The sequence below is a fragment of the Dipodomys spectabilis genome, unplaced genomic scaffold (genome assembly GCF_019054845.1).
Source record: "Dipodomys spectabilis isolate Male_0828 unplaced genomic scaffold, ASM1905484v1 ptg000086l, whole genome shotgun sequence".
Classification (NCBI taxonomy): Eukaryota; Metazoa; Chordata; class Mammalia; order Rodentia; family Heteromyidae; genus Dipodomys; species Dipodomys spectabilis.
Window position 1 is genome coordinate 659,020 of NW_024870763.1, and position 72,089 is coordinate 731,108.

Here is a 72,089-nt window from a genome sequence, read left to right on the forward strand (position 1 = left end):
GCGGGAGAGTCTGTGAGATTTTTTTTTTTTGGTCCAGTCATGGGTCCTGAACTCTGGGCCTAGGCACTGTCCCTCAGCTCTTCAGCTCAAGGCTAGCACTCTGCCACTTGAGCCACAGCGCCACTTCTGGCTTTTTTTCTTTTTCCTTATGTGGTGCTGAGGAATCGAATCCAGGGCCTCAGGCATGCAAGGCAAGCACTCTGCCACTGAGCTACCTTCCCAGCAGCAAGTCTGAGATTCATATCTGCCATAAACAAACTCCCTCCCCCCCGGAAAAATGCCAGTTTTGGTGCTGTGGCTCAAGTGATATAGCCTCAACCTTGAGTAAAAGAAGCCCAGGGATGACACCGAGTCCCTGAATCCAAGACCTGGGACTCACAAAAAATAAAATAAATGAATAGTGGGCACTTGTTATCTTACTACCAAAAAGGATGGATGCATTCTTCTTTCTGGTACTTGTAGCCAAAGGTAAGGGGCTTCCCTTGATGTTTCTCTCAAGCTCTCCTTTTCTCTATTATCACCCTGTCTTCAGTTGCTGGATAGAATTCAGATCATCCCACTTGATGTAACCTTAAGTACCCTCCCCTCCCCACTTTTCTTGGGGTGGGGATCCTGGATGTACTCACCACTGGGTGAAAGAAGCACCAGAGAGTTGGAGGTAGGTATCCCTGAAACTCATACTCTTTCTCTTTCTCTCTCTCTCTCTCTCTCTCTCTCTCTCTCTCTCTCTCTCTCTCTCTCTCTCTCACACACACACACACACACACACACACACACACACACACACCTAGGCCAACTCTGACTGGCGATTTCCAAAGATACTTTATCTCCTTGGATTAACTGACCTAGGAGAGGAACTTGATCCAATATAAATGACTATTTTAAAAAGGGCTTGCTAGTTGACACGAGATAAACAGAAGCTCAAAGGAAAGGTTCTGGAGCCTGTCTGGCTCAGGCTCACACTTGACATCCTGGCTCCTTGATAGGCAGAGATCTGAGGATCAAAGATCCAAGCCAGCCATAAGCTGGAAGGCTGATAAGACTCTTCTCTGCATGGAACCACCAAAAATCCAGATGTGGAGCTGTGGCTCAAATGGTAGAGTAGCAGCCTTGATTGAGCATGAAAACTCAGAAAGACAGCTCCCAGATCCTCAGTTCAAGCCCACACCTGAAATGGCACCATTTGTTGCCCCCAGACTGCCAGGGCCTCAAGTGCCCTCTCACAGAGTGTGATACCGCACTGGTTCCTGGGTAGTGTATCAGAGCCTTCAGAAATTGGGTGGTGAAAGCTAGGCCTTCGCCTTTGTGCACTCTCAACCTACACCGGCTGGAAGGCAGAGCATGACAAGGCCAACAGCCTGCAGATTGGAGAAGATCCGTCTCTGCCAGGGTGATTGGAGCGGGCTTCTTAGAGGCAGCAGTTGAAAGGAGTTCTTGCTTAACAAGGAAGATATGACAGGACGCATAAAGAGAAAAGATGCCATAGATAAAGGACAACATAGCGGAGCATGTTCTTTTCCGGCCAGGGCTGCTGGTTAGAAACTCAGTAAAGCTGGGCAAGACTGTCCGAGACAGGCCCCAGGGGTCACAGAAGAATAGCTATCCAATGTTGGGATTTTGTCTTAGCAGTAGTGGGCTCACCTAGCACACCAGGAAACCCTGGGTTCGAGTCCTAGGTCCCACATACACAGAAAAAGCCAGAAGTGTTACTGTGGCTTGTGTGGAAGAGTGCTCACATCAAGCAAAAGAAGCTGAGGGATAGCGCCTGGACACCAAGTTCAAGCCCTAGCATTGTCAATGTAAAACTGCACTCCAAGGGACCTGGGTGACAGGTGGATGGCTGTGCCCTGTAGCTCTTAGTAGATCCATCCACGCTTTGTGTCTCCTTCTTTGACAAAGAGGATCTGGACACTCCTTCTGCCTTAGGCACCCCTGGTCCCAGTTCTCAGCAACCTTCCAACGTCTTCCACTGGGACATGGAGCAGCTTGCCCCAGAAATTCTCAGGTACCAGTTGGATGTGGCGGGGGATACAGGGCAGGCCTAAGAAGTCCTAGTGGGTCTGATATGCCCCAGACAACCAGTCCATCCAGAGGAAGTGGATGGGAGCTTAGAAAGGGGTAGTGATGTGAAGGGGCCCTTTAATGCCCATGGCCCTCCCCAGATTCTGAGCCTCCCTTTGCTGTCCCTGAGGGAGGTAGAGGAGGGTCTAGGTGATAGTGTCTAGAGGAAGACTAGTTGGGAATTGTAAAGAATGAGACACCATAGGCCATGCGCTGATGGCTCACGCCTGTCATCCTGGCTACTCGGGAGGCTGAGATCCAGAGGGTCTTGTTTCCCAGCACAAGGAGGAAATTCCTTTGAGATTCTCATCTCCAATCTCCAACCGGAAGTGGTGCCATGGCTCAAGTGGTAGAGCACTGCCTTGAGCAAATTCATGATCAGAGACAGTACCCAAGCCCTGAGTTCAAGCCCCTCACCCAAAAAAACAAGAAAGAAAGACACCTCTTGATTGCCAGAAATGGTGAAGGAGTTGGGTTGCTGTGGTTCGGACACCAGTTTCTGGCCTCAGTGTACAGCCATTTCTAAGAACTCCCCAAATTTGCCCGAGTGTAAATTTACATCAGGCTGGGCGTTGTCTTACCAAGAACTCCAGAGGTTGTTGCCTATCTTAGGCAGGAAGTGGGCGAATGGGAGTAGGGTTGGAGGGTACTGTCGATTATATTCTCTCCAACCAAGGAAGAATGGCTTTGGATACTGGTGTCAAAGTCTGAACGCGAAGGGTTGCATGTGCTTTATGGCCTGACAATTTGGATTTCCCCTGGTTGTAAGAAGGTGGCTGAAACTGGGCAATGCCTGTGTCTCACCACTGTCATCCTAGCTACTCAGGAGGCTGAGATCTGAAGATCACTGTTCAAAGCCAGCTTGGGTAGGAAACTGTGAGACATTAACTCAAGGGAAGCATCAGAAAACTGGAAGTGGTGCTGTGGCTCTAGTGGTAGAGCACACACCTTCAGCTGAAGAGCTGAGGGATAGCAGGCAGGCCCAAAGTTCAAACCCCATGACTGACAACCAAAATGCTGTGGCTGAGTTTTCTTCATAGTGCTGTGTACAGTAGGAAATGCCATGCTGTTTTATGAGCCATTCCAGATGTGTGAGAGGCGCTGAGTTTTGTCAACATTTGGTCTTAGGATGATAGTGTCATATTCTTGGAGTTTGGGATGTTCAGTTGCTCAGGGACTGCTGAGACCTTGGGCTACCCGTGTGTGTGTGTGTGTGTGTGTGTGTGTGTGTGTGTGTGTGTGTGTGTGTGTGTCTTTTTCCCTCATCATTCTCTGCCCACTTCCTGGTTGCTTGTCTGCCTCTTCCTGACCTTGGATGGTGCCCTTCCTCAATAGCAACCTTGTCTTTAGTCCCCTATCATGGTCTACAATGAGTCCCAAATTGCCAGAGACCTGCATATTCCAGCTTTTCCTTGGGACCCAAGTCTGGCTGTCCATATCTTTGTCCTCATCCAGGGGATTCTAGGTCCTAAGGGCAGGCTGGCATATGTTCTTTCCTGCCTCTGGGGGCCAGGGTGACTCATGCTCTGTCCTGTTTTTTCTCAGCTGGGCCCCTGGCTGCATTTCCCACTCCCAGCATGCTGGTAGTGGTGTGGGGGAAGGGTGGTTGCAAGTGGCTCTGGCCAACTCGACCTTGATAGCTGACTAAAGGCTTCCCAAACAAGGATAACCTGGGGCTACATGAGAGGTGAGGCTAAGGTGGCTTGGATGTATTGTTCGATGTCTAGGAAATGTCAACATACCTTATCGTAGGCAAATCTATCTTCTGGCAACAGCTGGGCCTCTCAGGTCCTTCTAGACAATTCTGGATTCGCAGAATACAGAGGCATATACTTTAGATTCCAGGCCCAGGGAACTGGGGGATGAGAGACTGGTATAGTACCTCAATGTTCTGGGGCATTAGTTTTGACCTGGATGAGCTGAGCTACAACTGGGGGGCAGTCCTGAGTCATAGTCATAGTAAACTCTCAAGCCAGATCAAGTGGTTTCTCCCTAAGTCTTTCTTAGGCTGAGGGGTTTGGGCCATGTCAGTAAGTTCCATGGAACCTGCCCCTCGATCTCAACATGGGGCTACAGGATCAAGGGAAGGACACTAGGGTTCCTCCTTGGTTGTCGGCCCATGATTGCAGACCTTCATGTGCCCCCCTTTCCCAAGAATTGGTGAGGAAAGCAGGGCACCGAGCCCTCGAACTCCTGGGATAGTGACTGCTACAAGCAGCAGCCAGTTGGCTGTGGATTCCTGAGCCTACAAAATTTTCATGAGCCCAACTCAACACCTGCCCAAGGTCTGACTGAAAATTTTGCACTCTTGTGATACTCGTGTGACTGGGCATTATCTGGTATGACATCTTACAGCTCCTGCCCCTCCTGGCCCAGAACTGTGGTCTGAGACAGTGACTTACTGCTCTGATCCACATTGCACCCATGACAGATGCCATTCTGATGAACTTCATGCCCCACTGCTTGATACTTCTCTGAATCTGTGGCCTGCTCTATAGGCAATGGCCTCCAAACAGGCTTCTATCAAGACTTGTAGGACACCTAGACATTAGGGGACCCTCAGGGGCCCACTGCAAAGAACTCTGCCTAGAGCTACAGAGTAAGGTCTAAGCAGGCCAGGTGTTGGTCATGGGGCTTGAACTCTGGGCCTGGGCTCTGTCCCCCAGCTCTTCACCTTACCACTTGAGCCACAGAGCAACTTCCGGTTTTCTGTAGGTTCCTTGGAGATCTGAGTCTCCCAGACTTTCCTGCCTTGGCTGGCTTTGAATAGTAATCCTCACATCTCAGCCTCCTGAGGAGCTAGGAGGACAGGCTGAGCCACCTGTGCCTCGATGATCTGGCCTTACACCACAGTGGACTAGGAGCTCCTGAAATCTTTTCTTTAATTTTCCTGTGCTAGTATTGGGGCTTGAACTCAGGGTCTGGGCTCTGGTCTCTAAACTTTTTCCTTCAAGGTTACCACTTTACCACTTGAGCCACAGCTCCATTTCTGGATTTTGGTAGTTAATTGGCAAGAAAAGTCTCATTAACTTTCCTCTCCTGAGCTGTCTTGACCCTCGATCTATATCTGAGTCTCCTGAGTAGCTAGGATTTACAGGGGTTGAGCCACTGGTGGCATTGGGCTAGAAGCTTTTCTAAAGCAAGAGTTTTTCTCTGCGTTTGCCCTGATTCCTCCATGCAAAGGAGGCCTGAGGGTCAGGAGTTGTGAAAACAGGTTTCAAGCCACAGGAAATGGCTTTGGGTCCCTGGCGAAAAGAAAAGCTAATCTTCCCCCTGGGCGCTATTCTGGGACCCCACCCTCTGCCCTGTGACTCAAGTCAACGCTGACCCAGCCTTGAATATCCTGCCAGACTTTTCTGAAGCCATAAAACCTTCATACCATTCACACCACCTGCACTACAGCACACCTCAGGACCTTTGCCCATGCTATACTTTCTTCCAGAGGCTCTCTGTCTTGTACCCACATATGCGAACTACTGTGGAATTTTGGCACTGGGTATAAAACTTCCTGGAGAAAGTCTTTCCTTCCCTTCTCCATCTTTATTTTTTTTTTAATATTGAGTTGCTAGAAATGGAATTTGTGTAGGCTGACTGGCACATGCTCTATATTGGGGTGTGTGTGTGTGTGTGTGTGTGTGTGTGTGTACCAGTCCTGGGGTTTGAGTTCAGGGTCTGGATGTTATCCTATCCCTGAGGTTTTGTGCTCCAGGAAAGCACTCTACTACTTGATCCACAGCTCAACTTCTGTCTTTTGGGGTGTTTACGTGGAGAAAAGTGTCTCATATTGACTTTCCTGCTCGCAATTGGGATCTTCAGATCTTATCCTCCTGAGTAGATTACAGGGGTGAGCCTCCAGCACCTGCCCTCTATCCTACCTCTTACCTATAACCTTGGCCCTCCTCTGAGTTCAAGAATAATATATCTCACCAGGCTCAATTTTTTTTTTGCCAGACTTGGGCTTGAACTGAAAGCTCATACTTAGGAGAGACTCTAAACATGTGAAGACTGAGACAAATGCTTCCATTTAATTATGTATCATGTTTCAACACTTTATAAAATGTTAATTAAAATGAGTCAATGCCCTAAATTATTGTGTATAATTTTATAATAGATGTGCAAAATATAATATTATGTGTATAATAATACTAAATACCATAAATAAATGAATCAAAGAAAAATAATATACAAAATCAATTATAAAATTCATAATATGAAATTAACATCCATATAAATGTATATATCATGTATTACACATGTATAGAAATATTTCTTCCATTGCAGGGCCATCATTCAGGCCCTGGTAACACTATCCTGGATTTATTTTCCTCAAGGACAATGAGCTTCGCATTCACCCATGGTGCAAAGAGTTACGTCGACGGTGAGCTCAAAACCTAGCAATGGCAGAAATACTGGCCCCAGTTCTAAGAGAGTGACTTATTTTTTTTTAAATGTTACTTAATCCTCCTTTAATAAATAAGGTGAAGATTCAGTGTCATGGAGGCAAGAAAGACGGCCTTTGTTTTCAGCATTACTGATTCCAAAAGAAGAGGACTTGTCACAATTAGAACACAAGGCCAGCTATAGTATGGTCACGTCTATCAGAGCTCAATCACAAAGAAACAAATAGCATCAATAAATAGCTCTTTTTTTCTATTCTTATTGTAAAGATGATGTACAGAAGGGTTACGGTTGCGTATGTCAGGAAAGGAGTACTTTTTTTTTTTTTATTATTGTGAAAATACCGTACAGAGGAGTAACAATTACATGGGCAAGATAATGAGTACATTTCTTATCAAGCATTGTAGCCTCCTCCTTTGTTTCCCTAATTATTTTGATGGAAGCAGTTATGTTTATTCAGTTCCATACTGAATATTAAAAAAAGCAATATAGAGTTTTGTACAGCTATTCAAACATCCTTCCCTTACCTTCAAAGTGCTTCTCTGAGAACTACATTGTTTCTCTTTTTTTGTATATTTTTTACTGTAAAAATGTTCTACAGAGGGGTTACAGTTCCAGGAGCAAGGTAATGAGTACATTTCCTATTGAGCATTGTTTACTCCTCCTGTGTTTTTCCCCTACCATCCCTTTCCTCCCATCTCCACAACTACCTCCCCCTGCCGAGGTAAATGACTTAGTTTTTCATTTTTGGTTGGCATGGAGTTTGAACTCAAGTAATGGCAACTCTTCACTCACATTGCTACAGATTTACCAAGACTCTGAGTTCAAATCCCAGGCTAGAAAAGAAAACTGGCAGAAATTCCAAACCAGGGAGCTTTATTTTTTAAATTTATTTAAATAATTAATTTATATATATATATATATATATATATATATATATATATATATATATATATATATATATAGTTTTTTTGGCCAAGCATGGGGCTTGAACACAGGTCGTGGAAATTCTACTTCAGCTTGGATCTCCCTTTGCTGGGGTGCAGTCTCTGGTCTCATAGCCGATCCTGTGATCCTGGGCCCAGAGGGCTTTCAGGAAGAAAAACAATTTGGAAAGCATGAAAAGTGGTGAGCTGCAGAGAGTTGGGGGATTACGATTTTTTTCTTAGGACAGTGACCATCCTGGGTCTGAATGACAAAGCTGCAATGTGGACCTGACCTGCCATTGCTGGTGGCTGGTGGGCTATTATTGAAGCCATAGTCCAACCTGTCAACATAGGCCCTGCGTTCAAATCGCAGTCCTGACATCAATTGCAGGAGATCAAAAGAGACTCATTCCTATGCATAGGAATATTGATTGAAAGAGTAATTTATACGTTGGTCTACGCTAAAATTGGATGCAATAATCCTAGAATGCTGATTGAGCTTAATTAATAGTTTATTAAGTATGAAAAGAATAATATTCCTTCAATTGCGGTATAATAAATACCTAAGAGTTGGAAGGAACATAGTAGGTGTCATTCCATCATAGATAGACGGGTATGGAACACTTTACTAATATATATTTTTATTTGTATACCTCTGTCTGCCTATCCATGTATCGCTGTTTTGGCCAGAGCCTGGGAACCACCTGACATCTTCATTGACTGGAGGCTGCCATGATCAAACTTACCCAATCATGAATTGGGCCTGCTAGGCACTAAGTTCAGATCCTGGCACTGCCAGGCATGATGGAGAACATATCTAACATCTGGATGTTTTGTGACAGGATGTAAACAATGTAATAAATGGTATAGGTGTCATCAGAGTCAATAAAATAAATTCTAAATAAATGAATGAAATAAGAAATTAAATAAATAGCCACACCAAACACAATATGGACTGAACATCTGTACACATGTATCAATCCTATTTTTAAAATATACATAAGGAGGGCTGGGAAGGTGGCTCAATGGTAAAGCGCTTGCCTTGCATGCATGAGGCCCTGGGCTCGATTCCTCAGCACTAAATAAGCAGAAAAAAAAGCCGGCAGTGGAGCCGTGGCTCAAGTGGTAGAGTGCTAGCCTTGAGGTGAAGAGCTGAGGGACAGCGCCCAGGCCCAGAGTTCAGTCGCACGAGTGTACCAAAAAAAAAAAAGTATATAAGGAATATCTTTTCCAGGCCTGAGGCTTGAATTCAGTCCCCCTATGCAGAGGAAATGGCGGGAGATCCTGAGATATTCATTTCTGGACCTGGGATGAGTCATGGAATGTAATCGATCTCAACCTTGAATGAGAAGTTTGTGCATGATGCAAGTAGGAAATGATAGGCAAGACTCATGGGGTATCGATTATTTGTAAAGAACAGTTGATGAAGCATGACAATAATCATCACAGTATGAAATGGAGGCATCAGGAAAGATCCAAGAATCGGTAGTCACACAGATTGGATTCCACCACAGGTTACCATCTCTCCTACTCTATACAAATGTGTACTTATTTGCATACTACCTTCACCTTATGAATGGATGACTGTTGTGCACCCCGCTGTCCTCTCGGGGGCGGGGCTCAATCGCAGTTCCTTGGAAGAGCCTAGCTCCTTCGTGGCTCAAAGGCTGGTGTGCTCATATGACCCCATTCCCCACTTGGTCCTGCTAGGTCCCGAGTTCAGATTCCCCGCCCTGCCAAAAGATTCATCTTGATGTCAGAAGTCAATCGTTGCACCTGTTTTCTTTCCTGTGCAAGTCCTGGATCTCAACTAGGTCAGAGAATGCATGGGCCACCCTGTGGCCATGGGAATAAGTTGTTATCCATGTCAGCCCAGTTATACCTGTCATCATATACTCAAGAAAATACACAATACACCCATGAATAGCATACAAAATAAAGAGAATACACTTAATGCACGATGCAGTCCACACACGGATGTGAACATACATCCCATGTTTCAATGATCATTGAGGACTATTTTGGCCTCCCTGGGGCTCGATCTCAGTTCCTGGGAATGGCCCAGCTCCTTAGTGGCTCACAGTCTGGTGTGATCACGTGGACCCATTGGGCAGTTGGGCCTCCTAGGCCCAAAGTTCGAATCCCATCACTGCCAAAAATTCACCCTGATGTGAGAAGCCAGTCGTTGCACCTGTTTTCCTGTACTGGGAAAGTTCTGGGGCTCAGCTAGGAAGAGAATGTATACGCTACTCTATACTCAAGGGAATAGGTTATCATCCAGTTCACCACAGTTATATTTGTTATCCTGTACTCAAGGAAATACACAATACCTCAATGAATAAGACACAAAACAAAGAGAATGACTACACCAAACACAAGATGCCGCCCACCCATGTTTGGAAATATAGATCCTCTATTTAGTTATGAATTTATGACTATATTGGCCCCCATGAGGGTTCCATCTCAGGTGCCAGGAATGGCCTAGTTCCTTAGTGGATCTTAGCCTGATGTGCTCACCATTACCCATTTCCCAATAGGGCCTGCTAGGCTTTGAGTTCAAATTCCTGCACTACCAAAGATTCATTCTGATGTGAGAAGCCTATGGTGGCACAGGTTTTCCTGTCCTGTGAATGTCCTGGGTCTCATTGAGGATGGAGAATGCTACATAGGCAACTCTTAGCCATGTGAATAGGTTGTCATTCATGTCAGCAGTTATGTCTGTCACCTCATACGCAATAATATACACAATACAACCTTGAAAAAGACACAAAATAGAAAGAATAACTACACTGAATGCAAGATGCATACCTCACCTGCAGGTAAAGAGAAATCCTATGTTTAAAAAAGGTGGGCTTGCTAATTTGTCCAGTGCTGGAGCTTCAAATCAGGTCCTGCACCAGGCCTGACATTCTACTCTTTAAAGATGGTGAGCTTCCCCTTCTCCCACAGTGCAACAGAGTTACCCAGACCTGAGCTAAAATCCCAGCACTGACAACTGATTCATCCTGATGTCAGAAGCCAGTTGTTGTACCTTTTATCCTCTCCTGCGTCTCAAATATGATGCAGAATGCATAGGCAACTCTGTAAACATGGGAACAGGTTGTCATCCCTGTCAGTACAGTTATACCTGTCACCATGCTTATTAAAGTACACAATACCTGCATGAATTAGAGACAAAATAAGGAGAATAATTGCACTGAACACAAGATGCTGACCACACATGTATGTCAATATAGATCCTATGTTTTAATTATGAATTTCTGACTATAGTCGACCACCCTGGGGATCAATGTCAGATTCTGGGATTGGCCACACTCCTTATTTGCTCACAGGTTCATATGATCACCTTGACTGATAGACCAATTGGTTTTTCTCTGCCCTGAGTTCAAATCCCAGCACTACCAACAAGTGAATCATGGAGTAAGGAGCGTGTGAAACTTTTTTTTCCTTTTCTCTGAGTATCTTGGGGGCCAGGCATCATGGAAAACATTTTTTCAAATCTAGATGTTCTCTGATAGGTTGTCATTAATATAATAAACACAATGGGTTTCATCATAGTAAAATCAATGATAAATAAATGAATAAAACAAAAGATACCAAGAACAACCACAACAAACATATATGGACTGAACATCTATAGGTAAGTATAAATCCTATCTTTACAATATATATAAATAACATGTTTTCCAGAGCTGGGTCTTGAATTCAGGACTAGTGAACAGGACTGACTTTTTTATCTTCATGTAAGATGATCTTCTCCTTTATCCATATTGCTGCATATTTACCCAGATCCTGAGTTCAAATCCAAAGCCTGTAAGAATAAACTGTGTGAATTGCAAGCCAGGGAGCTAATTTTTTCTCAGCATGGGGCTTGATCTCAGGTCGTGGCAAGTCCACCTCAGCTTCGATCACCCTAGGTTGGGGTGAAGCCATTGGACACACAGGTGCTCCTGTGATCCAAGAACCCCAGGTCTTTCAGGGAAATCAATGCACAGAAAAAATGTGGCCTTTTATGTTTTCTTCCTTTGCAGTGACCCTTCTGGGTCTGAATGACACTGTTGCAAAGGGTACTTCACCTTGCTTTGCTGAAGGCTGACAGACTATCAGGGAAGCTATAGGCCCACGTGGCATCATAGGCCCTCGTTTCGAATCCCCTTTCTTGACACCAGCCAATGGCAGGAGATACTAAGAAACTGGTTCCCATCCAAAGGAATAACACTGGAATTTTCTCAATGTCACAGTTGAATGAGTTCATGGTGCATGGTGATCCCATAAAATTAAACAGCATCATTTCAGAAGGCTGGTTGATTTTATTTAATTTTGATGAAGCATTAAAAGAATATTATTACTTAGAAGAACCCAATAATTTCAGGAGACTGTGCTTTCATTAATATTTTAAGGATTTAAACAATAACATTACTTACATGGATGCATAATGAATACTCAGGAATTGGTAGGAATATAGTCTAAATAACTGAATTATGTATAGATATCTCTGGCACTCTATAAATATATATATTTATTAGCATACTGCAATCTCCATGTCAATCTGTTTTTATTTTGTTAACTCCTTGGGCTCGTTCTCAAGTCCTGGGAACATCCTGGCAGCTCAAATTGCCCCATGATGGCCTGTTGACACTCACCCATTCTGCTTGCTTCACAGGATTCTGGCCACACCCCGATTCTTTCATGTTTCTTTCTGACCAATGGGATACAAGAATGCTGGCCACGCCCACATTCCATGCTGCCAGGTAGCACTGGGATTCCCTCTGTTAGTTTACACCACTACCAGTAGTTGAGGAAGGTAGAGGTGACTGAGTGGTGAGGAAGAGACTCGAGGTGACTTTGGAGTATAGTAGGAAATTGATGCTCCCACCCCCACCAGGCCCCTTCCCTCCCTTCATGTGGTGCCAGGTTTCAAACCTCAGGCAATGGCGTGCTGCCAGCAGGCCTAAATCCCCGACCTGGTCTCTGCCCCCAGTCATCTGCTCTGGGCTCATGTGTCCACAATGCTGCTGCCATAGCTGCTGCCCCATTTGGAGCAGCTGCCAATAGATTCTCTCAGCAGCACAGGTGAGTGGCCACCCCAACACCAATGCAACCCTGGTCAAACATCCCCCCTGGGGGCACCATGACCCCCATGCTTGCTTCCTCTCCCCGGCTCTGATGAGCCACATTTCTGTCTTGAGCATTTCTGAGATAGAAACTAAATATATGCTCAGGCTGGGCTGGATCGCGGTCCTGCTGTGAAAGATATGCTCCATCAGGCCTGGTCCTCTCTAGTTGGGATGTGTGGGACATGTGGCACCATGCTCAGTCGTTGGTTTAGATGGATTATCCCAAACTCAGTCCACAGCAGAGGATTCTTGACCACACGTGAAGCTCTTGGTAGGGCCTCAACCATTGGACATTGGACCTCAGTCTCCTCATAGGACAGTTGTGAGGAAACAAGGTATTTATATAGAGAGATCTCTGAAGAATGGCTAGGGAGAGAGGGAGCAGCCTTCAGATAAGTTTTTGGCAATTCTGTGAGCATATGACCGGAAGATACCAGTAAGGGCTCAGGTGGGGCCTGTTATTAATCGTGCCACAGGTGTGGAATTATGAACTGAAACATGGCTCTCTTTCATTATTACCCTATCCCAATGTGGAAGGAGATCCTTCACTTTGTTCAGTTTTGCAGCTGGGGAAACTGAGGCACAGAGAAGCCAGGTGACCTACTTATGACCTCAAGTTCACAGGAAGCTCGGCCTGATTTCTCTACCATGCTCCCTAGGACAATGGGTGTTATTCAGTCCACTTCTTGTGGTGGGAAGTCCACTTCTTTTCAGTCGTGGGTCTTGAACTCTAGGATTGGGCACTGTTCTCGAGCTCCTCAGCTCAAGGCTAGCACTCTATCACTTGAGCCCACAGTGCCCCTTCCACTTTTCTGGTGGTTCTTTGGAAATAAGATTCTCACAGATGTTCCTGCCTGGGCTGTCTATGAACCATGATCCTCATATCTCAGCCTCCTGTTTAGTTAGGCTTAGAGTTCTAAGCCACTGGCACCGGATTTAACTGTAATTCTGGTTCTCTCTCTCTCTCTCTCTCTCTCTCTCTCTCTCTCTCTCTCTCTCTCTCTCTCTCTCTCTCTCTCTCTGGGACTGGAACTGGTAGAATGGGTGCTGTAGGAGGTGGCCCAATGTCCCCAGGTGGCTGGAACACAAGATGGCCTACTCATTCTCGTTCTGGAGGTGGGCTGGGGGTCTGTAGTGGTCTCACTCATCGTGTTGATACATCTCCATGAGGTAAGCCCTCTGTGCCCTTGCTACACTGTGAGGGTTATTCATTGTCCATCTAGCCTTACTGGATTTATTTTATTGTATTCTATTCTACATCATTTTCTAGCACCAGGCCAATATTATGGTACATAGTTATGGAATAAAAATATAATATCAACTTAAGAAAGTCATTTAGGGCTCTGGGAATGTGGCTTCGTGATACGGTGATTGCCTAGCATGCATTTAACCCTGAGTTCAATTCCTCAGTACCACTTAAACAGAAAAACACTGGAAGTGGTGCTGTGCCTCAAGTGGTAGAGTGATTGAATTGAGCAAAAATAATAAATAAATTCAGGAATTATTCCCTAGCGCTGAGTTTAAGCCCCTTGACTAGGAAAAAAAAATTAGTTAGTAAATACAAAATAAGGAACCCATACTTGGAATATATAATTGCTCCTGCCATACTGACACCTGACAGTAGTATTCCCTAATTCATGTACGTTACTTATATTAGTATATTGTGTTGAAAAAAAAAAGTTTTGTTCATTAGGTCACAGCAATTAATGGCTTGAACGTGCTTAGATGTCAGGTGAAGATTAATTCTCAAATTCAAAGATTCCAGGTTTGTGAATGGTCACTGCTAATCACAATGAGAAGGGTAGTCTAAATGAGATTTGGAAATATTTTTGGTCATTTATGGCACCAAAACAGCAGAGGCAAATTAACAGTTGTGACAGAAGAGAAGGTATAATTCCAGAGTTAATGAATAAATGACAGTAACTAAGATATACCAGAATTTGTTTTAGAGAACCGTTTTTGGTTATTGAACAAATAGTTATCAACTAGTCTTATTTCTCATTACCATTAGCATTCTAAATCTCTTAGGCTACTTCTTAATTTCTGTGTAAAAGATGTATCTCCTTCTGTGCTGTTCTTTCATACCTTATCTTCTTTGCTTTCTAAAAATTGTCTTTCTATATTTCTCTATAAACATTTCCTGATACTAAATACACCTACACAGATGGCAGAGAATGCTAATGTAAGGGTCCCATAGCTCATGAGTCGTTAATGATTAATGAAACAACATGGAAAGAGGACATATTTATTGTTACCTCAAATTTCCTGAAAAGCTGCAATGCCATCATTCGATTCAAATTTCCATTATTTGTGTCCATTATATATTGTCCAATATATATTGTGTCCATATATATATTGTGTTCCATTATATAGTGTCATTCAGTGCACATAAACGCAAATATGTGTTGGGTGCTGGTGGATCACGCTTGGAAACCTAGTTATTCAGAAGACCAGAGGATTGTGGTTGAAAGCCAGCCTGGTCAGGAATGTCCATGAGACCCTTATCTTCAATTAACTGCCAGAAACCCAGAAGTGGTGATATAGCTTAAGCGGTAGAGCTCTCGACTTGAGCTGAAGAGCTGAGGGAGTGCGCCCAGGATCAGAGTTCAAGTCCCACAACCAAAAAAAAGTGCAAATATTACCTTAAGTTTCCCCAAAAGGAAAGACAAGATCAATAATCTTCCCAAGCAGAAAAAATAATTTCAAAATGATTCAGTGCACCTCCTTTTGCTGAGTTATTTAAATTATGGCTTCTTTGCTAGACGTATTCTCTTCCTTTATAAATTGTCAAATACTAGCTTTACAATAAACTTCATCTAATATTTTTTGTTTCAAAAGAGAAGTCCACACAGTTGATGTCACTTAGCTTTCTTACTATCTTAATTCAAACCAAACCAGGCAGGAGAGTGTGTCAAACTCTTATCACAAATTGAACACCAAAAAACCAGAAGTGGAGTTTTGGCTCAAGCAGTAGAGTACTAGCTTTGGGGGCAGGTGGGCAGGAAAGACAACTGTTCAGGGACAGGATCCAGCCTCTGGGTTCAAGACCCAGAACCAGCACAAACTAAACAAACAAGCAAACAAAAAGCCCAGATATTTCTTTGGGACCCTCCTTAAAGTTGTACTGATCAGAGAAGAGGCTTCTTTTGCTGGTCATATTGACTGGATCCTGCTTTTTTGGAATCCTTAATGCTCTGAAGAACTCAGGACCAGACCAAAGGAATTGGTAACTGACTCCTGCATCAAGAGAATCATCTCAGGGGTGAAATATCCATCCATAAGACACTTTAAAACCTTCATGTCTTTGTTCCTTTGCAGGAGAACACTTTTAAAACAATGTTATTTCATTTTGTTCTATGCTGGCCTTCAAATGGTACATTATTTCCTTTTGTAATACTCTCAAAACTAGAAGTTTACAGAAAAATTTTATATGAGTAAAGAACACACTCGGAAAAGCCAGGGATAGAGTTTCCTTCAAGGCTTGGGATACTTTTCTTGTACAGTAAAAAGGAAAGCACAAGATAATTTGAACTTTGTTATTCCTCTATGTTCCACTGCTCTCCTGGGGTCAGTTTCCTCATCCAGTAACAGTTACTTCCAGTAACAATCGATGGTGCTGCTTGAGGTATAATGAATGTTTTCGGGCTTCACTGAAATAACACTAGGACACCTTTGGACCTGAGGTAACACGTGTTTCAGAGACAACTTATTAAAGAGAAAATATGAAATTTATATTGCTTATAAATACATTATACATGAGTACATTGAGTTCAAACTTTGTAAGTTCTCTGTAAATTAAGGCAAATTTTAAATGGGAATAAACTTCTCAGAACATTCGTTTTGTGAGTGTACGTGCTGTTCATTATTTCCCAAGTTTACATGTGCTAACAGTAAGGGAAACAATAGCAATAATAGAAGAAAGAAGTTCTGAGTTTAAGTATAAGGGTTCAATACAATATAGAAGACTACAAATAAGACAACATTGAAACACTAAATCCAAGTCCAGTATGTAGATTTATGGGAGTGATATACAGAAAGCAAGACTCCTACGTGGAACATGGAGTATGAGGCCATTCTCATTCTAAATCATGCTTGCTAATCATGCAACTTTGTAGAAAGTAGAATAGAAGAATAATCCTGTTTCCAAAGCAAGTCAGATATAAGAGCATGGATCGTGTGATGGCCTACAGCCTGGCTTTCACTCCTGTGCATATAGGCTGTTTGACCATCGACATTGGGGGTGGCATGATCTGTTTATGGAATATACTGCCCATAAAAACCAACTATGATGTAAACAATGTTTGACAAGGTGTTAAGTCCAAAGTTACAGTGGTAAGGATGATTACTATTTAGCTTTTTTTTTGGGGGGGGGGTGTCCAATAGTAAGGCCTGAACTCTGGGCCTGGGCGCTGTCCCTCAGTCCTTCAGCTCAAGGCTAGCCCTCTGCCACTTGAGCCACAGTGCCACTTCTGGCTTTTTTCTTTTTGCTTGTGTGGTGCTGAGGAATTGAACCCAGGGCCTCAGGCATGCAAGGCAAGCGCTCTACCACTGAGCCACCTTTCCAGTCCTAGCTATTTTCTTTAAATAGTTAATTGCTTTTTAAAGTTTATCTGCTTATTTAATCTAGGAAATCAAAAGTTAATATTTGTGTTTTTTGGTGAAATTTGAAACTAGGCAAATAAAAGCACTCATTTTCCTCAAATTCAACATTTAAAATTATTAAAACTTTGTTCATATGTTCTAGTTGTCAGAAATTTGAGCCACACATGGTAGCTCATAGTTGTAATGCCAGCTATTAAGTCTTGACTGATACAGAGAGGATTATGATTTGAGGCTAGCCCAGGGAAACATTCACAATATTGGATCTCAATCAATATCTGAACACAATGCATTGTGCTTTATATTTCATCTACTCAGAAAAGGTAGAAAGAAGGATTGTGGACCATGCTGGCCTGGTCATAAACAGAAAACCCTGCCATAAAAATGGATAAAGCAGGGCTGGGAAGGTGGCTCAGTGGTAGAGCGCTTGCCTTGCATGCATGAGGCCCTGTGTTCCATTCCTCAGCACCACATAAGCAGAATAAAAAAATGCCGGAAGTGGAACTGTGGCTCAAGTGGTAGAATGCTAGCCTTGAGCTGAAGGGCTGAGGGACAGTGGCCAGGACCAGAGTTCAGCCCCCCCCCCAAAAAAAATAAGTATAAAGCAGAGCTGGGTGCCGGGGGCTCATGCCTGTAATCTTAGCTGCTCAGGACGTGAGATCTGAAGATCACAGTTCAAAGCCAGTCTAGGCAGGAAAATCTGTGAGACTATTATTTCCATTAAACCACCAGAAAATCAGAAGTGGCACTGTGGCTCAAACAGTAGAGCACTTGCCTTGAGCTGAAGAGTGCAAGGACGGTCTCCAGGCCCAGAGTTCAAGCCACATGACCAAAAAAAAAAAAAAGTGACTAAAGCAAAAAGAGCAGGCATGTGGCTCACCTTTTAGAGGACCTACCTTAAGTGCATGAAGCCCTTAATTTAACTGCTAGTATAGAAAGGAGGAAAGGATGTGAAGAAAAGAAGTAAGGGAGGAATTATGATATAATCAAATACTAGAATGATAAGTATTAAATAAAGGGATTACAGGTATTTTATATGAAAAGATACTGATTATTTACTAAAAGGAAAATTATAAAATGTGGAATTCAGGCTGAAATACATGTACAAATTTTTGGGTTTTTTTTGTAAAATGATACTTATGTGCCCCTTTAGTTTAAAAGTAGTAAATGAGTTTAAAACAATATGAGTGGTTAGAAATGAATCATTATTTCTTATCACTTTTTCTGCTATATTCACCACTTACAAAATCGAAACAATGTTGGTCACTTTAATTATTAATTCATTAATTTAATCTTTCATCTTTAGTGTATAGTCTATTGTGCACATCATTTAAATGTTTGAATTATTTTTGTTTGTTTGCTTTTTATCCATCATGGATCTTAAACTCTGGCCTGGACACTGTCCCGTAGCTCTTCACCTCAAGGCTTGCACTCTACCACTTGAGCAACAGTGCCACTTCTGGATTTTTCTGCTTATGTGGTACAGAGGAATTGAACCCAAAGGTTCCACATGCAAGGCAAACACTCTAGCACTGAGCCAACTTCCCAGACCTGATTTCTATTTGTCCTTCAGACATGGGACTTGAACACAGGGCATGGATATTGTCCCAGAACTCCTTTGCTCAATGCTAGTACTCTACCATACCAGTTTAAACCACTTAGTGGTTAATTGGAAATAGCAGTCTCATGGGAACTTTTCTGCCCAGGTTGTCTTTAAACCACCATATTCATTTCTCAGCCTCCTGAAAAGGTAGGATTACAGGCATGAGCCACCTGAACCCAGCTGCTCATTTTTTTTTAAAAAAATGTTATATGTTTAGTTCCCCCTCAAATACATACGAAGTGAGATGCAAATTAACTTTAAATACACCACCAATTGAAGATGTTGAGATTACAAGTGATTGCAATTTTTTTTACATATTTTTATATGTGGGGCTTCAACTCAGGGCCTGGGGGCTGTCCTTGTTTTTTTGTGCTCAAGGCTATCACTCTACCAGTTTGAGCCAGTGCCCCTTCTGGTTTCTTGCTAACCAGTTTATGAGATAATAGTCTCATAGACTTTCTTACCCAGGTTGTCTTTAAACCTCAATTATCAGATCTCAGCTTCCTGTGGTGCTACGATTACAGGCATGAGCCACTGGCACCATCTTTTTAAAAAAGGGACAACAATTCATAAGCCAGAAGCCTTGACTCATGCCTATAATACTACCTACTCCAGCGGCTGAGACCTGAAGATGATGATTTGAATCTAGTGGTGCAAAAACGTCCCTGTGAATCTTTTATCTCCCATAAACTGTTCAAGAAAATCCAGAAGTGAAGCTTTGTCTCAAGTGGTAGAGTGTACTCTTGAGCAAAAAAGAAGCTCAGGGATAGCACCTAGATCCTGTGATCACACTCCATTTCTTACACACACACACACACACACACACACACACACGAAAAAGTAAATAGAAAATATGAAGAAATCAATGAAAAATTTGAATATTGTAAGGACTTTTGGGTTTAGAGGTATGACTCAGTTGGTAGGACAATAGCTATTGAATGAAACTATCAGGTACCAAGGACATAAAAAAGAATTATCTGCTCTGTATTTTCTTATTCTCATATGTTCTCATTTGGGAACACTCTTCTTCAAAAAAAAAAATGTTTTAGCGGCTATATAGAGCTGGGTTACCTTTCTGTATGTCAGGTAACTAGTACATTTCCTTCCTTTTACATAATCTCATCTGTTCCCACATTCTCTTCCATACCCTCCCTCCCATCTTGACCCTCAACTTGCATGGTTCACTTTCAACAATGTCCAGTAGAGCCAGAGGGCTCTGCTGCTGCATTTTTTTACCCACTTCCCACTAATTTTGTGCCCTTCCCCCATCTTCCCTGTTTATTAGGTGAAGAATACAGACTCATTAGAAAATGAAAAGACAAATTAAGAAAAGTTCCTTTGTTTCCTTATCATTGCAATTCAATATATATATATATATACATATATATATATATATATAGTATTATGTAGAAAAGGTGCTTGGGTATTATAACTTTGTGATTTTCGCCAAATGCTTCCTCTTCTGTTCTTACTGTAAATGATGTCTAGAATCCTGTACAGTATATCATATCCCATGGTGTTTTAAACCTCTCTTCCATGTATCAGGGGAACAGGTACCATTTGTCAATTTGATGTTGGCTAAACTTTCTTAACATGATTTATTCTAGTGTCATCCATTTCCCTGCAAATGACATTATTTTATCCTTTCTAATGGCTCTGTAAAATTTCATTGTATATAGATGGCATAATTATTGGTTCCATTCATTTATTGTGGGGCATCTGGGTTGTGTACATTTCTTGTCACTGTGAATTGAGCAGCAAGGAACATGGTTGTGCAAATGTCCTTGCCATTTTCTAATTTCTCCACTTCCCCACCAACATTTGTTGTCTAATTCAAGATATTTGGATAAGATGGTATCTCAGAATTACTTTGATTTATATTTTCTTTATGGCCAGGGATGATGAACCTTTCCTGATATGTTTCTTTGCCATTCTTACCTCTTCTTATGAGAAGTCTCTCCTTAGCTCCTCTGCCCATTTGGTGATTCGTTTATTAGTTTTGGGAGTGGTAGTTTCTTGAGATCCATGTATACATTGAAAATTAGCCCTTTGTCTGATGTATTGCAGGTAAATATCTTTTCCCAATTTGTTGGCTGTCTTTTTAGTTTAGTGGCTATGTCTCTAGCCTGTGTAGGTTTTTTCCTTTGATGTAGTCCCATTTGTTGGGTTTCTTTCCTATCTGTTATGCCCCTGGGATTCTATTCAGGAAGTTCCTGCCAGTACCTATAAGTATTTTTTTAATTATTATTTTGATGGTAAAACTTTATTTACTTTTATAAATACATCGCAAGACAAAATTTTTCAAAAATACTTTCCCCCCCAAAAAATTTAAAAAATAAAGGAAAGCTCGTAATAGGTAGGCAGACTGTCTTGAGACCTCTTTTTGTTCTTAAGGAGAGCTCTCTGCTGTGTAGGGCAGGACAATCGCCACACACCCAACACTGCCATGGGTTTGGCCTTGGGGAGAGAAAAGCCCAGCCTGGACTGAGTGTCCTCTCCTGATCACAGCCATAGTTATACCTTCTAGTAATTAACACTATCTAGGATTATCTAGTATGAATCCTATTATAGTTGGGCTATGCTGTATACAATGTTAACCATTGAGAACATATCTCTCTCTCTCTGCATATATGTGTGAATTATAAAGTATGAGTTGGACTTCAAGTTCAACAAACATAAGGTATTCTCTACATGTTCCCAGTGCCCTATGAGGCTCTCTCAACAAGCTGTTCATCTTTCCTGTTTAGATAACATTAAACACCATTGTTTTGTTAGGTCAAGAATAAAGATGAGGGGTGAAAATAAACTTTTGCCTTTAAACCGTTTATTATCCTCAACCCCAAACTAGGAGTTAAATTAGAAAACATTTTGTTGTTGTTGTTGTTGTCTCCAGAGCGATTACTCCATTACTGGTGAGGCCTGTGAGGTGTGGGGTACACTCCCAGCCTCCCCCATGCCCTGCTGGACCACAGCCAAGACCACCCTGGGCCTTCCACTGGGCTCCATCCTTAAAAAGCTGCCTAATGGAGGGAGGTCAGGAAGATCTGCATTTACAAGTTTCCCAGAATGTGCTAGAACTTTTGTGGGTCAGTTTTATAGAACTTTCTTGGTCAGTTATATTCCACCTCAATCTCTCCAGTATTTTCCAAGCAGATCAAGTCACTTGCAGATAATGAAGAAGCTTTGCGGCCCAGGGGTCCATGGCTTGGAATCAAAGATAGTATCAGGAGGCCCAGGGGTCTCGTGTATGGTAGAGATGTCCAGGTGATTTGAGTTTCTGACCTTCCTGTTCTCCATGAGGCCTGAGCAGTGCGGAGGGCAACGAGGAGGTGTCTTCTACAATAGCCACTGAAGTGAGGGAGGCAGAAGGTCAGCTGTTCCAATGGGCAGATGTGGAGAGGTTTCTAGAAGGGGATCAAGTCCTCTGCTTTGGGCAGGAGTATCAGTTATTTTTACAGAAAGCAACAGAGAAATTAATTTTCTTTTCTGACTACTGAAAAGTGGAAAGATCCTCAAGTTTACCATTTAAAGGAACAATAGACATTTCTAAAATCTCTGTCTAAACTTTGGTTTTCTTAAAAAAACACACAAAAAACCAGGTCATCACAAAAAGTAATGTAAGTGGAGGCTGTAGGCAGGTACTGTTCTGTCCGTGGCAGTCTTTTGTGTAAAGTAAGGCGTATTGGAGCTCCAATTTTACTGATGCAGTGGGGTTTACTGGCTATGCATGCCGAGGCAGTGCAAGTCGTCCGTGCCCTTGCTGTCGAAGCCTGGGAGGGGCTGACCATACTTGTCCACGCACCAACAGAAGCCCCGCTTTCTGCCTTTGGAGGGGCGACACTGCTTCTTCTTATAAAATCCTTTCTTGTCGCAGTTGGGGATGTGCACAGCCCTGGGACTCAGCACATTGGGGAACTTCAGGTGATTCAGGGTGTCTTTCATCTCTCTAAGGAAGGGACCATATTCTATCTCCAGTTTGGACTCCGAGGAGAAGGTCTGGGTGTCCGTGCTCTGGGACTCATAGTCGACTTTGTATTGCTGGCTGTCCTTTGCGTGACCTTTCGTGATGGTGTTCAGCTTCGCGTGAATGGAATGGAACTTGGAGTCAGGCACCCTATGTGTGCTGGGAGGGGCATGGCTCTCCAAGCTCCCCGTGCCTAGGTCCTCCTCTGACTCACTAGCATTTCCTGAGGCAGAGGGCGCCAGCAGCAGGTAGGCGCTCAGCCGGACAGGACGCTGGCATTGGCGCAGAACACGCGGCCATCCAGCAGCGCCTGCAGTGGGCGTGGCTCGGTTGGTGGCAGCTGGCAGCTGAGCCCCTAGCTGCAGAGTTCTGAGTAGACACCTCACGGCTGGCCCTCCCGCAGAGCACATGTAAGGCAGCTGCCACAGCCTGGCTCGCGCACCAGCTCGGCACACGCAGGCACTGCAGGCAGAGGCTCGCACTGGGCCAGCGCGATCCCATCACAGTGCTCGCATTGCAAGATGGGACCCTCGTCACCGGTGGCCTGAGGAGCAGGGCCAGGGCGGTGAGTAGAGCTGCCCTGAGCGCCGGGCGCCGCCGGAAGCATGGCGCCCATTGCAGGGACCAACTGGAGTAAGCAGTTACTGGGTCAAGGCACGCAGTGTGAGATTGCAGGATCTGGAGCGCAACTACCAGTGCTCGGCGTGCAGCTGCCCAGCTTCCACCTCAGTACCTATAAGTTCTAATGTCATCCTTTTTCTGTCTTATAGTAGTTTGGCTGATTTTAATGTAGTTGATCCATTTTGAGTTGATGTTAGTGCAAGCAGAGATCCACTTCCAGTTTTCTGCCTATTGATGTCCAGTTTTCCCAACACCAATAGTTGAAGAGGCTATGATGTCTGTGTATGTGTGGTGTGTGTGTGTGTGTGTGTGTGTGTGTGTGTGTGTGTGTGTGTCTGTGTGTCTGTGTGTCTGTGTGTCTGTGTCTGTGTCTGTGTGTGTCGGTCGTGGGGCTTGAACTCTCGGCCTCGGAGCTACCCCTCAGCATTTCATCTCCAGGCTAGTACTTGAACCACAGTTCCACTTCCCATTTTCTTGTGGTTTATTGGAGCTAAGAATCTCATCGACTTCCCTGGCCCTGCTGGCTTTCAACAACCATTCTCAGATCTCAGCCTTCTGATTAGCTAGATTAAAGGCATGAGTCACAGTCACCCAGCAAGGCTATGTTTTTTCCACATTACATCTTTCACTCTTTTGTCGAATATCAGATGATTGTAAGTATGTAGTTTTATTTCTGGGTCTTTTCATCTTTTTTAATACGTTTTTTTTTTGTAAAAATAATGTACAAAGGGATTGCAGTTACATAAGGTAGGTAATGAGTTCATTTCCTCTCAAGCATTGATACTTCCTCCTTTGTTTTTCCCCTACCATCCCTACCCTTCCACCTCCACAACTACTCCTTTCCATCCCTCCTTCCCACTCCCTGCCTAAATTGTAAAGTTCGTTTTTGAACATAGTGTCTTGATCTCATTGTTAAAATGGGTCAAACTGTATCCCTAGTTAAGCATTTGGTTTTTTCCCTTCACCTCCCAAAGCTAGAGAAATGTACATACAAGATACAGGGCACCAACATCAAAGAAAAAAAAAACACATAAATTAGGTTACAAGATTGGGTGGAAGAATGATGACTGTTGACTTAATTTAATAAGTATTCTATAGTTTTTAATGGTAAGGTTTATTAACTCAAAGGGGGAGAAAAAACATTCAGAATAGTAGAATGTGGCTACTACTCATTTGATGTGTGTGGATAGATTATGATTAATAAAAATATATCTATTAATTCCCAGTGGTAGACTGCTATGCTAACTGGGAGGAGACTTAGGTAATGCCAGGGGTTTGAATACTGGTAATGAAGCAGAATATGAGGGGAGAGCATTTGCTAAAGATGTAACTTCCTAGGCTCATACTAAATACATTGAAGTAGAATGCTAAGTGATGATCGACTGAGCACCAAATTTTATTTGTTGACTTTTTGTTTTGTGAAGTCCAGGGATTTGAACCTAGAGCCTGGGTGCTGTCCTTTAATTTTTTCTCAAGGCTAGTGCTCTACCAGTTGAACCACAGCTTCAAGTCCATAATTTTGGTGGTTAATTGGAGATGAGTCTTTCCAAATTTCCTCTTTGGGCTTGCTTCAAACGTGATCCTCAGGTATCAGCCTCCCGAGTAGCTCGCATTCCAGTTGTGAGCCACCAGAACCTGGCTAGAATCACATTTTAAAAGTGTTCTCTAGGTGAATCAGATGTGTCTAGGTACTATGTGAGCATTTTGGTTCCAGTGGGTTATGTCAGATTTAGAATAACATCAGAATTTTTCTTCTTGTAACTCGCAGCATCCAATATCTATATAATTTATTCAGATATTCAGGTCTGATCTTCTTTTCTTCATTGTACCTTTTTATTCTTACTTCACAAGCAAGCACATCAGTCATGTTTTCCTTTTCTGAAGCAAGTTACATCTTTCCCATCAATGAGGGATGTACTTGCTGCTCTTACTGCCTGGAGTACCTGCTTCTAGTTAATTGCATGGATGATGGCTCTCAGGTTAACTATCTCCTCCTCAGGAATATCTCCTCACATAACCGCTGTGAAGTTGTTGCCACAAAACTACCAATGTCATGTCTCTGATTTATAAAAATTATCATTATGATTTCTGGTTTTCTTTTCAGCATGAAATTGATGAGGAGAGAGCCACATTCACTTGTTTCTCCAACACCTATAATAGTGCCTGGTCCTTAGTGCTCAGGAGCCTTGCATAGGGATCAGCCTTCTCCAGCTCAATTTATCTTAGCTTCTGGTCAAGACAGCACTTGAAGCTGATGTCTGGTGGCTAGCAGTCATTCCCTCTCATTCTTTGTGCCTTTCTGTGTTGCTGAGTCCACCTCAGAGCAAGATCAGTGCCTGACACCTATTTGCTGCTATGGAAAGATGGCTATGACATCATACAAGTTATGGGCATTGTTTTGTGAAACTGTGTGCAGAGATGCATCTCCACACAAGTTCTCCAAGGCAAGTGTCTCCCATGCCCAGGAGTCCATTCCACAACTCAGCATCCTAACTATCACCTACTCCCTAATGCACTCAGTGTATATTCCCATTTCCATTAAAAAAAGAAAATTCAAGATATGCCTTTGATGATTTGTCATTGAATTACTGAAACAAAGTATATAATTTTGGGGCTAGGAAGGTGGCTTAGTGGTAGAGTGCTTGCCTTGCATGCATGAGGCTCTGAGTTCGATTCCTCAGAACCACATAAGCAAAAAGAAAATAAGCTGGAAGTGGCCCTGTGGCTCAAGTGGTAGAGCGCTAGCCTTGAGCTGAAGAGTTGATGGATAGCACCCAGGCCCAGAGTTCAAGCTGACAACCGGACCCCCAAAAAAGTATATAATTTTATGTATTTGTAAGTCTTTGTCCATCTCTCTTGAGCCCTTGGCATATTTCTATGTGTTCGCAGCTTGGGAAGGGAAATAAGGTTTAATTCAGGATAGTCAAAAACATTTTGGGAGGGAATGCCAACTTTCCATCTGATGTTCTACAGATGGCCATCTTGTCACAGGAACTGAGTAGACTGTCATAGCATAAGAGGCTTGTCCTGATTTCTACTGACTTTCCTCTGGGGTCACAGAGTGTGATCCTACTGCATACGTGTCGCTTGGCTACACTCGAGGGACCAGGTCTTCTCTGAAAATCTAGTGGCATGGGGGTAAGAGAAACTAAAACTCAGAACCCAGCTTCCCACATCACTAGGATTACAGGCCTGAGTCTCATATACTAACTCATAACTGCCTTTTAATACATCGTGTAGCCTGTTTCATTATATTCACCTCATAGACAGATATACAAATATATGTTTATATTTATCCATCTATTTATAATCAGTGTTATATCTAGAAACACAAAAATATATATTCATATAATTATAATCAAAGTTATATTACCACTTTCCCCAATAATATTTTGCACTAATATTATGTGAAAAAAATACTTAAGATTGAAAAAGTTAAAAGCCCTTGTAGTATGAAAAATCATATTTGATCTTATATATCATATAATATACTGTATAAAATGTAATGAATATAACATGTATTTCCATATAACTGACTTAATTGCTTCTTGATTTTGTGTTTGTCGCTCTATATAAGCCTTCTTTCTTCTATTGATGATGGCTTATACTTTCCAGTGTCGATATTTCTTATCTATTTTGTCAAATATATTCAGCCCTAAGTAGAATTTTTATGTTAATGGAGCCAAATTTTTCTTCACTATTTCCCAAAGCACAATGAATATGTATATAGAATTGAACTCACTGTTGGAGGAAAGTCCCACATACCACTATAAGTATTGTAGCATTTGTCCCAATTGACAGAACAGCTTTCTAGGTCATCTGATCTGGTATGTCCTAGATCTTTTGTAGCCACCTTATCACCCCATGCAGGCATGGCCTGGCTTCCTTGCAACTCCCTGTGCATTTAACCATTCCCTTTATATCCAGTAGGCTCTCTTGATCATCCCACTGTCACTCTGTTTTCCCACACACAGAACACATGTGCATGGTGCTTTACATTGTAGGTTGAAAAAAAAACACATTTAAGGCTCATGAATTGTATAATATAACATAAATACTGACATTTTAATAACGTTAGAAAAATAACTAGCATGATCATTTTACAACAATCAGGACCAAAAAGAAATATAACGATTTTCTAAAGAAGGGGGAAAGCAATCTCTAAATCTGGATTGTCTTCTAAGTTGGCTTCAGACACAAATTCTGCCTCAGAGTCCTCAAAAGGATCTACTTCCTCATTAAAGGCAGTATTTTATTCCCGAGTCTAGGGAGGGACAGATCTTATTTCTCAATTGGAATTTGGATCCCCAGCAGAAGGACAGATTGGTCTGGATATTCTGTGAGGACAGATTCCCTTTCCTCAACTGAATCTAGACTTTGAACCTAACTTATTGGTTTTCTTGAACATAGACTGGGGTCATTTTCCATTAGCACATATTTACCCTGCACTCCAGGACCAAAACATTTTTTACTGGTTTGGATGTGATCTAGGTGAATTGTGAACATCAATGGAAGACATTCTGGATCATCTTCTTCCTTGGTGGTATGTGCAGGTACACCTATATCACATGTGGAGTTCAGAACCAGTGGGATATCCACAGGACTCTAAACCTAGTTGGGCCTTTCTACACATTGAAAAAAGCCTCTATGTTCACATGCTTTCTGGAGTCCAGTTTTGGCTTCCAATCTCCATCAGTCACCATAGGCGACATCACTGATGGGTTCTTTATCTGGAGTTCAGCAGGAAGTTCTCTACAGTGACACAAACAGAAGAATGTAAATAGGTACAGGAGTCTTAGAGTAGACTCTAGAAGTTAAAGTGTGGCTAAACTTCTATGAGGATTTAGTAGGAGAAGCTGTAGAACTTGAGTTTGGGCTGAACACTGATGAGAAGGTAGGGTGTTTCTAATGAGTGGTTATGTCCAAGTTCTTTTAAAAAGGGAACAGACATTACCCAGCATAGAACATCCATAAAAGAACATTTTGCCAAGCTGGGTAGTACAAAGGGCTCTTGGCAAAGCAGGCCCATCCCTTGAGACCAAGGTTCCATCCCTACTCAAAAGCTCTAAGGCATCTAAACAAGGACTATTTACTCTTTTCCTTGGTCTCACGGGTCATGCATTGCTCCAGCTGGTCCAGAAGAATATGTAAGCAGAACAGCAAGTCTGAAGAGGGCATGTTGAGCTTGTCATACTGTGTAAGTTTTTTCAGGATGTCAAGTTTCTTGTGCTCATAAAAATCATCAAGGTAGAACTCCTTCGAAATAGTTAAGATGGAACAATTGATGCTGTGGGCAGATTGGTGACAAGGAAAATGAGAGTCTGCCCTCTCCATCCTGAGCCTTCTACCATAGACCCTTTGTGGCAGGACTAGAATGCTGGGAAGTGGGAAGAGACTCCTGGAAGCAGAATTCTCCTCACAACCCACTTCTGGAAATTTCTAATGCAACCCTCCAAAATTCTCCCTGTGATGGGCAGAGAAAGTTGTTTCCCCACTGTGTCTGACTTGCTACACACAACCCTCCCTGTCATCGAGGGATTTTGATCCATGCTGGCATGGTCATATACAGAAAACCCTGTAATAAAAATGGCTACAGCAGCGCTGAGCACAGGTGGCTCATGCCTGTAATCTTAGCTACTCAGGAGGCTGAGATCTGAAGATCCCAGTTCAAAGCAACTCTAGGCAGGAAAGTGTGTGAGACTCCTATCTCAATAATCCACTAGAAAACTAGAAGTGGCACTGTGGCTGAAACAGTAGAGCACTCGCCTTGAGCTGAAGAGTGCAGGGACAGTGTACAGGTGCAGAGTTCAAACCACATGACCAACAAAAACAAAAGTGACTAAAGCGAAAAGAGCAGGTGTATGGCTCACTTTGTAGAGCACCTACCTAAAATTCATGAAGCCCTGAGTTTAATTGCTAAGATTGAAAGGAGGAAAGAATATGAAGGAATGGATGGAAGAAAAGAAGGAAGGGAGGAATTTTGATATAACCAAATACTGGAAGGATGTGAAGTATTAAAGGTATCACAAGTATTTTATATGAAAAGATAGATTGTTCACTAAAAGGCAAATTATAAAATGTGGAATTCAGGCTAAAATACATGTACAGTTTTGTTTTTCTGTAAAGTGATACTTACGTGCCTCTTTAGTTTAAAAGTAGTAAATGAGTTTGAAAAATGGAGGAGTTGTTAGAAATGAATCATTATATCTTATCACTTTTTCTGCTACATTCACCACCTACAAAATTGGAACAATGTTCATCATTTTAATTATTAATGTATTAATTTAACCTTTCATCTTTAGTGTATAGTCTATTGTGCACATCGTTTGTTTGAACTCTTTTGTTTGTTTGTTTTTTGTCCATGATGAGTCCTGAACTCTGGGCCTGGGCACTGTCCCTCAGCTCTTCACCTCAAGGATATCACTTTACCATTTGAACCACAGTGCCACTTCTGGCTTTTCTGCTTATGTGGTGCTGAGAAATCGAACCCAAAGGTTCATACATGCAAGGCAAGCACTCTACCACTTAGCCACCTTCCCAGCCCTGAAATCTTTATTTTTTCCTTCAGACATAGGCTTGAATACAGGGCATGGGTGCTGTCCCAGAGCTTCTTTGCTCAAGTTTAGCACTCTGCCATACAAGATTAAACCATAGTGCCATTTCTTGTTTTTTAGTGGTTAATTGGAAATAGCAGTCTCATGGGAACTTTTCTGCCCAAGACTGGCTTTGAACCAACATCCTCATTTCTCAGCCTCCTGAGAAGGTAGGATTACAGGCGTGAGCCACCTGTACCCTTGTGCTCATTTATTTTCTTTTAAATGTTATCTAAGTTTAGTTCCCCCACCCAAATACGTGCAAAATGAGATGCAAATTGGCTTTTAATAAACCACTAGTTGAGGATGCTGAAATTACAAATGATGGCAAATTGTTTTTAACAATTTTTAATATGAGAAGCTTGAACTGAGGGCCAGATTGAAATCCCTATTCTCTTGTGCTCAAGGCTATCACTCTACTAGTTTGGCCCACAGGGCCCTTTTAGTTTCTTGGTAACCAGTTAATGAGATAATAGTCTCACAGACCTTCTTACCCAGGCTGTTATTAATCCTCGATTATCAGATCTCAGCCACCTGAGTTGTTATGATTACAGGCATGAGAAACTGTCACCAGTTTTTTAAAAAGCAACAACAGATTACTTTAGGGGAGGATGGAGGAGGAGAAGCTAGAGGCTAAACAAGCTCTCACATAGAAAATAGTTGTAGTGTTCCACTGAAGAGTCCTAGGTCAGAGAATGACCAAGTGTGCCATCACAGTACAGTTTGGCCAGAGAGGGAAAATCCAGGCAAGGAGACAGATCTGAGCACTTGCCATTAGCTGCAGCTGTGGTGGTGGCGGCAACGGCAGCAGCCTAGCCGCCAAAAGAACAACACAGAGTCTGGGACAATGGTGCCAGACACAGCAGGTGACCGGATTCTACTTAAAACCAGAAAGAACTGATAAGTAGCAGATACTTCATCCTGCTTATCACAGACCAGAGACAACCCAGGAACCAAGACTCCAGCGTGAGTAGAATCCTGACATACTCACTCCTTCTTAGGGAACAGAGGAGGGAAGGCCACCCTTACCATCCTCACCCCCGGAGACCTCCATATTTGATATTGAAAAGGCCCAGCTGAGCAGCAAGCTCCAACTCAGGCCTTGGAAAAAAATCAAAAGAGTCATTTAGGAGGTTTCAGGCACCTGACCTGACCTGCCAGGCTCAGCTCCTCCCTGGGAAAAGTCACCCAGCCCAGGCAGACAAAGCTCTGCCCTGAGGGGAGTGACTTTCTTCACTGGGTAAACAGAGCCAGAGGCTGCCCCTCCCTACAGCAGCCTAGACAATCAAGTGAAATTCAGTAAACATAAACCCTGAGAATGGCTCTAGGCTGGGCTCTGTGAGTGTCTCAGAAGTTACCCCTCAGGGAAAAGCTGCAATTTGCTGAAAGGCCTCAATTCTACCCAGAACATAGCCTCATCACAGCATCTTCAAATTAGAGGAAACAGCCATCTCCCTCTTTTGTGAAACTCAAAGCAGATCTCCCTCTCATTGAACTATACTGGGAGGAGGATCACAAAATCCTGATCATTTTTCTGCCTGCTCCAACAAATTGACTTAAGAAACCAATCAAGCAACAGGCAAACCAAACACCACAAGCAAACTAAAGACTCCACCAAGAGACTGGTTACAGACACAGGGAGATACAGGATCTTCACATCTACTTTCCCCTCCCCCCCCCCCCCCCCGCAAAAAAAAAAGAACTCTTTTTGGTACCTTTTATAATTTTCAGTTTTTTAAAAAAAATTGTTTTCTATTAATTTTTTTTCCCCTCCTAATTTTTATTTTAGGTGTATGTGTGTGTGAGTGTGCTTTGTTTAAATCTCTACTGACCTTTTGGTCCTTTTATCTTTTTTTTCTTTTTCATTCTTTTCATTTTTCTTGTTTCCTTGTTTTTGTGTGTGACTTATTTGCTGTTCTGCTCATCTTCAGATATATGCCCATTGTCAAATATTAGACCTTACCCCCATTGTATACACATTAATCAAGAATTTTATTATTCAAAGCAAAACGTCTTAGCCTTAAATTCTGTAATAGCAGTATTATCTCTTTAGGCCTATATAATTTTTGAGAATTTTTATTTTTTAGTTTTTCATGTCTCCTTTCTATCCCTCCCCTCTTCTCATCGTATCTTTTTCTTCTCTCAATATCACCTTAAACTTAGATAATTTTTAAGATTCATTTATTAAACTTAAATATTTGTTTTTCCCATTTTTTCTTGTCCTTTTTTCTCTCTCCTACTATTCTGTCCAATCCATTTCCCTCTTTGAGATTAGAACTTGGTTAAATTCACTCTCCTTTTACCTCTCTACATTCTTCTAATCCTATTTTTCCTCACATTTGTCCCTAAATATAATAATTTCTGGTTTGCCAAATTCGTCCTTGCTGTTGTTAGTCCATTAATCCATAGTTGTTTGATGTTGAATAGATTGTATCTGTTGAACTAGATTATATCTGTGTCCTTTTGCCTGTGCAACTGCAGGACTTTGGTTGATGCATGCCTTCAAAAAGTATTCTAGCAGAAAACTTTCATATTAAATGGGCAGAACAAGCCAGAAAAACACAAGAAAAATGAAAGTCCTGGTATCTCAACTCCCACTCATGATAACCAGTATTCCAGAGGAGAGTTCCCCAAAAGCTCAATAAATATTACTTGGAAACATGGTGAATGGATAGAAAACCTGCAAAGGACTCAGTGTAAACATGATAGGGAGAGAGAGGAAGCAAACCAAAGATCAATACAGTAATCTCATGAGCATGAGGAAGCTACTCAAAGATTGATACAGAAATGCATGACTAGGTTGAGAACACTCAAAGAGAAATAAAGGAATTGTGTGAGCAGGCTGAGAACCATCATAGAATTATAGGAATTGCATGAGCAGGCTGAAAACAGACAAAGAGAATGTCAGGAATTGCGTGAACAAGCTGAGAACAGTCAAAGAGAACTACAGGAATTGCATGAAAATGAGGAAGCTAATCAAAGAGTAACACTGGAATTGCAAGGGAGGGAAAAGAATAAACAAAGTTCAATAGAGGCATTCATGGAATCCATAAACAGACAGTTGAAAGAATTCAGGAAGACCACAAAGGGAATGCTGAATGGAACCCAACAGAAGGAATGGGAGTATAAGGAAACCATAACCAAACAACTAAGTGATTTGAGAATAAGAACTGAACACCAAATTAAGGAAGTAAAGAAGTCCATTCAAGATCTAAAACAAAGCTCCAACAAAGAATTTGAAGTAATCAAAACCAAACAATTAGAAGGAAAATGAATAAAAAACAAAGAAGAAAGTCTTGACAGTAGGTTAGACCATGCAGAAGATCGAATCTCGGTAAATGAAGAATGAAGACAGTCTAGATATTATACAGAAACAATGTACAACTATCCATGACAAATCCAGAAATATGATAGATATATTCAGCAATTGGAAGACACCATCAGAAGGCCTAATCTGAGAATAATGGGTGTAGAGTAGCACCTAGAAACAGAAGATAATGGTCTAGGAAATTTGTTTAACAGGATCCTAGCAGAGAAATTCCCAAACATGCAAAAGGATAGGCCTATTCAGATACAAGAAACGTTTAGAGCCCCAAATAGACCAGACGAGAGCAGGACATCCCACCATCACATTATAATATGCACAAGATCAATTCAGACCAAGGAAAAGATCCTTAAAGCTGTCAATGAGAAAAGATCAATCATCTATGAAGGGAAAACAATTAGAATAACTTCATTTTTTTCATCAGAGTAAATTAAAGCAAGAAGAGCCTGGAATGATGCATGCCATGACCTAAAGACAAAGTATGAACCAAGAATACTGTAAACAACTAAATTCTCCTTCATAACCGAAGGTGAAATAAAAATCTTCCATAGAAAAGAAAAACTGAAAAAAAATATATCTCCACCAAACCAGTCCTACAAAAGATACTTAAAGATGTCCTACACAGACAGAACGGACAAGATCACAATAAAGACAAAGAAATGGCACCCAAACTGAGAATCCAAAAACCATAGGAAGAACCAAGTTGAGGCAGCCCCCAAGAAGGCGGATAAAATGGCAGAAACTACCAAACACTTCTCAGTCCTTTCTCTCAATATTAACGGATTTAACTCTCCAATTAAGCGACATACACTGTCTAGTTGGATTAAAAAGCAACATCCTTCTATCTGCTGCCTTCAGGAATCACACCTTGCTCATAAAAACAAATACACTTTGAACATGAAAGTCTGGAACAAAATCTACCAAGCAAATGGCCCGCATAAACAGACAGGAATTGCAATCATAACATCAGATAAAATAGACTTCTAATTAAAATTAGTGAGAAGAGATAAAGAAGTTCACTACATACGAATTAAGAGATCTTTCTTTCAGGAGGATATTGCAGTAATAAATACTATTCGCCAAACAATGGATCACCGAAATTTATCCAACAGATACTACTTTCCCCAAAATCTCAAATAGATCCAAAGATAAGAATTGTTGGGGACTTTAAAAGACCACTATCCACAATACATAGATCAACTCGAAAAAACTCAACAGAGAAACTGCAGATCAAAAGAACTGCCTAGATCAGCTAGATTTAACAGAAAACTACTGAATATTTCACCCAGCAGCATCAGAATACATTTTTTCTCACCATTACATGGAACATTTTCCAAATTAGACCACTTTTTTATTGTGAAAATACTGTACAGAGGGGTTAGAATTACATGGGCAAGACAATGAGTACATTTCTGATAAAGCATTGTAGCCTCCTCCTTTGTTTCCCCTTCCCCTCCCATTCTCCCCCTGTCCCACCACCCAACCCTCATCCCCTCACCAAAGTTGTAAAGTTCGTTTTTGACATAATGACTTGTATGTCTCGTTGCAATGGGTCCACCTATTTAAACGATTTGTTTTTTCCCTTCCCCTCCACAAATGATAACATCAAATACAGTGAAAGCAGGGGTTATACAGTGCTGGAGGCACATGTAAAGCAACAAAGAAATCATCTTATAAATGTGTTAGAAACAATTGCATGAAAGAAAAAAATCATTTGAATAAATATCATAAGGTTCATTTCCCTAACATCAACTTATCTGACCTTTTCTGCTTGACTCAGACTTAAACAAGTTATTACAAATAGGGGAAGCCATGGGACCTAAGTGTCTTTGGGCCTGGCTTACTTCACTTAATATAATTTTTCCCAAGTCTTTCCATTTCCTAACAAATGGGGCAATGTCATTCTTTCTGATGGAAGCATAGAATTCCATTGTGTATATATAACACATTTTCTTGATCCATTCATCTACTGAGGGGCATCTGGGTTGGTTCCATATCTTAGCTATGGTAAATAAGGCTGCAATAAACATAGCTGTGTTGGTAACTTTCTTGTAGTTTTGTTTGTGAACATTTGGTTAAATGCCCCATAGTGGGATTGCTGGGTTATAGGGGAGCTCTATGTGGAGTCTTTTGAGGAACCTCCATACTACTTCCCAAAGTGGTTGTACAAGTTTATACTCCCACCAACAATGCATTAAGGTTCCCTTCTGTCCACATGCCATCCAGCATCTGTTGTTATTAGAGTTCTTGATTCTAGCCATTCTAACTGCGGTGAGGTGGTATCTCAATGCTGTTTTAATTTGCATTTCTTTTATTGCTAGGGAGGTTGAGCATTTCTTCATGTGTCTATTGGCCATCCTTCGTTCCTATTCAGAGCAGTTTCTCTTTATGTCTTTAGCCCAATTATTTATTGGGCAGTTTTTTCTTTGAAGGTTTGTTGTTGGGGGGTTTAATTTTTTGAGTTGCACGTATATTTTAGATATGAGACCCTTGTCTGTTATATGGCTAGTGAAGACCTTCTCCCAATCCGTGGGCTTTCTACTGATCTTGCTAGTTATGTCCTTTGCCATGCAGAAGCTATGCAATTTCATGCAATCCCATTTGTTCAACCCTTCTTAGATTTGTTGTGCTTCTGGGTCACTATTAAGAAAATTTCGGCCTGTGTCTTTAGATCTATGTGGGATTTGAGGGAAAGTAGTGTTTCTTGGATAAATTTGGGTGCTCCGTTGTTTGGCGAATAGATATTTGTAATTGTAATATCCTCCTGAAGGAGAGATCCCTTAATGAGTATGTGGCGACCTTCTTTATGTTTTCTCACTACTTTTAATTTGAAGTCTATTTTATCTGGTATTAGGATTGCAACTCCCGCCTGGTTATGGGGGCCATTTGCTTGGTAGATTTTGTTTCAACCTTTCACATTGAAAATGTGTTTGTTTTTACGGGCAAGATGTGACTACTGAAAGAAGCAAATAGAAGGATGTTGCTTTTTAATCCAAGAAGAGAGTCTATGTCGTTTAATTGGAGAGTTAAGTCCGTTAATGTTGAGAGATAGGACTGAGGTGTTTGGGAGTTGCTGCCATTTTATCCACCTTCTTGGGGGCTGTGGAAACTTGGTACTTCCTATGGTTCTTGGATTCTCAGTTTGGGTATGGTTGCTTGGCCTTTATTGTGATCTAGTTGGTTTTGAAGGAGAGTTTATCTGGGTACAGTATTCTTGGTTGATAGTTGTTTGTCTTTAGGGCATGGCATACATCATTCTAGGCTCTTCTGGCATTAATTGTTTCTGCTGAGGAATCTGAGGTGATTCTAATTGGTTTCCATTTATCGGTGATTGAGCTTTTCTCCTTGACAGCTTTAAGGAACTTTTCTTTGGTCTGAATTGATCGTGTGTATATTATAATGTGACGGTGGCATGTCCTATCCTGGTCCCGTCTATTTGGTGTTCTAAAAGCTTCTTGTATCTGAATAGACCTATCTTTGTGCATGTTTGGAAAGTTCTCTGCTAGGATCCTGCTAAACAGATTTCCTAGACCATTAACTTCTGTCTCTACACCCATTAGCCTCAGATTAGGCCTTCTGATGTTGTCTTCCAAGTGTTGAATAGCTCTGTCATATTTCTTGGATTTGTCTTGGATGGTTGTATGTTCTTTCTTTATAATAACTAGGCTGACTTCAATCCCTGAAATTCGATCTTCAGCATGGTCTAACCTACTATCAAGTCTTTCTACTTTGTTTTTTATTTTTCCTTCTAGTTGGTCGGCTTTGATGGCTTCAGATTCTTTGTTGGAGCTTTGTTTTAGATCTTGTATGGACTTCTTTACTTCCTTAATTTGGTGTCAGCATTTATTCTCAAATCACTTAGTTGATTAGTTATGGTTTCCTTGGACTCCTATTCCTTCTGTTAGGTTCCATTCAGCATTCCCTTTTGTGGCCTCCCTGACTTGTTTGAGCTCTCTATTTATGGATTCCTTGAATGCCTTTAGTGATCTTTCTGTATTCTCATCCCCCTCTCTCAATTCCTCTATTACTCTTTGATTAGCTTCTTCATATTCACACAGTTCCTGTAGTTCTCTTTGAGTGTTTTCAGCCTGCTCATGACATTCATGACTTTCTCTTTGACTGATCCCAGTCTGCTCACTCAATTCCTTTATTTCCCTTTAAGTGTTCTCAAGCTACTCTCGCAATTCCTGTATCCATCTTTGAGTACCTTCCTCACACTCATGATATCCTTTGTTTTGCCTCCTCTCTCTCCCTAGCATGCTTATAGAGAGTCCTTTGCAGATTTTCAATCTTTTAATCTACCACGTTTACCAGTAGTATTTGTAGAGCTTTTTGGGAACTCTTCAATGGATTACTCATTATCTTTTTTGTCCCCTGATTATTATTAGTGGGAGTCGAGATACCTGGACTTGCCATTTTTCTTGTGTTTTTCCAGATTGCTCTGCCCATTTGAGATGAAAATAAACCAGTTTTGTGCTAGCACACTATTTTAAGGCAAGCATCAACCAAAGTCTGTAGTTGCACAGTCAAAAGTCTGCAGATACAATATAATTCAATAGATATATCTATTCAACATCAAACAACTAAGTATTAGTGGGCTACGAACAGCAAAGAAGAAGTTGGCAAACAGAAATTATTAAGTTTAGGGAGAGATGTGGGTAAAAATAGGCATAGAGGGATGTGGAAAGGCAGTGGGAGAGTTAATTCAAACAAATCCTAATATCAAAGCAGGAAATAGCTTGGATAGAATGATAGTAGAGAGAGAAAAAAAGAAGAAAGAGAAAGAAAAAAGACAAGAAAAAAACAGAAAAACAAACATTAAAAATTTAGAAGTGCAACACTTAAAAATTATGCAAATTTTAAGACATAATATTCAGAGAAGAACGCAGATAGAATAAGAGAACAGGAGGGATAGAATGGAGATATGGAAAACTTAAATATAAAAATGCTAAAAATATTATATAGGTATTAAGAGGTAGTACTGCTATTACGGAAGTTAAGTCTAAGCAGTTTTAAACTGAGTAATAAATTTCTGGATTAAGTGTGTACACAATGGGGCTAAAGTCAAATAATCAACTACAGGTATATATGAGGATGAGAACAGCAATTTATCATGCAAAGAATGGAAGAGAATAAAACGTGAAAAGAAAGAGTAGGAAAGAAAAAAAGGATCAAATGGTCACTAGAACTAAACAAAAAAATTTATTTTAAAAGATAAAAAGAGAGAGTTCCGGGAAGATGGCAGAGGAGATTCTGGAGGCACAACAAGCTCTCGCATAGAAAGCAGTTTTACAGTTCCAGTGAACAGTCCTAAGCCAGAGAATAACACCAAGTGTGCCAGAGAGGGAAAATCCAGACAGGGAGACAGATCTGAGCTCTTGCCAGCAGCTGCAGCCACTGCGACAGCAGCGGTGGCGCTGGTGACTGAACCCACCATACCTGAATCACAGAGAGTCTGGTACAAAGGAGCCAGATGCAGTGGGCGAGCGGATTCTTCTCAACACCAGCAAGAACCAACAATGAGCGGACATCTTCACCATGCAGTTCACAGACCAGAGACAACCCAGGAACCAAGACTTGGCGTGAGTAGAAGCCTGACATCCTCACTCCTTCTCAGGGAGCAGAGGAGGGAAGGCCACCCCTCCCCTCCCCAGTACTGGAGATCTCCATCTTGGATACCAACAAAGCTCAGCGGAGCTGCTAGCTCCAACTCAGGCCTTGGAAGAAAACTAGAGTCATTTAGCAGGTCACAAGAACCTAAACAGACCTGCCAGACTCAGCTCCTACCAGGGAAAATTCACCAAGCTCCGGCGCCAGCGCTATGAGTGGCTTTCTTCACTGGGTAATCAGAGCCAGAGGCTGTTCCTCCCTTTAGCACCCTTGATAATCAATTGAAATTCAGTAAACATAAATCCTGAGAATGGCTCCAGGCAGGGCTCTGTGAGTTTCTCACTAACTAGCCCCCGGGAAAAGCTACTATTTGCTGAAAAGCCTCAAATCTACCCAGAAACTAGCCTCATCACAGCATCTCCAAATTTGAGGAAAAAGCCACCTACCTCTTTTGTGATACTAAAAGCAGATCTCCCTCCCATTGGAATAAACTGGGAGGAAGATTGCAAAATCCTGGGCAAAGTAGAGCATTTTTCTGCCTGTTCAAACAAACTGACTTAAGAAACCAGCCAAGCCACAGGACCACAAGCAGACAGAGTCTCCAACAAGAGACTGGTTACGGAAACATGGGTGATACAGGATTTTTCCCAACCCTCCCAAAAAATTCAAAGAAATTTTTCTTCTCTTCTTCTTTTTTTTTATACCTTTTATAAATTTTTTTTTTCTTTTCTAAAACTTTTTTTTTAATTTTTAATTTTTACGTTTTTTGAAAAAAATTGTTTTGTAGTAACTTCTTTTTCCTCATAATTTTTATTTTAGGAGTACATGTGTGTGTGCCGTTTACTTTTTTTCTTTCTTTTTATAAAAAAAATTCTTTTTGTTTTTGTTTAGTTCAACTGAACTTTTTATCTTTTTTCTTTCTCTCTTATGCTTTTCACATTTTCTTCTCTTTTGTTCTTCTTTATGAGACTTAATTGTTGTACTGCACATCCTCAGATAAACCCATTGTTGACTATTAGACCCTATCCCCCATTCTGTACACACTTAATCCACAAATTTATTACTCAATTCAAAACCTCTGAGACTTAAATTCCTTAATAGCAGTACTACCAATTTATACCTATATAATATTTTAAGTATTTTTATTATTAAGATTTTTACATCTCCTTTATATCCCTCCCCTTCTCTCATTATATTCATGTTCTTCTCTGAATAGTTTGTTTTTGATTCTGCATAATAATTTTTACTTTTCTCTTTTTTCTGGTCTCTATTTTTTCCCTTTCTTTTTCTTCTTTTTTTCTCTGTCTCTACTTTCATACTATCCAACCTATTTCCTGCTTTGAGATTAGGACTTAGTTTACTCTCCCTGTCCCTTCCCACATCACTCTATTCCTATTTTTTACCCACATCTCTCCCTAACCCTAATAATTTCTGGTTTTCCAAATTCTTCTTTGTGGTTCATAGCCCATTGATACATAGTTGTTTGATGTTGAATAGATGTATCTGTTTTACTAGATTGTATCTGCAGACTATGGAATGTGCAAATTCAGACTTTGGTTGATGTTTGCCTTAAGTTAGTGCTCTAGCACAAAACTGGTGTTATTTTCATCCCAAATGGGCAGAGTAAGCCTGAAAAAACACAAGAAAAATGGCAAGTTCAGGTATCTCAACTCCCACTCATGATAATCAGGGGACAGAACAGATAATGAATAATCCAGAGGAGAATTCCCAAAAAGCTCTACAAACACTGCTGGCAAACATGATAAATGAAAAGATTGAAAACCTACAAAGGACTCTGTATGAGTGTGATAGGGAGAGAGAGGAGGCAATCCAAAGGTTTACACAGGAATATCATGAGCGTGAGGAAGCTACTCAAAAACTGATACAGGATTTGCTTGAGCAGCTTGAGAATACTCCAAGAGAAAGGCAGGAATGGCGTGCACATGCTGAGAACACTCAAAGAGAACTACAGGAGTGGCATGAACGGAAGGAAGCTAAGCAAAAAGTAATACAGGAATTGAGAGAGCAAGATGAGAACACACAAAGATCGCTAAAGGCATTCATGGGATCCATTAACAAAGAGCTGTTGGAAGTCAAGGAGACCACAAAGGGAATGCTGAATGGAACCCAACAACAGGAATGGAAGTCCAAAGAAACCATAACAAATCAGCTAAGTGATTTGAGAACAAACACTTAACACCAACTTAAGGAAGTAAAGAAGTTCATACAAGATTTAAAACAAAGCTTCAACAAAGAATTTGAAGCCATCAAAGCTGACCAATTAGAAGGAAAAGAAATAAAAACCAAAGTAGAAAGTCTTGACAGCAGGTTAGACCATGTAGAAGGTCAAATCTTGGGGATTGAAAACAGCCTAGATATTATAGAGCAAGAACATACAACCATCCAAGACAAGTCCAAGAAATATGAAATATTAAATATCCAACACTTGGAAGACACCATCAGAAGGCCTAATCTAAGGATAATGGGTGTAGAGGAGCACCTAGAAACAGAAGTTAATGGTCTAGGAAATTTGTTTAACAGGACCCTGTCAGAGAATTTCCCAAACATGTAAAAAGATAGGCCTATTCAGATACAAGAAGCTGTTAGAACTCCAAATAGACCAGACCAGAATAGGACATCCCACCGTCACATTATAATCCACACAGGATCAATTTAGACCAAGGAACAGATCCTTAAAGCTGTCAAGGAGAAAAGATAAATCACCTGTAAATGGAAACCAATTAGAATCACCTCAGATTTCTAAGCAGATTCAATCAAAGCAAGAAGAACCTGGAATGATGCATGCCATGCCTTAGAAACAAACAACTATCAAGCAAGAATACTGTACCCAGCTAAACTCTCCTTCATAACTGAAGGCCAAATAAATACCTTCCATAACAAAGAAAAATTGAAACAATACATCTCTACCAAACCAGTCCTACAAAAGATTCTTAAAGATGTCCTACACCTAGAAAACCAACAAGACAACAATAGAGGCCAAGAAATTGCACCCAAACCGAGAATCCAAGAACCATAGGAAGAACCCAGTTGCCGCAGCCCCCAAGAAAGAGATAAAATGCCAGGAACTCCCAAATACCACTCAGTCCTATCTCTTAACATTAACGGACTTAACTCTCCAATTAAGCGACATAGACTGTCTAGCTTGATTAAAAAGCACGATCCTTCTTTGTGCTACCTTCAGGAATTTTGCCCATAAAAACAAACACATTTTCAATGTGAAAGGTTAGAACAAAATCTCCCAAGCAAATGGCCTCCATATACAAGCTGGACTTGCAATCCTAATATCAGACAAAATAGACTTCAAATTAAAATTAGTTAGAAGAGATAAAGAAGGTCGCTACATACTTATTAATGGATCTCTCCTTCAGGAGGATATTACAATTCTAAATATTTATTTGCCAAGCAACAGAGCACCCAAATTTATCCTAGAAACACTACTTTCCCTTAAATCCCACATAGATCCAAAGACATTAATTGTAGGAGATTTTAACACACCATTCTCCCCACTAGATAGATCAACTTGGCAAAAACTCAACAGAGAAACCGCAGATCTAAACAGCTGCATACATCAACTAGATTTAAAAGACATCTATCGAATATTTCACGCAGCACAATCAGAATACACGTTTTTCTCAGGAGCACATGGAACGTTTTCTAAAATAGACCACTTTTTAGGCCACAAAGCAAACTTGTCCAAATTCAGAAACATTGAAGTTATACCTTGCATTCTCTCTGACCACAAGGGAATAAAATTAGAACTCAACAGCAAAAGCCACCAAAGAAAGTCCGGTAACATATGGAGGTTGAACAACACTCTGCTGAATTACGAGTGGGTCATGGAAGAGATTAGAAAGGAAATTCAAATATTCATGCTATTCAACAAAAATAAGCACACAAATAACCAGCTCCTCTGGGACACAGCAAAGGCAGTATTCAGAGGGAAGTTTATAGCTCTGAGTTCCTACATCAGCATATTGGAGATATGTGAAACCAACAATTTAACGAGACATCTGAACCTCCTTGAAAAAAACCAGCAAATAAACCCCAATCAAGTAGACGGAAAGAAATAATTAATATTAAATCAGAATTAAAAGAATTAGAATCCAAAAAAAACTATAGATAGAATCAACAAAACAAAGAGCTAGTTCTTCGAAAAAATTAACAAAATTTCCAGACCTTTAGCAAATCTTATCAGAAAAAGAAGAGAACACACCCAAATAAATAAACTCATAGATGAGAATGGAAACATCACCACGGAAACAACCAAGATTCAGAACATTTTAATGGAATACTTCTCAAAACTTTATGCTAATAAGTTTGAGAACTTGACAGAAATGGACCTTTTCCTAGCAAATATTGACATGCCAAAACTAAACCAAGATGAGTTAAACCATTTTAACAGGCCCATATCAAGCATTGAAATAGAAACAGCAATAAGAGACTTTCTAGCTAAGAAAATTCCAGGACCAGATGGTTTTACAGCGGAATTCTACAAGACCTTCAAAGCAGAGCTCACAGCAATACTCCTCCAAATCTTCAATGAAATCCAAAGAGAAAGTTCAGTACTGAACACATTCTATGAAGCTATCATAACCCTCATCCCAAAACCGGGCAGGGACTCATCAAAGAAATAGAACTATAAACACATTTTCTTTGATGAACACTGATGCAAAACTTCTCAACAAAATTTTGGCCAATCGACTTCAACAATTCATCGAAAAAATCATACACCACGATCAAACAGGATTCATTTCAGGGATGCAAAGCTGGTTCAATATACGAAAATCAATTAATATTATCCATCACATCAACAGGAGCAAGAATAAGAACCACATGATTATCTCAATAGATGCAGAAAAAGCATTTGACAAGATTCAACACGCCTTTATGATGAAGGTTTTGGAAAAATTAGGAATCCATGGAACATTCCTCAATACAATAAAGGCTGTATATGACAAACCTACAGCCAGCATTATACTTAATGGTGAAAAATTAAAGCCATTCCCTCTTAACTCAGGAGCAAGACAAGGATGTCCACTCTCTCCACTTATCTTCAATCTAGTATTAGAATGCCTAGCTACAGCAATTAGACAAGATGCAAACATAAAGGGGATGCAAATAGGGAAAGAAGAAATGAAACTCTCCCTCTTTGCAGATGACTTGATCTTGTATTTAAAGAATCCCATAGACTCTACTCCCAAATTACTCAAGCTGATTCAAAACTTTGGCAAAGTAGCAGGGTATGAAATACCAAATAAGTGAAGGATCTCTATGATGAAAACTTTAAAAACTTGAAAAAGGAAATCCAAACAGAACTTAGAAAATGGCAAAACTCCCATGCTTCTGGATTGGAAAGATTAACATCGTGAAAATGGCAATACTTCCCAAGGCTATCTACAAATTCAATGCAATACCTATCAAAATTCAAACCTCATTCTTCAAGGAAATAGAAGAGGCAATCCAAAAATTCATATGGAACAATGAAAGACCCCTAATAGCAAAAACGGTCCTCAACAGAAAGAACGCTGCTGGAGGAATATCAATACCAAATTTCAAACTCTACTCTAAAGCCATAGTAATCAAAACAGCTTGGCACTGGCAAAACAACAGACCTCAGGACCAATGGGATAGAATTGAAAACCCAGAAATAAACCTACAGACTTATAGCCATCTAATCTTCGATAAGGGAGCTCAAAAAATAGAATGGAAGAAAGACAGCCTCTTCAGTAAATGCTGCAGGCAAAATTGGTTAACTACTTGTAGAAAACCAAAGCTAGATCCTTATCTATCACCTTTCACCAGAATCAACTCCAAATGGATCAAAGACCTTGAAGTCAAAGCAGACATTCTGAAAACATTACAGGATGGAATAGGGGAAACCCTAGGTCTCCTTGGAGCAGGCCGAAATTTTCTTAATACAGACCCGGAAATAAAACAAAGCAAATAAAGTTTGGACAAATGGGATTGCATGAAGTTGCAGAGCTTCCGCATGGCAAAGGACATAGCTAGCAAGATCAATAGAAAGCCCACGGATTGGGAAGATCTTCGCTATCCATACAACCGACAAGTGTCTCTTATGCAAACCATACTTGCAATTCAAAAAATTAAATACCCCAATAACAAATCCTCAAAGAAACAACTGCCCAATAAATAAGTGAGCTAAAGACTTAAAGAGAAACTTCTCTGAAGAAGAAAGAAGCATGGCCAATAAACACATGTAGAATGCTCAACCTCCCTAGCCATAAAAGAAATGCAAATCAAAACAACATTGAGATACCACCTCACCCCAGTTAGAATGGCAAAAATTAAGAACTCTAATAACAACAGATGTTGGAGGGAATGTGGACAGTAGGGAACCTTACTTCATTGTTGGTGGGAGTGTAAACTTGTTCAACCACTTTGGAAAGTAGTATGGAGGTTCTCCAAAAGACTCCAAATAGAGCTCCCCTATGATCCAGCAATCCCACTTTTGGGCATTTACCCAAAAGTTTACAAACAAGACCACTCTAAAGCTACCAGCACAACTATGTTTATTACAGCATTATTTACCATAGCTAAGATATGGAACCAACGCAGATGCCCCTCAGTACATGAATGGATCAAGAAAATGTGGCATACACAATGAAATTCTATGCCTCCATCGGAAAGAATGACATTGCCCCGTTTGTTAGGAAATGGAAAGACTTGGGAAAAATTATGTTCAGTGAAGTATGCCAAGCCCAAAGAATCATAGGTCCCGTGTTTCCCTTATTTTCAATATCTAGTACATGTATGAGTCAAGCAGAAAAGGTCATATAAGGTGAAGTTAGGAAAATGAACCCTAAAATATGTATGTAAATGTTTTTTTTCTTTCATGCATTTGTTTGTATTGCATTTATAAGATTATTTCTTTGTTGCTTTGTATGTCCCTCCCCCACAGTATAACCCCTGCTTTCACTGTATTTGATGTCGGTATAATTTGTGGAAGGGAAGGGGAAAAATAAGTCGTTTAAATAAGGACACATGTGGACCCATTGCATCAATGAGAAGTACAAGTTGTCATGTCGAAAACGAACTTTACAACTTTGTTGCGGGTGATGGGGGGAGGATTGGGCGGGAGGGCGGTGGGAGGCTGGGAAGGGTTGTGAAGGGTAAAGGAAGGAGTAGGCTACAAAGCTTGATAGGAATTGTACTCATTATCTTGCCCATGTAATTGTAACCCCTCTGTACAGTATGTTCACAATAAAAAAAAGAAAAAAGAACAAAATAAAATAATTTACAAAAGAAAACAACACACACACATATAACCCCAAAATAAAAATTATAAGAGGAAGAAAAAAAAGTTAATAGAAAACAAAAATTTTGAAAGTTTAAAATTTAAAAAAAAGTTTCAGAAAATTTTTTTTTATAAAAGTACAAAAAAAGAGAATTTGATATTTTGGGGGAATGGGACAATCCTGTATCTTCCTTGTGTTCATAACCAGTCTCTTGTTGGATTATCTGGTCGGCTTGTGGTGTTTGATTTTCCTGTGGTTTGTATGGTTTCATTAGTCAATTTGTTTGAGCAAGCAGAAAAATGCTCTGCTTTACCAAGGATTTTGTGATCCTCCTCCCAGGCTAGTTCAATGGGACAGAGATCTACTTTGAGTTTCACAAAAGAGGAAGATGGCTGTTTCCTCTAATTTGGAGGTGCTGTGATAAGGCTAGGTTCTGGGTAAAGTTGAGGCCTTTCAGCAAACAGCAGCTTTTTCCTGAGGAGTTAGCTTCTGAGAAACTCACAGAGCCCAGCCTGGAGCCATTCTCAGGGTTTATGTTTACTGAATTTCAATTGATTGTCAAGGCTGCTGTAGGGAGGGGCTGCCTCTGGCTCTGTTTACCCAGTGAATAAAGCCACTCCTGGGGCTGGCTGCTCAAGCTGGGTGACTTTTCCCAGGGAGGAGCTAAGCCTGGCAGGTCAGCTTAGGTTCCTGTGACCTGCTAAATGACTCTTGTTTTCTTCCAAGGCCTGAGTTGGAGCTAGCTACACAGCCACGCTTTGTCAGTATCCAAGATGGAGATCTCCGGTAATGGGTGGGAAGGGTTGGCCTTCCCTCCTCTGCTCCCTGAGAAGGAGTGAGGATGTCAGGCTTCTACTCATGCCAGAGTCTTGGTTCCTGGCTCATCTCTGGTCTGCGAACTTCAGGATGAAGATGTGTGCTCCTTGTCAGTTCTTGCTGGTGTTGAGTAGAAACCGCTCACTTGCCCCGTCTGGCGCTTAAGTCCCGGACTCTCTATGTTGCAGGTATGGTGGCTATGGCTGCTGCTGCCGCCACATCCGTGGCCACTGGAAAGTGCTCATATCTGTCTCCTTGCCTGGATTTTCCCTCTCTGGCCTAACTCTCTGTCCTTTGATGGCACACTTGGTGTGATTCTCTGGCTTAGGACTGTTTATTGGAACACTAAAATTGCTTTCTATGAGAGAGCTTGTTTAGCCCCCAGCTTCTCCTCAGCCATCTTCATCAGAAAATAACCTTTAAAATCAAGCCCATGCAGGAAAGTACATGGGACATTTTTTCTGTATGTGCCAGTCATGGGGGTTGAATTTGTTCTACTTTATTCAAGGCTGGTGTTCTATTACTCTCAGCTAATCGGTGGGATGACTACCAGCTAATTGGAGGTAAAGAGTCTCATGGAATTCTCTGTGCAAGCTGACTTCAAACTGGTAATCAGATTTCAGCTTCCTGAGACATTCTGTTCTTTGCATGAGACACATCTCCAATGAACCACCAAAAAGAAGAAAAAAAAAAACACCTGGGGTTGAGATGTGGCTCCAATAGCAGAAATGAGACAATGATTTCTGGGACAGCACCCACACCTTGAGATCAAGCTCCAGGACCAGCACGAACAAGAATAAAATAAATAAATGAAAAGAAAGGTGGAAGAAGAAAAGGGAGAGCCGATTTCAGAGGTTAAAATGAGCAAAATTGAGTTAGTTTACACTTGTTACTCTACTTACTCAAGAGTCTCACATCTGAGGATCACTACTCAAGGCCAGCCAAGGCAGGGGAGTCTATGAACTCTACTCTAATTAGCCAACTACAGTTTTTTTTTAAAGCTCTGAATTGTGCTGTGTCTCACATATTAGAGGGCTAGTATTAAAAATGCACTGGGAGGGAACTGGGAAGGTGAATCAGTGGGAGAGTGCTTGCCTTGCATGCATGAGACCCTGGGCTCAATGCCTCACCAATACATAAGCAGGAAAAACTAGAAGTGGAGCAGTAGCACAAGTGGTACGGTTCTAGCCTCAAGCTGAAGAGCTGAGGGACAGCGCCCAGGCCCAGAGTTCAGGCTCCATGACAGGCAAAAAAAAAAAAAAAAGGAACTGGGACAATACCTAGGCTCTGATTTATAGCTCCAAGCAGCATACATATGGAAATAAAAAGTAGAAATTAAAAAATGTATAAGAAAATCCAATTAAATTTTCAAAATGAGTCATGAGTTTTTGGTTTTTGTGTGTAATCCTCTTTTTTTGGTCGGTTGTAAGGCTTGAACTCTGGGCCTGAGTGCTGGTCCCTCAGCTCTTCATTTCAAGGCTAGTGGTCTACCACTTGAGCTACAGTGCCACTTCTTTTTGTGTGTAATCCTACATACTAAGATAGATTAAATCTGAGGGCTCTGGTCTCTCATCTTCAAATCACCAGCAAAACAAAAAAACAAGAAAACAGTAGTGAATCTGCAGTGGAGTTGTAAAGAACCAGGCTTGAGTGAGAAAGCTATGAAACAGTGCCCTTGCTCAGAGATCCAGCCTCAGGATCACAAAAATGTCAATAAGAAGAGAATCTGGGGCTGGTGACTCATGCCTGTAATTCTCCAGGAGGCAGAAATATGTGTATCCAGTGTAAAGGCCAATTCTAGCAGGAAAATCCAGAAGACAGTTGCTTGTGGGCCATCCTGGGGCTAGAACTGTAGTACTCCCAGATTTCTGGCAGTTAATTGGAGGTAAGGATCTGAGACTTTCCTGGTCAGCCTGGCTTTGAACCATGATGGTAAGATTTCAGCCTCCTGAAACAGGCCAGGCCTTGCATGAGTTCTGGCTCCAGCACTAGCACACTCACAAAAAATGAAATGAATACATGCAAAGAAGACTAGAAGAGAAATAAGAACCAATAACTGAGGCTGCAATGAGCCAATCAGCCCATCACTGGTGGTTCATAACTGTAATTCTGTTTACTCAAGAGGCTAAAATGTGTGGATAATATTTATTTATTTATTTATTTTTATTTTTGGGTCCGGTTGTGGGGCTTGAACTCTGGGCCTGGACGCTGTCCCTCAGCTCTTCAGCTCAAGGCTAGCACTCTACCGCTTGAGCCACAGCACCACTTCTGGCTTTTTTCTTTCTGCTTATATGGTGCTGAGGAATCAAACCCAGGGCCTCAGGCATGCAAGGCAAGCACTCTACCACTGAGCCACCTTCCCAGCCCGTTTGGATAATATTTAAAGGCCAAACCGAGTAGGAAAGTATCTAAGACTTGTGTGTGTGTAAGTATGTCTGTGTGTGAGTCCTGTTGCTTGAACTTTTACTGTTTTGCTCAAAGCTCTACTAATCTCAGCTTTTTAGTGGTTATAATTGGCGATATCATGTACTTTCCTGCCCAGGCTCGCACCAACTTTGATCTCATATTTCAGCCTCATAAATCTGGTCTGGCCCTACATTATATTCATTGCTAATTAAATACCAAAACAGAAAAAAAAATCCTGGAGTTTAGCTGTGGTTCAATTGTCAGAACTGGGAAAATTTCTGGGACAGCGCCCAGACCCTGAGTTCAAGCTGGTGAACAAAGAGAAGAAATAAAAAGAGGATAAAATTACAAAAGGAAGAGTCAATGACAGAGGTTGAAATGAATCAAACATTGGTTTCTCACACATGTTGTACAAGGTACTCAGGAGAATTAAATCTAAGATTCATGGTTCATGGTCAGCCCAGGCAGGAGAGTCCATGAGACACATGTATCTAATTTGCCACCAAAAATAAGCTACAATTTGTACTTTGGCTCATTCGGTTGAGTGCTAGTCTCAAATAGAGACTTTGGGACAAAACCTAGGCCCTGAGTTGAAGTCCTAGACATACATTTCAAAACAAACAAACAAACAAATACCCCCATGACTTAAAAAATGATGGGAAAAAGAAAACTAAGGTTTAAGTTGGTTCATGTGTGTATTCCTATCCATTCTTGGTTCAAAGCTAGACTGGGCAGGAAAGTACATGAAACTGTTAACCCCAACTACCCAGCCAAAAGCTGGAAGTGCAGATATGACTGTAGATGTAAAGCACTGTATTTGGAGCAAAAGGTAATTTAAAAAACTGCTGACCCAGAGTTCAATTCTTAGTGCAAAAAATTGTAGGAGAAGTGAAGAAAGGCCAATTGTAAATTTAAATATAAGCCTGGTGTTTGTTGATCATGGCTGTAGTTGATCAAGTTTGAAACTTGGGATCAAGTTTCAAAGCCAACCAAAAAGCAAAGTCCAAGAGACTTTGTGTGTGTATGTGTGTGTATGTGTGAATGTTTGTGTGTGTGTGTGTGTGTGTGTGTGTGTGTGTTTCTATGTGTGATGTGTGTGTTTCTGTAGTATCCTTTACCTAGTGCCCTAGCATTCCCAGCTTTTGGGTGGTGAATTGGAGATAAGAGTGTCATGGACTTTCCTGTCCAGGCTGGTTTGAAACATGGTCCTCAGATTTCAGCTATCTTATTTAGCTGGAAGTTGAGCTGTGGCTTAAGTGGCAAACTGGGCAAATATTTTCTGGAACTCCACGCGGACCCTGAGTTCAAGCCCCAGGACATGCACAGAAGAAAGAAAGAAGAGTAGAAGTAACCAAGGAAGAGCGAGTGACAAAGGCTAAAATCAATCAAGCATCAGTGGCTCATACATGTTTTACTAGCTATTCAAGAGCTTGAAATCTGAGGATGATGGTTCATGGCCAGCCTTGGCAGGAGAGTCCATGACTCTTGTCTCTAATTAATCAACCCCCCCAAAAAATGCCAAAAAGTTATGATGTTTCTCATGTAATAGAGGATATCATTGAATAAAAACATTTAGGACAGAATATGAGCCCCAATTTGTAGACCCAGGAACAGCACACACATACAAAAAATAAAAAGTAAACAAAAGAAGGAAGTGGCAAGCACATATTAAAGTTTTAAAATGACACAAGGGTTGTTGGTCCTGTGGATAATCCTAACTACACAAGAGCCTGACATCTGAGGATTGTGGTATCAAGTCATCCTGGGTAGGAACGTACTTGAGAGACTTATCCAAGCTTCCAAGCACAAAGCCCTGAGCTGGAGCTGAGGTGGTAAACAACAGCCTTCAGTTAAAAAGCTAAGAAACAGTCCCCAGAGCCAGAGGTCAAGCTGCAGGGCCACTAAAAATTACAAACAACAAACAATCAATACAAAGGAGAGCGGAAGAAGAGAGACTGAAATCTGAGGATCCACAATTCAAAATTAATGCATGCAAGAAAATCCATGAGACATTCTGGTATGTGTGCATCTGGGTGCCATCTTGCAGCTTGTGTGTGCCTCCTTGAACTTGTGCTGATTTGTTCAAGGACAGAGCTCTACCACTCCAAGATTTTCAGTGGTTAATTAGAGGTCATGGTCTCATGGATTTTCCTTCTCAGCCTGGCTTGATTCATGGTAGGCTTTCCTCAGACTCTTATCTCCAATTGATTGTCAAAAAGAAAAAAATGCCTGGGAATTGAGTTATTGCTCAAGTAGCAGAATTGGGCAATCAGTTTCTGGGACAGCAACCAGGACCTGAGTTCAAGCCCCATGACAATCACAGAAGGATTAAAGAAAGAGAGGCTAGTGGGCTGGGAAGATGGCTCAGTGGTAGAGTGCTTGCCTTGCATGCATGAGGCCCTGGGTTCGACTCCTCAGCACCACATATACAAAAAGAAAAAAAAGCCGGGAGTGGCGCTGTTGCTCAAGTGGTAGAGCGCTAGCCTTGAGCTGAAGATCTGAGGGACAGCGCCCAGGCCCAGAGTTCAGGCCCCACAACCGGACCAAAACAAAAAAAAAGAAAGAAAGAGAGGCTAGAAGTACAGAAGGAAGATCTAATGACAAAGGTTTAAATAAATCAAGCATTGGTAGCTCACCAATGTTCTATCAGCAACTCAGGAGGATGAAATCTGAGGATCACCATTGAAGGCCAGCCCAGGTAGGAGAATTCATGAGACCTGTATGTCTCATTTGTCACCAAAAATATGACACTAGCTGTGCTCTGGTTCATGTGGTATACAAAAACAAAGAAAAAAGAGCACAAAATATTAAAGATGAGAGAAAGAGAAAATTATCATTTCAAAATGAGCCATGGGTTGTTGGTTTATTTGTGTATCCTCAGCTACTGAAGAAGTTGAAATATGAGGATCACAACTCAAAGCCAGCCTGGGTAGGAAAGTCATTGAAATTCTTATCTTCAACTACCCAGCAAAAGCTGGAAATTAAGGTGTGATAGTAGTTGTAAAGTACTGAAATCTGGCGAAAATCTGGGAAACGGATTCCTGGTCTATAATTCAGCCCAAAGTCGACCAAAAACAAAACTGAAAGAAGAGAAGAAATGACAATTTGAGATTTAAAAATAAGCCTGGCGCTGGTGGTTCATGCTTATAATTTTAGCTTTCAGGTGGCTGAAGTTTGAAGATAGTATTGAAAGGCCAGTCCAAACAGGAAAGGACATGGAGCTTTTTTCTTTGTGCCAACCTAGGGTTTGAATTTGTGTAGGAGCTCTACCACTCCCAGCATCTTAGTAGTTGATGAAAAGAATCACATGGACTTTCCTGTTCAGGCTGGCTTCAAACTGGGATACTCAGATTTCAGCCTCCTGAGGCTTGCTGGGCTTTATATGAGACTCATTTCCAAAAGGAAGAAAAATAAAAACTGGCGATTGATCTGTGGCTCCAATGGCAGAAATGAGAAAATAATTTCTGAAACAGCACCCAGATCTTGATATTAGCTTCAGGGCCAACACACATACAAAGAATAAAATAACTGTGGAGGAGGGTGGGAGAAGAAAGAGCCAATTTCAGAGTTTAAAGTGAGCCAAGCATAGGTGGCAAACACCTGTGATGGTAGCTACTCAGGAGGCTCAAATTTGAGGCTCACAGTTGAAAGCCAGCCCAGATAGGAGAATTCATATACTCAACTCTAAGTAGCTACTTAAAACCAAACAACATCAAAAAATAGCCACAAGTTGTGCGGTGGCTCATGTCTTAATTTGCTAGTCTTGAGTAAACCCCTCGGGGATAGCACATGGGCTGATTTGTAGACCCAGGACCAGCATACACAAGGAAATAAAAATACAAATAAAAAGGTGTAAGAATGGCAGGAATTATGGCTTAGTGATAGAGTGCTTGCCTAGGATGTTTAAATTCCTGGGTCTGTTTCCTCAGTACCTCATGAACAGAAAAGGCTGGAAGTGGCACTGTGGCTCAAGTAATAGAGTCCTTACCTTCAGTAAAAGACACTCAGGAACAGTGCCCAAGCCCTGATTTCAAGCCTCAAGGCTAGGGAAAAAAATGTGTGAGAACATCCAATTAAAGTTTCAAAATTATCCATGAATTTTTGGTTGGTGTGTGTAATCCTAGTGATTTAGAAGGCTGAAATCTAAAGGTTGTTGTTCACAGCCAAACTGGGCAGGAAAGTGCCTAAGTCTCCAACTGATCAGCAACAAAATCCAGAAATGAGGATGTGCTTGTAGTTGGAAAGCACCAGCTCTGAGAAAAAACCTATGAAACAGTGCCCTGGCTCAGAGATCCAGCCTCAGGTTCACAATAAGAGAATTAAATGATTGAAGTAGAGAACCTTGGACTGTTGGCTCATGTCTGTAATTCTAGAAAAGCAGAAGGTTGAAATATAAAATCCAGTGTAAAGGCAAACCCAGTCAAGAAATTCCAGGAAACCATGTGACCTATGTTTCTTTGGGCCTGGCTTACTTCACTGAATATAATTTTTTCCAAGTCTTTCCATTTCCTAACAAATGGGGCAATGTCATTCTTTCTGATGGAGGCATAGAATTCCATTGTGTACTGAGTCAAGCAGAAAAGGTCAGATAAGGTGATGTTAGGGAAATGAACCCTTAAATATGATTCAAATGTTTATTTTTCTTTCATGCAATTGTTTCTAACACATTTATAAGATGATTTCTTTGTTGCTTTACATGTGCCTCCAGCACTGTATAACCCCTGCTTTCACTGTATTTGATGTTGGTATAATTTGTGAAGGGGAAGGGGAAAAACAAATCGTTTAAACAGGGATACACTTGGACCCATTGCAACAATGAGATGTACAAGTCGTTATGTTGAAAACGAACTTTACAACTTTGGTGCGGGGGGGGGAGGGGGAGAGGGGACGATTGGGTGGGGGTGTAGGGGGAGGATGGGAAGTGATGGGAAGAGGAAACAAAGGAGGAGGCTACAATTCTTGATAAGAAATATACTCATTACCTTGCCCATGTAATTGTAACCCCTCTCTACAGTATTTTCACAATAAAAGGGAAAAAAAAAGAAATTCCAGGAGACTGTTTTGTGTGTGGTAGCCACACTGGAGATAGGATTTTTTTTTGATTGAATGGAAATAAGAGTTTCATGGACTTTCTTGCTCAGGCTGCTTTCAAACTATGATGGGCAAATTTCAGCCTCGTGTATCAGGCCAGGCCTTGCATGAGTTCAAGCTCCAGGACCAACAAACACAAAAATAAATAAATGAAAAGAAGGGTAGAAGAAGAGAAGAAAGAGGCAATACCACCAATCATTGGTGGCTTATATCTGTGATTCTAGCTACTCAGGCTGAAATTTGAGGATACTGTTTAAAGCTCAGCTCAGTTATATGAGTTCATAAGATCTCTCTCTCTCTCTCTGTATCTCTTTGTCTCTCTATCTCTCTCTGTCTCTCTCTCTGTGCCAGTCCTTGTGTTTGAACTTGCACTGTTTTCTTCAATGACCTACTTACTTTCAGATTTTTAGTGATTAATTGGAGAAAAGAGTGGTAAGGACTTTCCTCAATTTTCAGCTTCCCGAATCTGACCTACCTCTATATGAGTCTCTTTTCTCCAGTTAACTTCCTCCCAAAAGCCAAATGTTATGGTTAGTCCCATATATGTACTGAGACAGCATCTGAGCTTCAATTTCTACTCCTAGGACAAGCAAAAATGAAGAAAATAAGAAAAGGTGGAATCAAGCACATATTAAACTTTTTAAATGACCCAAATGTTGCTGGGTATGTGTAATCCTTACTATACAAGGGCCTGACTTCTGAGGATTGCAATGTCAAATCAGCCTGGGCAGGAATGTGCTTGAGACTCATCTTCATCTACACAGCACAAAACCTTGAGCTGTGGCTGAGGTTGTAAAAGCATCAGCCTTGAGTGTAAAAGGTAAGATATAGGCCCTAGGGTTAGAGATCAAACCACAGGACCAATAAAATTTTCAAAGAAGAAAAGATGAAGAGAGGCTGAAATCTGAGGATCATAGTTCAAAGCTAGCCCATGCAAGAAAGTCCATGGGGCTTTCTCTGTGTGTGCATCAGTGTGCTGTCCTATGGCTTGAACTTGTGCTGTTTTGTTCAAGGATAGAGCTCCACCACTCCCAACTTTTCATTGATTAATGGGAGCTAAGATTCTCATGGACTTTCCTGCCTTGGTTGGTTTTGAGCCATGATCCTCAGATTTCAGAAAACTGATCAATGCTGGGCTTTGCATAAGACTCTTATCTCCTATTAGCTACCAAGAATTAAAAAAAAAAAAACTGGAGTTGAGCTGTGACTCAAGTGGAAAACTGGGCAATCACTTTCTAGGACAGCACTCAGGGCCTTATTTCAAGCACCAAGACAAAACAAGTGTAGCCACAAGTTATATTTTGGCTCATGTGGTAAGCCACTAGTCTTGAAGAAAAAGCTCTGGTATTGTATCCAGGTCCTGATTTGTAGCCCCAGGACTAGCACATAAACAAAAATAACAAGCAAGGAAAATTTTAAAAACAAAAATTGGAAAAAATGACATATTAACGTTTTTAAATGAACAATCCATTTGTGTATAATCATGTGTATAATCAGAGCACTTCAGGAAGCTGAAATCTGAGAATCATGGTTTGAAGCCAGACTATCCAGAAAAGTACATTAAAATCTTATGTTCAATCAGCCAGCAAAAAGTTAGGAGTGGAGCTATGTTTGAGTTGTGAAACATAATCCTTGAGTGAAAAAACTAATACATAAGGGCGCTGAGACTCTAGCCTGTAATCCTAGATATTCAGAGGTTTGATATATGAAAATCATGGTTCAAAACCAACCTGCGAAGGAAAGGTAATGAGTACTTATCTCCAATTAACCACCAGAAAACCTGAAGTGGCTCTGTGGCTGAAATGGTAGAGCATTCACCTTAAGCTGAAGAGCTCAAAGACAGCATTCAGGCCGAGGGTTCAACTCCACCCTCTTTAAAAATAGGTAAGAAACAGCAATGAAGCCTAGAGATCAGGTCTACTGACCGCAATTAAAAAGCATTGGGGTTGAAGTAAAAAAAGAGCTGAGTAAATATATTAAAATGTCAGAGGCTGGTTGCTCATGCTTGTAGATTCTAGCTACCCTGGGCACAGTTCAAAGCTAGCACTACCAAGAAAGTCCATGAGATTTGTGTATGTAATTACCAGTACTAGAGGTTGAACTTGCCCTGTTTTACTCACGTCTAGAGTACTACAACCCCCAGCTTTTTGGTGATTAATTGGAGATAAGAATCTCAGACTTCATCTGGGAAGTTGGCTCAGTGGTAGGGTGCTAGTCTTGAATACATGAGGACCTAGGTTTGATTCCTCAGAACCACATAAGCAGGAAAAGCCAAAAATGTTGCTGCAGCTCAGTTGATAGAGCACTAACCTTAAGCTGGAATGCTGATGGACAGCGCCAAAGCCTAGTTTTCAGGCCCATAACCAATGGCAAAATAATAATAAAAACCCTCATGCTTTGCTGCTCAGACTGGCTTCCAACCAAGATCCTCAGATTTCAGCCTCCTTAGTAGTACTGGGGTTCTCATGAGACTCTTCAAAAAGAAAGAAGCTGGAAGTTGAGCTGTGGCTCAATTGACAGAACTGAGCAAAATCTGAGACAGTGGTCAGTCCCTAAATGGAGAAAAAAACATAAAAAATGTCAAAAATAAATAATAAATTGTAATACAGAAAAAATCATATTTAATATGATACAAAGGAAAACTGTTTTTTTTTTAAGTGCAGCAAACAAAAATGTACTACAAAGTTTCAAAATGACATACTGAGAGTAAGGGGAAAAGGAAAAATTTTAAAATTCATGTAAATAAATCCAAACTGACATGACCAACACCTAATATGATCAGAAACTTATCTCTCACTTATAATTACTTACAAATAATTGTCCCTCCAGTTTCAGCACTAGCATGGGGATTTAGGAAGGACCTCTCTATGCAGCCTTGACTGAATAGGCATCTTCCTGCTTTAGCCCCTTGAGTTAGAAATACAGGCTTTGCCCTTATTTTAATACACAAATTACACTTTAAAAGTCAACATCAATGTTCAAATAATGGATTTTATGTTTAAAAGTGTGAATAAACATCCACCAGAGAAGCTCTGAGCAATACAATCATAACAGTAGAAGAGCACCTACTACTTAAGGAAGGTAACAGAGGGAAGATTTAGCATTTTTTTGGAAGTTCAGGGGTTTGAACACAGGGCCTCATGCTTGCTGGGTATAAAATTCAGTGACATTAATTATACTCACACTACTTTTTTTGTTGTTGTTGTTGTTTTTGGGTCTGGTTGTGGGGCCTGAACTCTGGGCCTGAGCTCTGTCCCTCAGCTCTTCAGCTCAAGGCTAGCACTCTACCACATGAGCCATAGCGCCACTTCCTGCTTTTTTCTTTTTGTTTATGTGGTGCTGAGGAATCGAACCCAGGGCCTCAGGCATGCAAGGCAAGTGCTCTACCACTGAGCCATCTTCCCAGCCCATATCCACACTACTTTTTAGCCATTACCTCTGCTTGTGAACTTTCTTTTCAATACTGATGGAATCCACACAATGACCTGTACCAGCAACTTTTGTTTTGTTTTGTTTTTGGTCGGTCATGGGGCTTGACCTCTGGGTTGGGCACTGTCTCTGTGCTCTTCAGCTCAAGGCAAGTTCTCTACCGCTTGAGCTACAGCGCCACTTCTGGTTTTCTAGTGTTTTATTGGAGATAATAGTCTCACATACTTTCCTGCCCGGGCTGGCTTTCAACTGTGATCCTCAGATCTCAGCCTCCTGAGTAGTTAGGATTACAGGTGTGAACCACCGTCCCCCAGCCCCAGAAACCTTTAATCTTCCCTTTTTCCCTTATGAAATTTTTTAGTCAATATATTTCACATAAATAATTTTGTGTCCATCCATGACAGACATATATTAATTGCAGCCTTTTGTGGATGAGTCATAATTTATGCACACCTCACATTTTATAAACCAATTCATCTGGGCCCACATTCAGCAGCTTGTTCTGAGAAGTATGGTAGCTATTTTGCTAGCCACCTCTATCCTCTGCCGTTTCCTACACAAATTAGTCTTTGGTATAAGTTCGAGTCTGCTCAGTGGGTAGAGCTTTGATCCCTGATCCTCAGATCTCGGTCTCCTGAATAGCTAGAATTACAGGTGTGAGACACCTGCACCAGGCCATCATTTCTTCCAAGAACATTTCAGAGGGATGGAATAGCACTGTACCATATACATTCATTAGCAACTGCCCCAGGGTGAGCCAGATGCTCAGACCAAATCCACTGACCTTGATACTGTCTTTGGTGTCCAAAAGGATATTGTTGGACTTAAGGTCTTCGTGTATAATTTTGTTTGGTGTAAGTAGTGAACAGCACTTACAACATGTGTGACAAGCCTCCTGGCTTCATACTCATATAGGCGGCAGAATTTTCAGATCCACCCCAGGAGGTATCCCCTAGTGGCCAGTTCCATTATGAGATACACATACTCTTCCTTCTCCATTACCTGGTACAACCTGATGATGTGTTTGTGCCATATATTCTTAAAAATGTCCATCTCATTCTTTATCCAATGATGAGGACTCTCACTTCCAGAGTATTTTAAATGCCACAACCTTGTCTGTGAGGAGGAAATGGGCCAGCTTCACTTTTCCATAGGTACTGGTGTCGAAGAGCTCTTTCTTCTGGTATTGTTTGATGATCTCCTCCTTCAAGAAGCTTGAAATTGATTCTTTCTGTGCTTCCATCCTTCTGCTACAATGGCAGGTAGCAAGTCTATCTAAATAAATTAAATTAAATAAAGGAAGACCCAGAAAGAGTAAAAAGAAATACCAAAATGCAAATAACAGCCCGTCCCCACTGACAAAAAAATCATTTAACTTTGATTCAGTCCAGCGGGTCATCAAGCAAGAGCTCCAAGTTGTGTTAACTGACATAGGTTGGAGCACAGTGGTTTCCTATATATCCTTCATGACCTCACACAATGGAGCAATCACAACCAGGCATAGTGATGTCATAGAAGAAATGGACCAATCATAGTCTGGGCCAGTGAGGTCAGAGAAATATCGGACCAATCACAGCCTGCCAGCATTGACGCTTTAGCTCTTAGACCTCAAAGACTGTTGCTAAGGAATCCATGTGGATTGAGGTTGCTCTGGTCATTCTCGTGGCATTTCTGAAACCACTAGGACAGTGGTCAAAATCCTCTGATTTTCTAGAGTACTACTGAATCTTATAAATTGCTTCTCTGGAGACACTAGCTAATAGCCTCCATTCTTCATGGCCACCTTATCCAATGTCTTTTTCCAGCAGTAGCACTGCACAAAGGCCTCTGTCCTTCTCAAGGACAGCTGTGTCCTACAACTTCCTCCTGAGGGGACAAGTTCCAGGGTGGCTTTGAGCCACCACCCTCACAATTCACCTTCCTGAGTAGTTAGGATTATAGGCCTGAGCCATCGGTAGGTACTTAGCTCATCTCTTACATTTGGAGCAAGTATATTTGTTAGAAAGGTGGGTTTTAGATATGTCCTTTTAACACTTTAAATTTGTTGCCCTTGCTGTCTAATAGTGAATCTAGTTTCTGATGAGAAATTTATCTTAATATCATTGAAGATTACTTGTGTGTGATGAGTTGTGTCTTTGTGCTTTGGGGGGTTTGCTGTTTTTGTTTAATTAGAATGTGTCTTAATGTGGACCTGTGTAATTATGTTAATTGACTTTTGAGCTGATAGATTCCTGCATGGAAGGGTTCATGCTTTCAATCACAATTGGGAAGGTATTGGTTTTTATTCCTTCAAATAGTATGTATTTCTATTTTTCCCTCTGTATACATATATATATATATATATATATATATATATTGTACATTATATATTCACATTGTATATGTGAATATACATATATATGCCTACATGTTTATATTATATATACATTTATATACATATATAGTTTTACATAGCTTCCACTTTTGTGATTGTTTATGGTAGGAAGTTTAGATTGATCCTAGCTACTCCATCAGAGTTAGAGTTTGAAGTTTTCCTCTTTATTTCTTGATAAAAATATGCATTACTCGCCAAGGATATTGAAATAGGTATTAAGCACAGATAGCCTCTCTCTCTCTCTCTCTCTCTCTCTCTCTCTCTCACTCTCTCTCTCTCTCTCTCTCTCTCTCTCTCTCTCTCTCTCTCTCTCTCTCTCTCTCATTTCCTGCATTGGTTAGGTCTCTGACCACAGGGCCATTGCTTGTCTGGTTTCTCTAGTGTGCTGTGAAATTTTGCAGTGTCATATTCTGCTTCAAAGGCCACCAGGCAGGCCTGCACTTGGAAGGGGAGCCTGTATGGGTGCACCTGCCTGCCTCTGTCTTGATATCAGAGCTCCACAGCTACTTGGGGTGGCCTTAGCAGATGCCCCTTTGCCTGGACTGCTGACTGGTGACTGTGTCAGCACAAGCACAGTCTCTTTTTATTACAAATAAGAGGTCTTCGGTGGAACCTGGGGGTGTTCCCTTGTTGGTGGCTATGCTTGGAGCAAGGGTGGGGGATGCAGAAGCCTCACTGTGGCCTGACTTCTGGGGCACAACAAATGCCAAGGGTTTCTCTGGGCTCTTTACAGAATACATGGGCAGTTTCAGAAGCAGAAGCTGAGCTCAGGGGGCTCCTAAACACAGGGTGGGCTTTAGAGCTGGGCATCACAGATTGATCTTTTTGAAGGGCTGCAGACACCATCTGGAAGCTGTTGGACCTTTAGGAGGTCTGAGTACATCATGACATTAGGTGTGGGCCTCTGAGCTTCATCCATTGTTTGCAATAGGGCTGAGCCCTCCCTCCTGTATTGTCCTGGTGCCCTCTGAGTGTGTGCTGGTTTCTGGCAGTGAGAAAAGTTTAATGTGCCTTTTATTCCCTGAGCCTCACTAGGAAGTTTCTATTGTTGGCAGGGATGATTCTGTCATTGGGAGGTCTGTGTGTTCTCTGAGTAAGGGAATCTACAGACCTCAGAGCACATCTTGGCTTTCTCGCTGAAATTCCTATGTGTTTAATGATTCAGATGCTTTATAGGTTTCCGGACATATCCAGGGATTGTTCTTTTTGATCTTTAAATGACAGCTTTAATTTCCTCCCTTAGTCATGGTCTATTGACCCCTTTGACTCTGGCATAAATGAGGAAACACAGGCAGGGCTGTTGTGTTGCTAAGGAAAGCAGACAGGGCTGCCTTGTTGCTGAGAAAAAGCAGGCAGGCCTGTCTTGTTACATAGTTTCATTTTATTCCCCAATGTTGGTAAATAAAACCTCCAGGTTGGACTTTAGGAGCTTCCCATGATCATTGTTCCATTCCTTTTCCCTGCTCTTATCATACTGCCTTTCTATTTAAATTCATTTTTACTTTTAATTTTTGTCAGAAACAAAGAAGCAATTAAAAAATCTATATGCAATGTTAATTTTTATTCTTGAATTACTAAAATACATGAAGAACATGTCAATTAAAGCAGCATAAAATGGCAGATGGCGTGAGCTTGATCACTGTCCCTCTACTCTGTCTCTCTTGCTCTACCCTGAGGTGACCACTACGACTAGTTAGTTATGTATCCCTACATCTAAACCAAATGTGTACAAAGAACAGCCTATTAAAAAGAGACTTGCCCACAGCTATCCAAGTCCCTCAAACTGCTATCTTAGTAGGAGGCCAAATTTCCATTCATACTATGAAGATTCAAACGTCTACACACAGGTTCACAGACCTGAGCCAAGTCTATGCTGGAACCAGGAATGAAGTTGGTAACTTATTGTTCACTAAGGGACAAGTCTGTAATAGCTAGTATCAGGTATGAGGACCAAGGAGTTACACAGGCGTTTTAGAGGTTACTAGACTTTGGGTTTTAACTTTTGTAATTCCAAGTTTCTCTTCAGATCAAATATTAGGCCTGCACAACAACAGCCCATGAGGAAGTGATGTCCAGAACTTGTGTAAGTGTCTCAGACTCTTTGAATTTGTTTTTACGGAATTGTCTTTTTTTCTACAATCCACACCAATGGCCAAATAGGTGTAGAAAAATAAGGCCACTTCCACCAAACCAGATTGTTGGTGTTCAAGACCTAACTTGAGTCCACTCCATTTGATGTAATACTGTTCAAAGGAACATTCATTCAGTGAGGAGTAAAACATTGTACATCTGTCAGAGATAGATGTTAACAGATATCCTTGACTTTTAACGTTATAGGTGGTATTTGATCCAGATGCTGGTGGCATATACCTGTAATCCTGGCTACTCAGCATTCTAGTTTGAAGCCACTCAGGTCCAGAATGTCTGTGAGAATTTTATCTCCAATAACCCCTAATAAGCCTGAAGTAGAGTTGTGGTTCAAGTGGTAGAGCAATAATCTTGGACACAAAAGCTCAGGAACAGCACCCAGGCCTTCAGTTCAAGTGCCAGGGCTAGCAAACACATACCAAAAATGTGGTATTTGCAACCAAAGAATAAATTTTAATTTGATCTCTTTTTAGCCAATTTAATGTCCGAGCTCTTGATCTGCAAGCCTCTTGGCCACTCTACACCTGGAGAATAACAATTATTCAAGTGGAAAAGAAGGATCTAGAATGATTCACCATTAGAGATGCTGATGTTTGAAAGACTATGTGAAAAAAAAAATACTTCAGTCTCTAAAAGAATATAGCACTCACAGTGGAAACTCTGAGTTTGTTAATTGATGGTCAGTATCTAGGCTTGAACTCAGAACCTGGGCTTTGTCCCTCAAGGCTAGCACTCTACCACTTGAGACACATCTCCACCTCTAGTCTTTTTGGCTGTCAATTGGAGTAAGAGTCCCATGGATTTTCCTATCCGAGCTGGCTTTGAATAACGATCCTCAGATCTCAGCCTCCTGAGTAGCTAGTATTACAAGCTTGAACCTGTGATGGCTAATTGAAATTTAATGGTACCAACTACCAGAAATGGTAGTTAAGACATTTACATCCACCACAAAAGTCCAAGTTAATTTCAGGTTTGGTTTCTCCAACACACTTAAGAAAAAGATCAGTAGAGATCTATCATTAAAACTTAATAGTAGAATTCAAATACCCTTGGCTTATTTTTTAATTGTGAGAATACTACACAAAGGAGTTACAACTACATGGGCAAGACCTTGGCTTATTTTGAGTCCTGCTGAATCCTAGATTTCAGGGACAAATCCCAAAATACAAGTGTTAGGAGGTCAGAGACAGGAGAGTTCCCTGAAATTGCATTAAAATTAATATTAACAATAATATCATTTGTTTAACTACCAATCTAACAAATATACTTAATATATTTTTTTTCCAAGCCTTTTCATTTCCTAACAAATGGAGCAATGTCATTATTTTTCATAGAGGCATAGAATTCCATTGTGTATATATACCACATTTTCTTGATCCATTCATCTACTGAGAGGCATCAGGGTTGGTTCCATATCTTCCTTATGGTAAATAATGCTGCAATAATTAACATAGTCATGCTGGTAGCTTTAGTGTGGTCTTGTTTGTGATCATTTGGGTAAATGCCCAAAAGTGGGATTGCTGGGAAATAGAGGAACCTCCATATTGCTTTCCAAAGTGGTTGAACAAGTTTACACTCCCACCAACAATGTAGTAATGTTCACTTCTCTCTGCATCCCCTCAAGCATCTGTTGTTATTAGAGTTCTTGATTATTGCCATTCTAACTGGTGTGAGGGTATATCTCTATGGTTTGATTTGCATTTCTTTTATGGCTAGAGAGGTTGAGCATTTCTTCATGTGTCTATTGGCAATCCTTCTTTCCTCTTCAGAGAAGTTTCTCTGTAAGTTTTTAGCCCACTTATTTATTGGTCAGCTGTTTCTTTGGAGATTTGTTATGTGGGGATTTAATTTTTTGAGTTCCAGGTATATTTTAGATATGAAACCCTTGTCAGTTGTATGGCTAGTGAAGATCTTCTCCCAATCTGTGGGCTTTCTTTTGATCTTGCTAGCTATGCGCTTGGCCTTGCAGAAGCTCTGCAATTTTGTGCAATCCCATTTGTTAAACCTTTCTTTGATTTGTTGTGTTTCTAGGTCTCTATTAAGAAAATTTCAGCCTGTGCCAAGGAGACCTAGGGTTTCTCCTATACCAACTTGTAAAGTTTTCAGATTGTCTGCTTTGACTGTGAGGTCTTTGATCCATTTGGAGTTGATTCTGGTGCAGAATGATATATAAGAATCTAGCTTTCATTTTCTACAAGCAGTTAACCAATTTAGCCAGCACCATTTACTGAAGAAGGTGTCTTCCTTCCATTCTATTTCTTGAGCTCCGTTATCGAAGATTAGTTGGCTATAGGTCTGTGTGTTCATTTCTGGGTTTTCAATTCTGTTCCATTGGACCTGAGGTCTGTTCTTATGCATGTACAATGCCGTTTTGATTACTATGGCTTTGTAGTAGAGTTTGAAATTTGGTATTGATATTCTTCCAGCCCTGTTCTTTATGTTGAGGATTGTTTTTGCTATTCGGGTTCTTTTAATGTACCATATGTATTTTTGGATTGCCTCTTCTAAATCCTTGAAGAATGAGGTTGGAATATTGATTGGTATTGCATTGAATTTGGAGATATCCTTCGGAAGTATGGCCATTTTCCCGATCTTGATCTTTCAAATCCAGAAGCATGGGAGTTTTTTCCACTTTCTAAGTTCTGTTTTGATTTCCTTTTTCACGTTTTCAAAGTTTTCTTCATAGATGTCCTTCAATTCTTTGGTTAAGTTAATTCTTCGGTATTTTTTTTTTTTTGTGGGGCTATTACGAATGGAGTTGCTTTCTTAATTTCAGCCTCACTATTTCTTTGTTGGCATACAGAAAAGCCATTGATTTTTGAGGGTTAATTTTATACCCTGCTACTTTGCCAAAGTTTTGAAACAGCTTGAGTAATTTGGGAGTGGGGTCTGTGGGATTTTTTAAACACAAGATCATGTCATCTGCAAAGAAGGATAGTTTTATTTCTTCTTTCCCTATTTGGATCCCCTTTATGATTGCATCTAGTCTTATTTGTAGCTAGGCATTCTAACACTAGATTGAAGAGAAGTGGAGAGAGTGGACATCCTTGTCTAGTTCCTGAGGTAAGAGGAAATAGCTTTAGTTTTTCACCATTAACTGTAATGCTGGCTGTAGGTTTGTCATATACAGCCTTTATAGTATTGAGGAATGTTCCATGGATTCCTAATTTTTCCAGAACCTTCATCATAAAGGGGTGTTGGATCTTGTCAAATGCTTTTTCTGCATCTATTGATATAACCATGTGTTTCTTATCCCTGCTCCTATTGATGTGATGAATTATACTAATTGATTTGCGTATATTGAACCAGCTTTGCCTCCCTGAAATGAATCCTGTTTGATCGTGGTGTATGATTTTTTGGATGAATTGTTGAAGTCGATTGGCCAAAATTTTGTTGAGAAGTTTTTCATGAATGTTCATCCTAGAAATGGGTCTATGGTTCTCTTTCTTTGATAAGACCCTGCCTGGTTTTTGATGAGGGCTATGATAGCTTCATAGAATGAGTTCCGTAGTGAACTTCCTCTTTCAATTTCATTGAAGATTTGGAGGGGTATTAATGTGAGCTCTGCTTTGAAGACCTTGTAGAATTCCGCTGTGAAACCATCTGGACCTGGGCTTTCCTTAGATGAGAGATCTCTTATTAATGTTTATATTTCAGTGCTTGTTATGGGCCTGTTAAGGTGATTTAACTCATCTTGGCTTAGTTTTGGCATGTCAGTATTTGCTAGGAAATGGTCCATTTCTGCCAAGTTATCAAACTTATTAGCATAAAGTTTTGAGAAGTATTTCCTTATAATGTTCTGAATCTTGGTGGTTTCTCTGGTGGTTTCTCATCTCTGAGTTCATTTATTTGGGTATGTTCTTTTCTTTTTCTCATAAGATTTGCTAAGGGTCTGTCAATTTTGTTAATTTTTTCGCAGAACCAACTCTTTGTTTCATTGATTCTTTATATGGCTCTTTTGGATTCTAATTCATTCAATTCTGATTTAATTTCTCTGTCCATTGGGCTGGGGTTTATTCTGCTGCTCTTTCTGAAGGAGGCTCAGATGTCTCATTAAATTGTTGGTTTCAGATCTCTCCAATATGTTGATGTAGGAACTCAGAGCTATAAACTTGCCTCTGAGTACTACCTTTGCTGTACCCAGAGGGGTTGGTAATTTGTGTGCTCATTTTTGTTGAATATCATGAATATTTGAATTTCATTTCTAATATCTTCCATGACCCACTCATGATTCAGCAGAGTGTTGTTCAGCCTCCATGTGTTACAGGACTTTCTTTAGTGGCTTTTGGTGTGGAGTCCTACTTTTAATCCCTTGTGGTCTGAGAGAATGCAAGGTATAACTTCAGTGTTTCTGAATTTAGACAAGTTTGCTTTGTGGCCTAAAATGTGGTCTATTTTGGAAAATGTACCATATGCTGCTGAGAAAAACGTGTATTCTGATGCTGCTGGGTCAAATCTTCGGAAGATGTCTGTTAAATCTAGTTGATCTATGCAGTTGTTTAGATATGCACGTTCTTTGTTGAGTTTTTGCCAAGTTGATCTATCTAGTGGGGATAGTGGTGTGTTAAAGTCCCCAACAATTAATGTCTTTGGATCTATGTGGGATTTGAGAGAAAGCTGGGTTTCTTGGATAAATTTGGGTGCTCCATTTGGTGAATAGATATTTAGAATTGTAATATCCTCCTGAAGGAGAGATACATTAATTAGTATGTAGCAACCTTCTTTAACTCTTCTCACTTATTTTAAATTGAATTCTATTTTATCTGATATTAGGATTGCAACTCATGCCTGTTTATGGGGGCCGTTTGCTTGGTAGAATTTGGTCCAGCCTTTAACATTGAAAATGTGTTTGTTTTTATGGGCAAGATGTGACTCCTGAAGGCAGCAGATAGAAGGTTCTTGCTTTTTAATCCAACTAGTCAGTCTGTCTCTTAATTGGAGAGTTAAGTCCGTTAATGTTGAGAGATAGAACTGAGAAGTATTTGGGAGTTTCTGCCATTTTATTCACCTTCTTTGGGGTTGTGGCAACTGGGTTCTTTCTAAGGTTCTTGGATTCTCAGTTTGGCTGCGGTTTCTTGGTCTTTTTGTGGTCTTGTTGGTTTTCTATATGTAGGACATCTTTAAGAATCTTTTGTAGGGCTGGTTTTGTCAGATATATTGTTTCATTTTTTCTTTGCTATGGAAGGTTTTTATTTGACCTTCGTTTATGAAGGAGAGTTTAGCTTAGTACAGTTTTCTTGGTTGATTGTTATTTGTCTTTACGGTATGGCATACATCATTCCAGGCTCTTCTTGCTTTGATTGTCACTGCTGAGAAATCTGAGGTGATCCTAACTGGTATCCCTTTATAGGTGATTGATCTTTTCTCATTGACAGCTTTATGGTTCTTTTCCTTGGTCTGATTTGATCCTGTGAAGATTATAATGTGATGCTGTGTTGTCCTGTTCTGGTCTTGTCTATTTAGAGTTCTAAAAGCTTCTTGTATCTGAATAGGCTTATCTTTTTGCATGTTTGGGAAGCTCTCTGCTAGGATCCTGTTAAACAAATTTCCTAGACCATTAACTTCTGTTTCTAGGTGTTCCTCTACACATATTATCCTCTGATTAAGCCTTCTGATGGTGTCTTCCAACTGTTGAAAAGATCTATCATATTTCTTGGACTTTTCTTGGATGGTTGTATGTTCTTTCTCTATAATATCTTGGCTGTCTAAATGTCTAAGTCTTCGTAGGAACATAGTAGATATCATTGACTACTAGATACACGGCTTTGGCACTCTCTACTAATACACATTTATTGGCATAGTACCACCTGCCTATCCATGTATGGCTATTTTGGCCACCTCTAGGGCTTGATCTCAGTGCCTGCCAAGAATTTCATCCTCGAGTAAGAAGCCAAGTGTGACACCTGTTTTCCTTTTCTGGGAGAGTGCTGGGTGTCAGGCATGATGGAGAACAAGTTTACAAATCTAGATGCAATTTGATAGTATGTAAACAATGTCACATATGTTTAGGTGTTCTCATAGTCGGTAAAATAAACGGTAAATAAATGAATAAAACAACAAATACAATGATTAACCACACCAAACATGATATAGACTGAACATGTATATGGAAGTTCAATCCTATCTTTAAAATATATATAAGGAGTATGACTGGGGCATGAATTCAGGCCTAGGGAACAGGCCTGAATTTCTGGTCTTCAAGCATCGTGAGCTTCCCCTTCCCCCACAGTGCAACATAGTTACCCAGTCCCTAAGTTCAAATCCCAGCCCTTGCAGATAAAAAGCACACATTCCAAGCCAAGGAGTTTCATTAGCATTTTAAATATTTTTTTAAAGTTCACTTTGACTTTATTTGAAACATTTTGATTTTATAACATGAGATTTTTTTTCAAAAAACGTGTTTAAATTTTTACACTTCAGCATAGCACATTGGTGGTTTTGACCATCTGCCATGAAGAGTGAGAATGAAAATGAGGATATCATTTCTCCCTTGAAGTTTGGGACAGTTGATGTTATTTCTTATTTTTTCTATTTTTTTTTAATTTGTCGGTTGTGGGGCTTGGTTGCTGTCCCTGTGCTCAAGGCAAATGCTCAAGTACTTGAGCCACAGCACCACTTCCAGTTTTCTAGAGGTTTATTGGAGATAAGAGTGTCACAGGCTTTCCTCCCTGGCTAGCCTTGAGTCGCCTTCCTCAAATCTCAACCTGCTGAGTAGCTATGATTATAGGCATAAGCCACCCGTGCCTGGCAGTTGATGTTATTTCTATTTAGAGTTATTCTTATAATTATGAAATGTTTGCAATTGTGTCCTGTGAGTTTTCCTCAGTGCCTACCACGAAATAGACTAGGGGAGTCCTCATACCACCAAAGGTTGAGTTTCTGAATAAACACTCACTTCTGTGAGGACAGTAGTTACTTGTAAGCATTTTGGGAATAAATGGATTCTAAAATGAAAAACAAAAACATTGGTACTAAGATGTAGCTCAGTAGTGGAATAGTTGCCTAAAGAGCATAAGACCCAGGAAGAAAAGTTTCCTAAGGCTCAGAATGTTAGGATTTTGTAGGAATAAACTTCTTTCCTTTTTTTTTTTTTTGTCGGTGGTGGGGCTTGAACTCAGGGATTGGGCATTATCCCTGTGCTCTTCAGCTCTTTGCAAGCACTCTACAGCTTGAGCCACATTGCCACTTCCAGTTTTCTACTGGTTTATTGGATGTAAGAATCTCCCGGGGCTTGCCTTGAACTGCCATCCTCAGCTCTCAGCCTCCTGAGTAACTAGGATTATAGGTGTGAGCCACTGATGCCTGATACATGAACAATCATTTTAAGATTGATTCTAAAGAAAGAAACTTCGAACATACTTTTTGTACAAATAATTTATAATGCCATGGTTAAGGCACTAATTTAGAAGTATTTTTTCATTGGCTGGTTTCTTAGTTTATTTATATATATACATGATTAATTTATATATACACATATTATTAAAAACATCTTTGAAGTGTACCTAAGAACATATGGGCTCATGTAAAATTATACAAATGCACAAGATTGATTTTCTTTCAGTTTGTTGGTACCATAAATTAAGTGGGATTTGTGTACTGTTTTTTTGTTCTCTGTTTTGGAGGATTTCCCTCCCCTTTATCCCCCTACCCCCCTCTCCCCGCACTTGAACTCAGCTTGCTCTTTCTTGGCTTGGTTGTTCGTAGCTAATTTTCTACCACTTCAGCCATACCTGTAGATGGGCTTTTTGCTAGTTAATTGGAGATGATATCTCTCAGGCTTTGCTGCCTGGATTGGCTTTGAAACTTCATCTTCCAGTTCTCACCTCCTGAGTAGCTGGGATTAGAGATGTGAGCCACTGGGGTGCCTAGGGATAAATTAATTTGGTTGATGTATTCTTTCTGTTTTTCTAAGCATGGGATGATCTACTATAAAATTTCAATGAATGTCTTGGGTCTGAAGTAAGATATATAATACATATGCAAATCTGTATATTTCTCATAAGATGTAATCAATTTAATACATGTTATAAGTCTAATAATAGTCAATAAAATAATGAATGAATAAGACAAAACATAAAATAAATACACTCAAAGAAAATTGCAATAAACATAAGTATGTAGATATTAATCATTATTTCAAACGTGGATGAATATTACATTAACAGGGCTGGGGATTGAATTCAGGCCTAGGGAACAGGCCTGAATTGCTTGTCTTCCAAGAGGGTGAGTTTCCCCATCCCCCCAGTGAATTAGAGTTACCCAGACTCTGATTTCAATTCCCAGGCCTGGCAGAAAAAAAGGACATGAATTCCAAGCCAGGGAGCTTCATTAGTATTGTATGTTTGTATATATATATGTATGTATGTATGTATGTACATATATATATATCATGGGACTTGAACTCTGGCCTTGGGAGCTGTCCTTGTGCTCTTCAGCTCAAGGCGAGTGCTATAATACTTGAGCCACAGTACCACTTCTAGTTTTCTAGTGGTTTATTGGAGATAAGTGTCTCACAGACTTCCTGACCTGGCTGGCTTTTAACCGTGATGTTCAGATCTCAGCATCCTGAGTAGCTAAGGTTACAGGCATGAACCATAGCTGGCACCAGGATATTTTTAATATTTTTTAAAGTATTTATTTTTTATATTTATTTGCCCAGCACGGGGCTTGAAATCATATCGTGGCAACTCTGCCTCAGCTAACATCAACCTAGGCTGGGATGGTGCAGCCTCTGGACCCACAGACCATCCTGGGATACTAGGCCTCGGGGGTTGACAGGAAAACAAAATGAAAACAGCACCAAAAAAAAAAAAAATCCAGGAACCACCTATGGATGGCAGTTCCTTGGTTTTCCTTCCTTGCATGGTGACCATCCCGTGTCCAAATAACACTGCTGCAACCTGTAGGTCACCTGGCATTGCTGAAGGCTTACAGGCTGTCAGCGAAGCCATAGGCCAACCTGGACACCTAGGCCCTGAGTTTGAATCCCAGTCATGCTACTTACAAAGGGCTGGAGAGCCTAAGAAACTATTGCTTGTCCATAGGAACGCCAGAGAAATATGATCAACGTCATGGTTGGATGACTAGTTCATCAATCAGTCTAGTATAAATTTAGACCCAATAATCACAGAACACAGATTGATTTTAATTCATAGTTTATTATGCATTAAAAGAATACTATTCATTAAATGGAGTCCTCACTAAAGACCTGAGAATCTGTATGAACGTAGTATGTGTCATTTAATTCCACATAGACATCAATGGCAGTATCAAAATATCTAAATATATATTTATCTGTATACCAGATATATATATATATATCTGGTATATATACCACATAGAAAGGTACTGCTATTTTGGCCAAACCTGTGGCTCCATCCTAGGTCCTGGGATCCACTTGGCAGCTGAATGGGCTAGAGGCTGCCATGCTGACACTCACCCATTCTAGGCCCTCAGTTCAGGTACCAGCATTGCCAAAATTTCATCTTGGAGTAAGATTCCAAGTGAGACACCTGTTTTCCATTTCTGTGCAAGTGCTGGGTGTCAGGTATGATGTACATAATATGTGTGCAAAGCTGCATGCTACGGAATAGATTGGAATAAATGTAATAAATGATATAGGTTCACTCACAGTCAATAAAATAAATGTTAATTTAATCACTCAATAATAATATATAATGAGTTACTCCAACAAACACAATACAGACTGAATATATAAATGTAAATATAAA

General features: G+C 40.7%; 1 pseudogene; it reads right to left on the reverse strand.

Moving 5' to 3' along the window:
• Positions 1–22,409: 22,409 nt before the first annotated feature.
• On the reverse strand, positions 22,410–23,275 carry LOC122111705 (annotated as a pseudogene).
• Positions 23,276–72,089: the final 48,814 nt, after the last annotated feature.